This window comes from Ooceraea biroi, chromosome 2, assembly GCF_003672135.1.
Source record: "Ooceraea biroi isolate clonal line C1 chromosome 2, Obir_v5.4, whole genome shotgun sequence".
NCBI classification, from domain to species: Eukaryota; Metazoa; Arthropoda; class Insecta; order Hymenoptera; family Formicidae; genus Ooceraea; species Ooceraea biroi.
Genome location: NC_039507.1, coordinates 7,536,451 through 7,608,539, shown reverse-complemented (window position 1 = coordinate 7,608,539; position 72,089 = coordinate 7,536,451). Strand labels below are relative to the sequence as shown.

Sequence of the window (72,089 nt, the reverse complement as noted above, 5' to 3'; positions counted from 1 at the left end):
TTTGCAGTCTGCTCTCGCGCGAGAGTAGGTGTGCGGCCGCGGTCGTCGTACGACGGTATCGCGAGTATCCAGGAAGAGAGGCGAGGCGGCGAGCGGGCGGGAGGGAAAAGATCTTAGAAAGTAAAACCGAAGAGCTAAACTTCCACCGGCACGGCCCGGTGCCCGTAAACCCCACCCCGACGAGCGGCACTCCGCTCCCGTTGCTCACGCTGCGCCCGTTAAGAGAGACCGCACTCTAGGCGCGAGTGCGCGCGTGCACTCGCGTGCATGCGTGCACACCACACACATGTATAATGCATGATTAGCCGCCCCGAGTATTAAGTAGAAATCCGCAGCTCTGATCCGCAGGACTGACGAGTTTTCGGATGAGCGGAGTAAAAGCAGAGCGAAAACGTTCTCAATCCTTTTTCCGCGCTTTCCGCTTGCGGAGGCTTCGTATCGTCCAGTTATTCCTGAGGATTCGCAAAAATCATGAAGGTCTGATAATTTTATCAGACCTTCATGATTTTTGCGAATCCTCAGGAATAACTGGACGATACGAAGCCTCCGCAAGCGGAAAGCGCGGAAAAAGGATTGAGAACGTTTTCGCTCTGCCAAATGGCAAGACTGCCTGAGGCAAGCTCTGCTTTCTTAAAAACATCGTTATTCAATTTGGAAGCTCGGAGAATCAGCGAGATAATTTGACGGATTCAGGTTTGTCCTGCCTAATTGTGTTTTACGACCGTTTTGTTCTGGGGACTCGAACGCAGCATTTTATGTTTTACTACTCGGAAAACAGAGAACCGTGAAATAAATGTTTCAGAATACCCTGGGGATCTGTCGCTAAGATTTTTTGCCTATCTCGGTTTCTTTCGAGGAGTTCGCGCGGGAAAGGGAAGTGTACCGCACGGTTTACGGTATTATTGGGAACGGGATTCCTCGAAGCGGAAAGATGATCAGCAGCGGATCGAGAATTGCCACTGGCTCTCGTCGTCGAAGACGCTCGATAGCGGCACCGGAGTGAATGAAGCGAGTGAAAGTGAATAAGTCGACGGAGATTGTGATTATACACGTGGGTAATGTCGATACGCGATAGACGCGCTTCATTGATGAAGCGACGGGATGAGATATGAGGCAACTCGGACGTCGAAAGCATCGCGCGCAATTTCGCGAAGATTGATCCAGCTCGTAAAAAGAATCATTAACGGACTCTAATGATAGGTCATTTAATGAAATAGAGATTGCAACTGTAATTAATCAGAAAAACAACTTTGTTAGAGTAAGAAAACTATATAGGAAAGTTGCGGTTTCAACATTAATAGAATAATTGTCGCATAATTGGTATCAATATAGCCAAATACATTCGCGACACCGTCTTCTCATATCTTCGAACTTTTCTTGCTGATCGATATAAACCTCAACAGAATCTCTCGTCATCTGCAACGTAACAATATGCGCCTTCATTAGTCGTGTGTGTTAAACCGCGCGATTTTAACGTGGGAACGGCCGAGCTCGTGAAAATCTTATTTACGGACGCATCTGTTTATCCTGTTAAGGCCTTTCGAAACATTCTCGGGTGAGTCGGCTGGGACGATCCATGTCGGTGACTTCCCCCGCAGCTGCGATAATGGGTCACCACTTTCGCACTGGCACACCTGGGTTCCCTCGCAAGTTTGCTATCCCTATACTGAATTTTCTCTGAATCTCTGCTACGTAAAGAAGTCCTTTATGCACTCGTTTGTGTTCGTGAATGTGCGCGTTAACGTTATTTGACTCGCATTAGCGACTCGGGAAATTCGGACGTAACGGCGATCATTTGTTCCCGATGCGCGAGATGTACTTTACTCGGACGTCGGTTCGATTTCGCTCGCGTGCCGTAATGAAGCCATTCGCGGTCATAATTTCCCTCTGACTTAGTCGCGAATCGAGCGAGGCTGGTTACGTGCAACTCGCGTACGTACACCCGTCGCGCATTAAAACGGCGGTGAAACCCTTTTCCTGCGCCCACGGTGTTCCATGGGGCAGTAGAGGAGAGTGAGAAGCAGCAGGGGGAGAAGGGGGTGCAGAACTATGAGAACTTTAAACCGTATCTCACGTGCCTGCCACCTCCCACAGTCGCATCACGGTCCCCCGCATCCTCCCGCCGGAGCATTTACCGCTCATTGAGAAACACCATAGACGGTGCTGCGCCTTCCCGTTTCAATCTCCGTGGTATCTCGTTGCGGTTAGCCGCTCTTGGACGACCGCGAATTCTCGAAATTCATGGCTCGCGTATCCGGCATACTTATTACCGTAATCTGCGCCCTTCCCAAATTCCTGCAAGCGCACGCCTCGTTTGCAGGATACGTTCTGCCTTGACATTGCACAAGCTTTCCCTGCTGTACCCTCGGAGCTCGCCGCGGCGGCCTCTTTCGTAATTTTCTTTGTTACACCTTACACACACAGATTACACACACAGAGAGATTTACGCGAAGACTATTTTATGGTTCAATATGTCTGAGAAACAGCTTTAATCGCACAACCGTTTGGAGACTAAGTCAATTTCAATTTACGGGATTTACATGAAACAAGTAATTGCCACGAGCTGTAGGCGTGTTAATTTATCACATTTTACACCACCAAAATTACACGCCAATTTACCACGCACGCGTATCAGATTCAGTCATCGCGTCATAAATTATGTGTAATCCTTAGACGGGGTATCAAAGTTTAATTGCATGGGAGAGTTATATATTTCGCCCCCCATTGAATCGCTCGATAGCTCGATTACGCTGCCCTATGTCCCCCTATCACACTGAAAAAAAATCTGGTTGCATTAATTAGAAATCTGGTAGGTTCCAGTTTGTCTGTTGGAAAATGGACGAATCAGAATTCCTTTGGGAATTACCAGATGAGCATGATTAATTCCTTCCTGTTAAATTTACCAGATTTTCTTGATAATAATACTAAATGTATTTAGTTAAATTAACATGACTGTTTAGTGAAAAGAAACGTTTTTCTGTTTCATTACCGTGAGTTTTCTTGGATTGCTGTAAATGAAATATCATGTTGATATTTATACAGGATGTCCCGTAATAATCGCCTAACCTCTCGCATGTCAATAGAGCAGATCGAGATGAACAGAAAAGTCCCGTATCATTTTGCGATATTCGCAATAATAATCGAAATATTGCATATTAAAGTCAAGCGAATCCAGAGCGCGCGGTGGCGAGTGCCGCGCCGCTCGAGGTATAGGATTATTATTGCGAATATCGCAAAATGGTATGGGACTTTTCTCTTCATCTCGATCTGCTCTATTGGCATACGAGAGGTTAGGCGATTATTACGGGACACCCTGTATAAAAAAATATAAGAAGAGAACACGTTTTTTCATCCGCCATCGCTTCACCAGCCATTCCACTAACTAATTTCATTTCACTACAGGAGGAAAACGTGCCGTCCGTGCCGATCAACACGCACGACACGAAACAATAGAATGCTGCTGGAGTGCCCTGCGATTAACCAGAATTCTGATTGCATCTTCGTTTGTTCTTATGTCTAGTGTAATATAACTAGAAGTTTTATAGATCCAACTGGAAAATACTAACCAAATTCTTATAGTGCAGTCTATCAAACGTCCTAGTTATAAAATATCCAGTCCTATCGTGATAACTAGAAATTCTTGGTTAGTTTAACCAAAATGCATTCTATCAGATACGTCTTGTTGATACAATCAAATCATTTTTCTCAGTGCAGGAACTAGCTTCCCAGGCGTTAAGAAGCGGCGAGGATTTTTCCGGTGGGACGTAGCCGGTGTGCCCCGTAAACGGTTCCGATGTTCTCCTGCCCCCCCCCCCCCCCCCCCATAAATGGCGCGCGTAGTAGTGACGGCGACCCAACAGTTCGTATCAGCGTCAGGCATCTCGGGCACCGTGTACCTACCGATGTGTTCTTACACGTGTGGGAAGAATGTGGAATATCGCGAATGGAATGAAGCAACCCGGGACACAGGTCGCGTGTAATGCACTCACGTGCACTCGCGCGAGGCGGGCGCACTCGCGCATACGTATATACGTACGGAGGGAGAGACACTCGCCGCGGTGCGGATGCGCTTCGGCGGGCGTGTAAGTGCATAATCACCGGGTACAAAATGCCATGAATTAACGCGGTGCTATCCTCACGAACGCGGGTCACTCTGTTCGACTTCCGAGGGTGCGTTAGCCCCTTGCACTCGCGAATGCGGCTGGAAACGCTCGGCCGTGGACGCTCGCGGTTTTACGCGCGTCTATGCGCGCGCTTTCGTAAATTATGGATTTCCAAATTAAAACACCGAGCAAAATTTTTCATCGGATAAACCGATTAAATAGTTTTCCGATTGTTAATTTTGTTTTCCGATTACCTTCATCGGATATGTCCGATCATTTTCCTTTGTCTTTTATGCACTTTAAAAGGAGATATATCCGTTTGTTACTATGCAATCGGTTTATCCGATGAAAATTTTTCTCAGTGAATAGTCGTTATACAGGGTGGCCCATTTTAATTTATACAGTCGAATTTTTAAAAAACTAAAAGAGATACGAAAAAATGTTTCAGACAGACATGTCACGATTTCGAGGGGGACATAAGATGATACCATTGGTTTGACCTTGAATAGTCGTTTGAAGGTCACGCGAAGATCACCTTAAATTTCTTAAATTGAAACCCCAACTTTTTATTACAGATTCTTATTCTCCATCGAAAAGTAAGTAACTTTTGTCTGAAACATTTTTCCGAAAAATGTCATCTTATGTCCTTAAAATGTCCTCAAAACTCATCTTGAAGATCATTTTAAGGACATAAGATGACATTTTTCGGAAAAATGTTTCAGACAAAAGTTGCATGTTTTCTCGCGTAGAATCCGAATCCGTAATAAAAAATACCATGTCTCATTAAAAAAAACTTTCAGACCGGAAGTTAGAATTTCGATAAACAATGACCCGTCTAGTTGTATCCACATTCTCTGTCGTGTATGGAGATCAACGTTCGAACAGTGTATTGTCGAATATCGACAATGTCAAACGTGATTACGTAAATCGGTATTCGATCTATAATACGAGATGTTAGATTATTTCGATATTTTGCAATTTTTGTAGATTTGAAGTCAAAAGTATTAAAGAAAAGCATTCAAAAAGACGATGACAATGTCATATCATCATGATGAGAATATAACAAATTATTATATTTTCCAGACGCTGTTATTCTGTTCAAATGTGAATTTTTAATGAGAAACATGTTTTTATATACTTGATAAATAGAAATGTTTTGCAAGTTGGAGATATTGCAATTGTCGATATATTGGAGGATGTCGATCGCGTACGATCAGCGTGTCGAAACGCAAGAATTATCAGGCAATTATTCTGCTTTGTTCGACAGCACAACCTGCTAAAGTGCGGTAGTTAGTGTCGACCACGTGCATCTCTGCAATATAACAATACGCGTGCCCACGATCCACTGGGTGGTGTTCATGATACTGTCAATGGGACGAACAATGCGCGATTTGGCGGATAATTATGGAAGCGGCAATTGCTCACGCATTTATGCGCATCTTGATATCTTCCACGCGCTATGAACGCGCTTTTGCCTGTGTTTGTCTTCGTACATTATTGAACACCTTGTGTGACAAATCGTTCATTTCTCCTTTATATATAAATAATAAAAATTCACAATTCTGCATTTATTATTCTAACAAACAACTGTTCCAGTACTGGTAACAACACTCTTATACATGGCATAAGTTATTCTATTGAAGACGACAAATCGACATCGACATTAACAAAGTTGACGTCATCCTAAATACCGAATCGCCTGCGAGCCAGATATCGTAATAATTACGGTCGATTCGTAATCGACGAGGAGGATCAAGACACGCCGAATCATGAGAGGGGGAATAATCCCGATAGAGAGGGAAATCTGGCCATTAGCCCATGATTAAAATGGAAAATGGAAGATACAAGACAGCAAATAATTTAGGAATGATAATGACAACTATCGTTACATTACCGTAACATCGAATTAACATTATCGATCTAATTCAGAAATTATCACGAGACAAATCGCGAAAACTAAATATGTTTTTCATGCGATAAATGTATTTTAATATTCATTTACTATTACTTATTTAAAAATTGTCTCAAGATTATACTTTGATGTACAAAATTGATTTGGAGAATTAATCTTTCTGTAATTATTAATTTAATATCCTTATCCTTATGAAAAGAATATTAAGTGTCATGACAATGTGCATCATTTAAACAAATGTACAATGCCGTTTACTATTTAAACATCTGGAGAGAGCGAGAAATATTTCTGCCACTGACCCAATTACGCCCGCGAGAGGGAGGAGACGGTAGAAAGAGAAAAAGATAATCACTGAACACGATTGGCAGATTAGGCATGCGTGAGGTGGATGAGTATACCAAAGGCATGTAGCTCCAATTGCGTCATTCTGGTGCTTTTCAAGGACCGCTTCGGGCTGACCATCGCATGCCAGAAATACCAAGTGATCCAAGTGACAAATCACATTTTGCAACTACTCGATCGTTTTGGTAACAGTAATACAACATGCAAAAGAATTTCATCATTAATTATGAAAAAATTCATTATTCAATTTGATATTAAAATTATTAAATTACAGTATACAGATAAATTTATAAGAAAAATTACTTCTCTCGATGTTAATTATGATGGAACATAAAAATTGCTTCGGTCATTCTTTTAGAGATTAATGGATGACGTAATAATGTGATTCTATAAAAACAAAGATGTCTTTATCTTCTAACGCAAAAATTGTTATGTAGACTACAACAATACGTTCTGTATGTAAATCAACAATGGAGCTGCACTCGTTCGATGCACTTCCTATGCGTCAACGACATAGCAGTTGACGTTTTATCGAAAGTGTAATGTTCAAAGTCGAGGATTGTGTCAAGTCCACAAGTATCCTCGCACACCTGGAGACAAACGTGCGCCATCCAAACAGTGAACATTCTTCAGTGATTCACCAGTTAAGATCTCATTAGAGAATTGCGCCTGCTGATTATATCCAGGAAAACGAACCATCTAGCGACCGCATCATCAAAAGTGACATCCTTTGTCTATAGAAAAAGGAAAAAAGTAATATAGCACATATCTTCTATTATATTCTAATATTGTGCATTGTTGTTCTAGCATCCATAAGCCATGGCGTAACTACCGAGGCGTCGACTCTCTGCAAATTTACTTTTGCACAAACCGCGCGACGTCGTTCCGCAAAAGTATCCGGCGAACGCGCGGTGAGCGTTTCTGTCCGCATGGAGATCCTTATCGAATCGGACGTGGCTCGATTCGTCATCCAGCTGGCAGAAGTACAATTCATGCGTGCGCGCGCGTACACAAAGAAACGTGATTGCGTGCCGCGTAACACGAAGAGGTGTAACGAAACCGCCTCGTGGATGCTCACATATCGCTGACAGTTACGTAGGCATGCATTATGCATTTTCGCTATGCGCGGCCGTAGCATTCGTAGCACAACACGCGCTCCTCCCACTGAAAACACGACGTTCTTGGTGACCAATCCACGAGAGTACAGAAATCGCCTTGCCCCTTCTGTGCCGATCGCTCTTACCGTATATGATAAATGCACTTGTTCATCGAACATGCCCGCGGGGGGGATGAATCCTTGCGCTCATCAATTGGGAGTCACGCAGTTGCTCTTGCTGTGAATCTATTGGGTCGTCCGGAAAGTTCGTGCCGATTTTGAAGGAAAATTCAAAGGCAACATTTTTTTATGTCGATAAATATTTATTGACTTATGTATGCACCGTTTTGTTTCACAACCTTCGTCCATCTTTCACGCAACTGGAAGATTCCATTCTCCCAGAACTTCTTAGGTTTCTCGGCGAAAAACTCCTCAAGGTGGTTTTTTATGTCGATCAAAGAGTTGAAGTTCTTGCCGCTAAGAGAATTTTGCAAAGACCTAAATAAGTGAAAGTCTGAAGGTGCAATGTCTGGTGAATACGGTGGGTGAGGTGGCACATCCCAGCCAAACTCCAACAATTTTTGTCGGGTAGTCAAAGAAACATGAGGTCTGGCATTGTCCTGATGGAACACGACGCCCTTCCTATTAGCTAATTCTGGACGTTTTTCCTGAATCGCTGTCTTTAATTCGTCCAGTTGCGAGCAGTACTTATCTGCATTTATCGTTTGGTTGTGTGGTAGGAGCTCATAATATAGGATTCCTTTCCAATCCCACCAGACACAGAGCATGACTTTTTTTGGATGAAGGCCGGCTTTCGGAGTGGTTAATGCTGGTTCATTTCGCTTACCCCAGGATCTTTTTCGTTCTACATTGTTGTAAATGATCCATTTTTCGTCACCCGTCACTAATTGCTTCAAAAATGGTACGTTTTCGTTGCGCTTGTACAGCGAGTCGCAGATGGAAATGCGATCCATTAAATTTTTTCGGCCAAATTATGCGGAACCCATACATCATAGCGACTTACGTAACCAAGCTTCACTACATGATCGTGGACAGTGGTTTTCGATATTTTCAGTATCTCTGCTAATTCATGTGTCGTGTAGCGCGGGTTATTCTCGATCAGTGTCTTGAGTTGGTCATCATCAGTAGTAGAGGGTCTGCCCGAGCGTTCTTGGTCTTTAAGGTTAAAATCACCAGCTCTAAACTTAGCGAACCACTTACGTACGGTTCTTTCAGCTAAAGCGCCTTCTCCGTAAACAGAACATATCGAATTTGTTGCTTGTGAGGCATTTTGCTTTTCCGGTAATAGAAAAGCATCAAGTGTCTAAAATGTTCTTTGTTTTCTTCCATCTTCAAAAGAGTACAAAACTGACACGAATCAATTAATCTGAAACAACTTTTTTCCTAAAGATGCGTTGAAATGTCACCTTTAAGCATATGTATATAAATCGTATGTTTTCAATAACATTGATATATTCAGACATGTTCCAACGCCATCTATTAAAAATCGGCACGAACTTTCCGGACGACCCAATAGTTACACGTTTTATTTTAACGCACTGTATAGTTACATATTTCAGATGTTGGGTGCTCTTGAACATCTTTAATGGACAATTGGACATACACGTTCATCAGTAGTCTATAACATTTGGCTAGAAATAGGAACATGTTCGCCGTTCGTACGCGAGGTGTCAACAAAATAATCGAGACTTGGTTACGGGAGCAGAGCTGGTTCGAAGTTTAGAAGTAGCCCGCAGAGCTTCTTTCTTCATCGCCGATGTCCTTTCGTAATTACCCCTTGAAGCGTTTGCAGAAGTTGACTCGAAAATTGTGCAAGTTGGAGGGTCTACCAGCAGCCTGCGGGCGACCGAGCGAGATCTTCATACTTGCCTTATCTCGGGCGTCGTTAAAACAAGATTTAAAGCGGCCGACCAGCGTTGTTGCGCTCACGGGACAACACGAAAATTGCATCGAGCTGGCGAGAATCGGAACAGGATCCGATCATCGACAATAAAGACGAGTTGCGACCATCCAGGCGACCCATAGCCCATGGAAATCGGGAGGGTGTTACGATATCTCTATTAGCACATCGAGATTTAAGCCGCTCGACGCGGCAAAGTGTTGGGTCCATTGTCCAAGAGTGATCTCCGTTTTTACGGTGGCCGCATGTTATTTCTCTTACCATTCTTACCAACTTCGATACCATTTACACGATACTTAGTTCCACTAAAATGATTCACCACTTCGGACAACAATGGAAACATAAAACTCAAGAAATTCTCTGTATTTTTTATACCCTTCTGGCTAATTTATAATTTTCAATCCTTTTTTTATATTTTTGATATTTTTTCTCATGTAACTGCTCTATTATGTATTGCTTGCTAATTGTATGTACATTTACTTAATTGTATTTATTAAAACCTTCAGAACATGCTTGTAACATAATAATACTTTCATAAACATAACGAGGAGGTGAATCGAAGCAATCTCCATCTAGTGGATCCCGACGATCCAGCTAATCTCCGAGAGGAGCGTTTAGGATGATTAACTTTCACCATGGCGCGGCGGCGAGCGAGGCTTCCGGTGCGCGCACGCCATTGTCAACGACGTTCTTACTAGGGCGACGCGATTCCGCATGGCCTTTGTCGCGACACAACGACACCATCAACAACATGGTATCGTGATGTTGTCCTCACCGATATTCGACCGCGTAGGCGTCTAATGACGGGTTCCGCGGCGGGCACGCGTGTGCGTGCTCGCGTGCATAGACGTCAACCCCATGGCAGAACGGTGTCGTCGTATGGGAATAGAATGCACGAGAGAGGGAGAATCTGTCGCGACGTAGTCGCGAATTCCGACCCGCCTCTATGAGCCTCAAATATCACGATCGACGACCCTGAAGCGACACCAACGCGGTGAACCTCGGCCGTCGTTCATCCGGTTCTCTTGCAGACTTCGTTAATTCGCGTGCAAACGAACGTCGCAGATAAATTTTAATTTATGAAAATAGTGAAAATATATAACACAAAATAGTACACAATATCAATAAAATCGCAATTTTTTACACGAGCGGTCACGCAAAATTGTGAGAAGATTTATTATCGGTGCAATCCTCTGAAACGGGATTCGATGGAAGCATCATCAAGCATCGTCAATTGGAATGTCGCAGGAGCAATCAAGTTTTTGCATAAGCGACGGTGCGACGGCGACCGCGTGCTGAGTTGAAGGCCGAAATTTGTGCGAGTTGCAACACGTCACGCGCCAGAACAGTCGACGAAACGGCGCGATGTTTAATGAAGAAAAGCCACGCCGAGGGATCGCAGAGAGCGCCTTTTTGTCGGGCAACAAGAGGTCGCAAAAAAGTCATCAAACCGTGAAGCCAGGGAAGGCTCTTCGAGAGCGGCTCGCGTTTCTCCGCTTCTTCTTTTTTCCGTTCCTTTTAATCCCTTCCCGCCGTAACGCCCTGACCAGGTAACTGTGTCAGGACCGCCGTGCCCGAGATCACCGGGTTGCGCAACAAGACCGAGCGAGGAGATCCACGGGGATCCACGATGATCTAAGGTCTCGGGGCGTATACGGCCTCCTCGATTTATTCGCCACGCTCAGTTTCCCGAGCGGCTTAAAGCTGAGAAGCTAACCGGAGATTGACCCAGAAAGCCGCAACTTGGATAAAGTTTCCATCGCGCGTCGATGCATCAAGCACGCCGACGTTGAAGATGAGTAAGAAATCGTGCAGGCTGTAATTAACGCGGTCGCGCAGATCAAGCAGGTGAGTAAACAACGATAAAATTCGAATTTTCTGTGCGAAGATAGTCACATTGCTATTACGCACGGAGCGTCAGATTTTCCTCAGACTGTAAATGTCTCTTGAATTGAACCAATAATTATCATTTGTCATTTCAAACGAAAACATCTTGTTTTACGCGAGAATAATGCTATGACGAACGTAAGTAATACGGAAAATCTGATGTAAAAAGTTTTTCCTTGAAGCATGACAGAATGCAGATGAATTATTCATGCAAAGCGATCATCTCCCACCTTTATCCGTGCCATCTCCCTCGCGCGCGATGATCGATCGGGCAATTAATATTCGCGGTCGCAGAAAATCTCGATCTACCGTGTCCCCAGAGCAGAATTCCATGATTTAACGACGTAGATGATGACTCGAAACGGAAAGAAACTTTCAACAAATGTGATATAAGAATTCGACCCAGCGGTCACAATCGACGTACTGTTCAGACCACAAACTGTCGTTGCGTAAGTGGTAGCGTACTATAACATTACTACGATCTCCTCGGAGATTATGAGTCGATTAAAAAATGGAGTGACGGATCACAGGACTATTCTTCACGGCTATCAAATACGCTTTCGAAGTTACGAGATCGATTAGAGCGAAAGGAGAAAATAGAGAGAGAGAGCTGAGACCTCTTAAGGGGGGAGCCTGCTTTAGAACGTTGAAAATAAGGTATAATTTTACGAATTTTTTTGGAGAAACTATACAGCGGATCATTATAAAACTTTGATGCATTTATTAGTACATGTTTAAAGATAAACAAAATTATTTTTTGATTTGAATATATCGCCTGTAGAGGTCGTCCTGGAGGCATCTTAGTGCAGCCGGCATTGCAAATTGGTGAGCATTCTCCTGCCTCCAAATTTCATCCAAACTGAAAAATTGAAATATTTTCTCGTTATTTATGAATTCCCATCGTCGATGAACCTTTAATATTCATAAAAACATTAAGTTAAACAATTATTTTTGCATGAAAAAGTTCAAAAACTTTGCCTAAAAATCGTACTTTTGTGTTCTAAGCTCCGCCATTTTGGCACTTTTCAACTTTTTTCTTCTCTCTTTGGTTCATCGACGATGGGAATTCATAAATAACGAGAAGATATTTCAATTTTTCAGTTTAGACGAAATTTGGAGGCAGGAGAATGCTCACCAATTTGCAATGCCGGCGACGCGGCTGCACTAAGACTTCTCCAGGACGACCTCTACAAGCGATATATTCAAATAAAAAAATAATTTTTTTATCTTTAAACATGTACTAATAAATGCATCAAAGTTTTATAATGATCCGCTGTATAGTTTCTCCAAAAACAATTCGTAAAATATACCTTATTTTCAGCGTTCTAAAGCAGGCTCCCCCCTTAAGCTGCAGAGTACCAAACGGTAACGACAAGCTGGTCCGGTCCTAGGACAACCGGCTTGTCATCATGGAGAGTTCAGGAACTGGGGCAGCGTGTTCCATGGTGGGGCGACAATACAGTTGCAGAGGTAAATTAGCGTAGTCGCGAGGTGAGAAGAGAAACAGTAGTAGTCATCGCGATAAACATCGGCGAGAAAACGGTTCCGATTTCCGGTAGCGAGCTTCCGCATCGGAAGGAGGAAATTGAAATACCGACACGATCTTGATTGCGAGCGGGCCGAAATCGAAGCGGACCGAGCAGGAAGTCGACGGGTAACGTGACAACGTGGTAACTAAATAAACCGCGGAATCGAGCCGGAGGTGCGCAGCTCGAAAGTTAGCGGCACAACACCGGGAGGGTCTCAGGCCTATCCGTGTCCCATATCGGGTATCCTCGCACAGATTATTGCACTGGGCGTTTGATGAACTCTGCAGGCAAATGTGGTTCTTGGGAAACGCAAACTATCGGACTTGTTCATACGTATCTCTTCTGTTACATTTGATTCCGTAGGGGTACGAGGAATGAAGAAAAAGAAGAAGAGGATAGGACTCGCGTACTCGCGGTCGACGGAGCAGCGGTAGGGTGTCGATACAGTTGCAAAGGTGAATTAGTTGCCTGGGAGGTTGCACCGCGAGTAACGATAGAGGAGAGATAGTGACTGTTCGATACTCCTCATCCTATCTCCACCTCTCTGTCTTTCCTTTTCTCTTTCCCTCTCGCTGTCTCCCTTGCTCTCGCTTTCGCGCTGTCTGCCTCTCGCTTCCGCGAGAGCACTGTCGGCCGCCCGGGAGGATTCCGGTGTGTCGGTGACCATCGGGTGGGAGTGGTGCACCAACACCATCCACCTCCTCGCCGGGGTCCAGATCGGCGCGGATCGGAGGAGAGTGGGAAGGACAGTCAGAAGAGCGCCGGAGGAACCTAGCGGAGGAAACGCGGGCTAGAGGGAGACGTCCTTCGGCGGCGGAGTAGGAAAAGGAACACGAAGAAGTGGATGCTGACGGTACAGAGGAAGGGCAAGCAGGAGGAAGAGGAGGAGGACGAGGAGGAGGTGGAGGTGCAGGAGGAGGAAGAGGAGGAAGAGGGGGAGGGCAGGTCGCGTGCCGGCGCGGTGCTACTCCACAGCTGAAAGAGAGGAGAGCACTTACCTTACCGACGTCTCTTCTCACGGTTAACGCGCAGGGGAGCTCCTTCGCGCTATCGTCCGCGCGCGCACTTTCGCGCGCGCACACACACACACACCCGTGCAGACCAGGCACGCATACACGTACATAGACATATACACATACATGCAGATTGCGGCCCGCACGAAGCACCCACACGCGCATCCGCCTGCTCCGGCCACGCCGCGCGATCCCGCGCGCTCGCGCGCCGTTCCCCTCGCAGACCCCTTGCCGCGTGCGGACGCGTCTCCTCTCGGTGTGCTCTCCCCGCGTGGTTCACCTACCTACCTACCTACCTACCTACTTACTAACCTACCCGCCACGGCCTGCGGATTCAGTCTCCCCGCCCAATCGAGCCACGGTACCCACGAGCGGGTACGTACCCCGCGTGTCTGTACATGGGCGTCTCATCGAGCATACACCCAGATACCCGTGTATGTGTGCGTGTACCGTACGCGGCATCGCCCGCTTTAACACACCGGCGCGCGGCTTACTCACCACCGCACGGACCACTCCGCTCTCGTCGCGTCTCACGAATCTCCTCCGAGAGCGCTCACGCTGGCCGCTGATACTCCGCTTCGTCCGCCGCGGCAGAAAGAGTGAGCGAGAGAGAGAGAGAGAGAGAGAGAGACGGAACGAGAGGAGGGAGAGATATCACACGCCTCGGGAGAGGACCTGGACAACGGAGCACGGGCGCCAAACGATCGCCGGACGGTGGTGAGCGACGTGGTTGGCTCCTTCCGTCGTTGGCTCCCGTGAGAGAGAAACTAGCAGTCAGGACTCGGCGGTCCTGCCGACACGACAACCCGACAACGCGACGCATCGAGCTCGCAACCCGGGATCCAGCACCCCGCGTGGATCCTCTCGGGAACCACCGATCAGTCGGACGCGATCGCCGGCGAGAGAGCTTGTAACGGGGTCGACTGCCGCTTAAAACGCCCGACCGGGGCACGACGACAAAACGAACTCTAGTCACGAGGAATAGGAGAGGAGAGCGAAAAAGAGAGAGAGACAGAGGGAGAGTTCGATCCTCTCTCTCTCCTGAAGAGCGCTGAAGAAGCTGCCCAGTGTTGTGTGCGGTACCCGCCACTCGGGAAGGGACACGCGTTGTGCGATATCGAACGGGAGCGGGAACGACCGGAACCGTTATCCAAGCACGTGGTCCGATACCACGAGGTGTAGGAACGAGGAGCTTCCGGTGGGATGATCGAAGCGAGACCCAACGTTAACGGGACGTATGCGCGGATGTTTCGGCATCTCGTACCCTACTAAGGGCCTTCTAAGGACCGACGCGCACGTGGAAGGGCCCAGGGAAGGAGAGTGCATCTCGAGTGTGAGGATAGTGTGTTGTTGTAAAACGAGTGCTCGTCCGTCCGCCTCTTCTCCCCTGGTGTTCGTCTGACCATCTTCCTCTTTCTATCTCTCTTTCTCTTCTTCTCTCTATTTTCCTACTCCGTTACCTTGGATCTCCCTGTGAGCACGGCGAAGGTGGAAAAGTGTCACGAACCAACGGAAGTGCGGCGGGAATCGCCACCACCCTCGGCTTCAAGGTCGTGGAATGACGTATAAGGTAAAGTGATCTGCACTTCTTCCCCTTCTTGCTCGTAGACATTTTGTTCGCGACGTTGGGACATTGTGCATTATTATTAATTATTGCGTCGCTACTGAATATTTATGAGGGTCGTGCGATCCTATTGGACACTCGTCAAGTTCAAGGAACAACAACAAATGCGCGTGTAAAATTAAAAATTTCGGAAACAAAAGTTCACAAAGTGTGCTGATCTCATGTCGAATTGCATTAATGACTGCTTTGATCCAGATGAGACAACAACAACATGGAATGCAATGAAAATTGAAACAGCAGAGATTTTGATATACAAGAAGAACTGGAAAAAGCTTTGTCCACTTTTGTGGTGGATTTTGTATGACTTGTGCAATAAGAAATAACGCATACGATTCGCAACTGCAACATACTAAAATTGTACATTAAATTTATATAAATTTCTGATTTGCTAGGGCATCGATAGAACTTTAGCGTTGATTGTACTCGAACTATTCAACAACATCGTAAAATTTCTTTCTATCAATCTCGATTGATTTGTGTCCTCGACATTGTCTCGTCGACGAAATCTCGATTCGTACTCCTGGCGCCGGCGTCTCGCGCTCCCGGTAATTACGGTGCTCCTATGAAATACAGACAAGGTGTCAGCAAGCGCAGCAATCTGCAAACGCGAACATCGAAGGGGAATAATAACAGGCGAAAATCCGAGAGGTTTTCATTTGAATAAAGACAATCGAACATGCACACACAGAGAGAGAATGACTACGGAAGTTCCGCGACTGATGACTCGCCTCGACGTTGCACCCGATGAATAGAAATGAAATAATAATAATGGAAGATGATTGGCACGAGTGAAAGAACGATAAAAGATTTATTTGCCATATTGCCTCTAATAAGATGGCAGTAATATAAATATATGAATGTCTCAATGTCTCCTTAAGTATTGTATTGGGTCGTCCGGAAAGTTCGTGCCGTTTTTGAAGGAAAATTCAAAGGCAACATTTTTTTATGTCGATAAATATTTATTGACTTATGTATGCACCGTTTTGTTTCACAACCTTCGTCCATCTTTCACGCAACTGGAAGATTCCATTCTCCCAGAACTTCTTAGGTTTCTCGGCGAAAAACTCCTCAAGGTGGTTTTTTATGTCGATCAAAGAGTTAAAGTTCTTGCCGCTAAGAGAATTTTGCAAAGACCTAAATAAGTGAAAGTCTGAAGGTGCAATGTCTGGTGAATACGGTGGGTGAGGTGGCACATCCCAGCCAAACTCCAACAATTTTTGTCGGGTAGTCAAAGAAACATGAGGTCTGGCATTGTCCTGATGGAACACGACGCCCTTCCTATTAGCTAATTCTGGACGTTTTTCCTGAATCGCTGTCTTTAATTCGTCCAGTTGCGAGCAGTACTTATCTGCATTTATCGTTTGGTTGTGTGGTAGGAGCTCATAATATAGGATTCCTTTCCAATCCCACCAGACACAGAGCATGACTTTTTTTGGATGAAGGCCGGCTTTCGGAGTGGTTAATGCTGGTTCATTTCGCTTACCCCAGGATCTTTTTCGTTCTACATTGTTGTAAATGATCCATTTTTCGTCACCCGTCACTAATTGCTTCAAAAATGGTACGTTTTCGTTGCGCTTGTACAGCGAGTCGCAGATGGAAATGCGATCCGTTAAATTTTTTTCGGCCAAATTATGCGGAACCCATACATCATAGCGACTTACGTAACCAAGCTTCACTACATGATCCTGGACAGTGGTTTTCGATATTTTCAGTATCTCTGCTAATTCACGTGTCGTGTAGCGCGGGTTATTCTCGATCAGTGTCTTGATTTGGTCATCATCAGTAGTAGAGGGTCTGCCCGAGCGTTCTTGGTCTTTAAGGTTAAAATCACCAGCTCTAAACTTAGCGAACCACTTACGTACGGTTCTTTCAGCTAAAGCACCTTCTCCGTAAACAGAACATATCGAATTTGTTGCTTGTGAGGCATTTTTGCCTTTCCGGTAATAGAAAAGCATCAAGTGTCTAAAATGTTCTTCGTTTTCTTCCATCTTCAAAAGAGTACAAAACTGACACGAATCAATTAATCTGAAACAACTTTTTTCCTAAAGATGCGTTGAAATGTCACCTTTAAGCATATGTATATAAATCGTATGTTTTCAATAACATTGATATATTCAGACATGTTCCAACGCCATCTATTAAAAATCGGCACGAACTTTCCGGACGACCCAATACATGAATTTATTAGCGCTATTAATCGTCTCGAGTATTGCTTGGACGTCTAAATGTCCCAGGTATATTTCTCGGTCGATAACGTTCAGATACGTGTGTGATAATTGTGAATTCGAAGAACACGAGACCGATAGCGACATGGTATCGGAATTTATGTATTATAAAATACCTGCGATCGGATCGTGCGCGCGTATTTTCCCGTATATAAGATCGCGCAGCGCTTGGTGCCGGAAAAAATCTTATGTAACATAATTAAATAGCCGCAGACGCCTCGGGTATCGTCGCCGTATAAATTCGCGTGTTCATACGCGGTTTCGCGCGAAAACGCATTGGCCGTCTAATTCGTTCGAAACCAGTTCCGGAGCTACGCTTGCGAACCCGCGCACAAAAGTGAACCGCCCACACTCGTCCTTATATCACCGAACGGTTCGTTCTGGCGTTCAGGGAAGCAGACGTTGCAAAAGCTATGTTCCTCCGCCGTTCCTGCCGTTTCCTCGTTCATAAATTTACGTGCCTCCAGGCGCGTGCGACTGCGCCCATTCGAGGTATACGGAACATGTGAGATTATCCGGTACACGAGACTCTCGATAAATATATTTCTCTGCTGTGAAATAGCCGAAATAATGCAACTGTCATTTACATAATATAAATAGATGTGGAAACATGAAAAAACTATTTGCTTCGCTAAGAAATCCATTTCCAGAATGATATTATTCTTAAAATATTTGCGTTAAATGGTAGCATTTGACGGTTTCGGAGAAGAAGAAATGCAAAATTACGTTTATAATAATATTGCAAATATATGTACAAAAAAAGATGTATATCTAAAAATAAAATGAGATTTCTCAATTTTATCGTCATAAATTATTCTTGGCAAATAAGAATATCAGAATATTCAAATTAAGCGGTAGGCAATATCGGCGATATGATTATTTATAGAACGTGGCGTCGACGTACGTAATGGACGCGTTATCGAGGATATTGGTAACGTTAACAGTTAATTGATAACAGGTAAGGGTGCGGGGCGACAGGATTTTTGTTGTCGCCGAGACAGGCCGATCTCTCAATATAGACCAACCGACCGACAACACCGTTAACAGTTACGTGAAACCAATACCGGTGCCGAGAGCAGGCCGCTCTTGTCTCGTGGCCCATTATTTTCTTCTCTCGAACTGTTGCTCTTACTGTTGCCCGATCCATCTCTGCCTCGCTATCGGCAATTTGTTAGAAATCGGCTTGGCACGCGCACCGACGCACCCATGAACTATCCATACGCGATAAATTGCGAATTACGTCGGGCGCGAACGACGCACACGTAATTGTGAACGATACGCGTCTAGGCCGGGGCCCTTTTGCCCTTAGGAACAATGCGATAACTCGTGCGACCGTGCAAGCAGAAAATCTGAGCGAGTAAATCTGCGCGTAACGAGCAAAGCGACGAGCTTCTTTCGGCTGTAGGCCTTTATTTCGTTGCGAAATTGATTGGTGGTGACTTGCGAGATCACGCGAGGAAAACCAAACTCGAGTCTGGAATTAAGAGACGTAGCCGTTCGCGTTTACGGGGAATGCTGAAACCGATCTGGCACACTGTCGACACCGAGCGATATTTTCATCTGAACAGTTTCACGAAATCGTATATTGTAGCTATTATTTTATGGAAAACGTGAAGAAGAGAAAGAGAGAGAGGAAATGAATCAAAGCATGGTTTAATACAGAGCGAAACTATTTCTTCGACATTTTTCCGATCGAGGTTCCATCCCTGCAAAACTGGGTAGGATGTGGCGATGTCAAAAAATGTTACGCGAACGTCAGGATCCTAGCTTCTTTTCGTTGCTCAACAATCCGCGTGCAAACGTATACAAGCGGCGGGCCAGTATTTGAATAGACCGGCTATTACGAGAATAGGGAGCACGACAATCATGAGAGATTCCCAGACGTTCGAACAATGTCCTCAGCCCGGTTCTGGACTGGCGCAAACGGCAATAAAACGGGGCCCCATACGACATTGCCGTCACCGAGTTAGGGTTGCCAGATGCGAAATAATTATTTCCGGGACATTTCTTAGGCGACGACTGAAAAATAGATTGTTAGAGAATTTTAGTTAAATTTTTAATTAATTAGTGACCCTTGCATAGACCTCGAACCTTACACATTTAGGGATAAAAATAAAACAAAAAAAGTTTTTGTAAAAAATATAATTATAATAATTATTGCCATAGAGTAGTATAGTGCATACAACTTACTGTCTAAGTAAAAATCAACGTTAGATAAGAACTATGGGTAAATCAACTACATAATTTTTAAAAAATCCAATGTATTTGAATCAGAAAGAACGTTAGTGCTTTCCGACATGAAGAATAAAAAGCGTATGCGTTTTTAAAACCAACGAATCTTGTTGACACGCGGATGCTATAGGTTCAAAAAAGTCGGAACACAATCGGACCATTATCTGAACATCAAGATTTAATTGCCAGTTTTAGATCGATTTAATAGCAGATGATTTGATTGTAATTCACTGAATTACAATAAAAGAAGAATAATTCCATATTAATTAACTGTATAATTTGGACAACGTTTAAGTAAGTTAACATACTTAAATAAAAACAAAAATTTTCAAAATTAAAAGAAAGTAATTTAAAAGTTTGGCTCTTCTTTGGCTCATCAGTTTAATGTGGTCAATAAACTTAATCTTTTATAACTATATTTGGTATTTATCATTTGTCCTAGCCAACTTCAACAGTTTTTCTCCCTCGGAGCTATTTAAAAGAGATAAAATTTCTGAGCATGACTCTTCATAATTTATGCGGATCTGTAATTCAGACCTTATCAAATCAATGGACATTCTATTCCTTTCCTTTGTCCACAAGCTGTTGAGTTCACTAAATATTCTTTCGCAAAACGCGTTACTAATAGGAATAGAGAGCACAAAAGATACGATTTTTTTAAGATTTACAAAATCATTAGATGTGTCATTTCTAAAACAACGCGCCCAAATTTTATCATTCGGCAAATCTTTAGGGAGAGCATCAAACATAGTCTTTAGACATGTGAACTCTGAATACAGGGAAATATGTATATATGTACATATATATATATATATAATTATTGTTGAAATTCTGATTTTCCGGGACAGAAGACTTTAATTACTGGACACGGGACAAGCTTAAGAATTCCGGGACATTCCCGGAAATCCCGGCCATCTGGCAACCCTACACCGAGTACACCGGCCGTTAAGTGCTTGCTACTTCTGTCACGGTGATACCATTCAGTATCCTCCACAATTCGCGACATCACATGCATTGCCTTTATATATTTTCTATTTATACATTATTTTATGTCTCACGTATCCATTCGTTGGCGGTCGATTCGGCATTCAATGTCGGTTAATGAAATCACGCATTTTTATGTGTATTTTATTTATTTCGGTTTGATATCGAGGTATCCACGATCCATATGTTTTATTTCCCCGAGTCTTAAAAGACTGTAATAATAATTTAATGTGCATTTTTATACGTAATAATTTTCGGTCGTTCACGGATATTAGTGGCCATCCTTACGCCCGTAAATAAATTGTCGGAGTATGCAATATTTGCGACGTAAACCGTTTCACCTCTGTGATGCAAATTGCGCTCCGCCGAAGCGCGGGCTTGTGTAAGAAGTCGTTACGGGGGCGAGAGAGGGAGGGAAAATTGAAATAATTCCAATCGTCTTTTTGCGCGGATGCTTATCACCGTAAATGTAAATTTGTCTCACCACGAAGACGAAGGATCCTCGGTGGCACAAAGCAGACGCGTGGGCTCGCACATGCCGCGTCTATTTATACATTCTCTTGCGCGTACAATGGACTCGCTGACTGTAAATTAAATTCGAGCAGTACCGCAATGCCATTGTTAAGCTCATTGTCGTTTAGAAACTCCACCTCGCATCGCAGACAACCGATATCAACCCACGTGGACCGAAAAAAGTTCCGGCTAAACGAAATGACACCGGACGATCAGGGCGGTTCTCGAACGAGCAGTCGCGATAAGAGTTTCATATTTAACATTTTTATTTTGCTACTTCTGATTCTCGCGCATCGATAAGGATAATCACTAGTCATTCAGCGTTTTTCGTTTCACGTCCGCTCGTTCGCGGTGAAACGGTTTATGAATAAAATCGCGCATAATCCGCCAGTAATGTCGCCTCGCGTCGAAACTCTCCGAAACTGATCATAAAAGGCGTTTATGCTCTGGACTTAATCAGGCGGCACGTAACGGTCCCCTCAGGATGCTGCTGGGCACTCGGAATAGACGCCGCGTCCGAAATTCGCCATCGTTAACGCTGATTCCGCGAGTCGCGAGTCGCCGCTTGCAACGGAAGCGAAAATTTACAAGACGGTCCCGGCGAAATACGCAAAAACATGGGGAATCCGCTGCGCGGTCCCGCGCTGCATCCCGCCGAGAGATCATTCAGCGAAAGCCCAAAGCACGAAGCGGACGTTTTTACGGCCGGTCTGCAATCACCGAACATTACTGCGAACGTGTAACATTTTTTACTCCCGGCTTGATTTACGAGCCGCGCTGGAACGATATACCGTCGTATAAGGACACGGCGCATCGCGTTTAAGCAAACTGCATATTAATCAACTATTTTCGCCGAAAGCAGGAGAAACAAAATGAGATAATCGTAAAGCCGCGCCGGCGACCTCGCCGCTAACTTATGAAGCGCGTCCGAAACGCGCGACGTTAACATGATGAATCTCGCGCGGCCGCGCTTTCCATCCATTTTTATACAGAGGACGCGTTACAACGACGCCATGAGCAGCGTATTGTCCGTTATTTAATTGCGGTGGGCAGCCTTGCGCGCGGTGAAACTACGTCGACTGCACCGGCGAACCGCATCTTCGAATGGACAACGCCGCGACCTTGCAGGGTGCGGAAAGATAATTGTAGAGCGTCTCGGTGGAACTTGAAATTTGAGGTCGCAGCCTACATTCGTGATGTAAGGACGACGATAATATCGCGCAGCCCGCGAACACGCGGTGAACGGGGACGCAAGAAAGGGCCGAAATGCTCAAGACCTACGTGCCGCATGCTCGGCAGTCCTCCACTTGTCACGCTGCAGCAAATCCGAATCATCTCGTTTAACGAATCGACGAAAACATCGTGTTTTTTTTTCCACTGCGTGTTCATTAACGAGTCTTCCGATCGCCGCTTCGATCTTCGAAGCGGAGAGCTTCAGCATGCAAAGAGAGTTTCGCGCTGCGAAAATTCATTTATTGGGTTGGCCAAAAAGTAATTGCGTTTTTTTTCCAATAGATCGACATACATGTCTTGAAATGTAACTAACTTCATTCTAAACCGCAAATTCATTATGTAGGTTAACAACTCACAGTTCAAGCTTGTTTTAGAAAAAGAAAGTACGCGATTTCGTTAACAATTGTTTGTTTGCCGTCGATTTCAAAATGGAAAATCAAAAAGAACGTTTTCGTCATATTTTGTTTTATTACTTCCGAAAAGGGAAAAACGCTGTGCAAGCTCATAAAAAGTTATGTCATGTATATGGCGAAGATGCTTCAAAACTGCGGCAGTGTCAAAATTGGTTTACTAAATTTCGATCTGCAGATTTTAATGTGAAAGATGCGCCACGCTCAGGAAGGCCAATCGAAATTGATGATGACAAAATAAAGGCACTGATCGATTCGAATCGGCGGTTAACGACACGAGAGATTGCTGAGAATCTTAACATATCGAAATCGAGTGTTGAAAACCATTTAAAACGACTTGGATACATTAGTAAGCTCGATATTTGGGTACCACATGAGCTGAAAGAAATTCATCTCACTAAGCGTATTGACATCTGCGATTCTCTTTCGAAACGTGAGGAAAATGATCGATTTTTGAAACGTATGATAACAGGCGACGAAAAATCGATCGTCTACAACAACGTCAAACGAAAAAGATGGTGGAGCAAGCGTGATGAACCTGCTGAAAGCACTTGAAAAGCAGATATTCACCAAAGAAAGATTATGCTGTCAGTCTGGTGGGACTTTAAAGGTATTGTGTATTTTGAGCTGCTTGCAAGGAATCAAACCATTAATTCAGACGTATACTGTCGTCAACTGGATAAATTAAATGATGCCATCAAACAGAAACGTCGAGAATTGGTGAACCGCAAAGGTGTTGTGTTTCACCATGATAACGCTAGACCACGTACAAGTTTGGTCACTCGTGAAAAATTGTTGCAGCTTCGATGGGATGTGTTACCACATCCACCATATTCGCCAGACCCGGCACCATCAGATTACCATTTGTTTCGTTCTTTGCAAAACGCCTTGAATGGTAAAACCTTTACTGCTGATGAGGATATCAAATCGTTCTTGGAATTGTTTTTTGCTGAAAAAGATAAGAACTTTTTTGAGCGCGGAATCATGAAGTTGCCTGAAAAATGGCAAAAGATAATCAAACAAAATGGACAATATATTGTTTAATAAAGTTTTTGTTTCCCATGAAAAATTCGCCTTTTATTTATATAAAAAAAAACGCAATTACTTTTTGGCCAACCCAATAGCTCGTTAAAACACACTGCGACTTGTGTCCCATTTATCAGCGGACATGCATGAATAGTGGACGTTGCAAGATCTGTCGATCTGTCAGGCTGAAAACGAAAATGTTCTCACGACCGTTGCGGTCTATTAACGGTCTGTCCGCTCATTAAAAGCGCAGAAAATCATCGCGAGCACGTCACGGCGTTCCCTTCCACGCGCGCAGAGACTCTCTCGCATTATCCCACGCATCTCCTTTCACCAATTTTCGTTTCGTGCATCATCAGACGGCGGCGACCTTGTAGTGGTGTTTCAGCAGCATCTCGTTCCAAGGTTGCTGGCCACCTGTAATTTCGGCACTGATTAGGCCGTCTCTCAGGCGTGTCGTGAGAGCTCTTCGTATTTTACAGCTGCTTCTGAAGCTTTTTCGTGAATTCTACGAAAAGCCACGACGCCGATTACGTTAATGTGGCAACTTGGGAAGATGCCTTGTACAGAGAGATGGATCCGTCCCTCGGTTTCCGCGTCGGAATATTTGATTGGCATCTCTCGCTTTGTTTGACCTTTCGACCGAAACAGCTTCGTGCATCGGTATATCGAGTGCGAATGCAAATCGAATGTATTATTCGACAATAATTTGCATCAGCTTCTATCGGGCACTCGTCGAACACGGCGCAGAAATCTGTCGCCAGCTGTCGTACGGAAATGTCAACTTCTTATTCAATAAAGTTTGCCTGATCATGCTTGATTCTTATATGAACTTATACATCTTTTCGATTCTTCATGAATGTTCTCTCATTGGTAAAAATATTTTTTGCACCTTCGTCAGATTTTTAAAATTGTTCGGGTACTTAGATGAAAAAATTTGTTATTTTTGTGCTAAAAACAATGCTAACCATCACAAATGCATTTGTGAAAATATATTCCACTGAATAGCTCTCACTTGGCATCGTTTCTTCAGTAATGCGCAACGTACTTAATTTATGCAAAATGCTTCATATCCAAATCCGTGCGTACTTTCTACTCGCAAGTGCATCGCGAGGAAAAGAAACGTGATGGCAAGAGATCGCCGGGGCACAGAAAGAAATGGGCCACGAGGATGACAATGCCCGACAGTGTCGCATTCGCGTTCGCGCGAGAGAGGAGAGCGAAAGACAGGGAGATAGCGTTGACTAACAAACGATGATTTCGCCGTACGGCGTGAATATTTCATGAAGAAACGAGAGATCGGAGATGCCGCGTAGAAGTCGGACGGCGCGATCAACGAGATCGAGCGTGGAGAGAAGACGAGGAGTACGCGAAAGAGAGAGGGAGAGAAAGAAAGATGAGGAGAAACGGGACAATCGCGGACGAGGAAAGAGGCCAGATCAGGGAAGAGATGGACGACGGAAGAGGGGGGGATTTAAAGAAAGGGAATCAGGCCAGCGGCTGGGCAATAACCGGCTTCGGAGGAAAATTCATGAAAATCTATTCCTGATTTCGTGGCCGATCGCTGCATATGTTTACGCGCGATATGGAAGAGCCCATGTATGCGATCCAGCCGATCGAGAATGGCTCCCGGCTCTCCTCGCGTGCCCCGATCAGATTTTACTCGCGTCAGCGCGTCAGTTTCACGCGCGTTTGGAATAGCGATGACCCGCGATAATCAGCCGGCGACTGCTCAATTGCCGGCCGGGTTTCGAATCGGCGGCTCTTTGAACCGAGTGACACGTCGGCGGAGTTATAGATACAAGTCGTTTACGGCGCAAGCACGTTAATTGGGAAAAATCTTCCCGCGTCAGCGATCATCGCCGAAAGCGGCCGGCGCGGCGGCACTAAAGCGCAATATTAAATTAAATATTTAATTACGCGCCACTTCCCGACTTACACTCGTTCGATACGGGAACTAACAACGAGCTAATCGATTAATTAGGAAAGCACTTTCTAGAGCGTCCAATTAAATTGCGTTCAGTCTTCAGTCGGTCCCGCGATGTGCCATCACTCACTCGGGCGTTCCCCGTTTATTTTCTACATACACCGTCGCGCTTCTCGGTTTCTCATTCGCGGTCGATTTCACTCCTTTTAAATCACAATCGCTCGTTAAAGATGAAACGTCATTTTCTGAATCGCAAACCGGATCGACCATCTGAGAAATGCTTAACGTGATATTCCAATTTTGCACAATTTAATACTGCCACCGAAATATTTCATCACGCGAATAAGATGTTATCGATAATTATCATCAACACCTTGATATATTTATTTCCTCATAAAAATATTAAAATTCTCAATTTTTTAATGGAAATTTCTCTTAACATTTTAAGGTTCTTACTTATTCTCGCGATAATAAATCGTATTTATTTAGAACTTGAAACCTCCTACGTAGTGACTACTTTCACATTTTGAAACATTTTTATGAAATGATTTAGGTGTTCTGTCAAAACATATTCTAGATGTAACAGATCAAGGCCCTATCCATACGGATATCGAGGATATCGCGCTGATAGAAATTGAAACTGTTAATCCTTTCTGGATCAATCACGAAAAAAGTATTAAAAAATAGTTTCAATCTTTAAAAAACTAAGATTTAAGAATACAAATTTCTTTACTTTTAATTTATAAAAGAATAAGTAGTAGGTAGCGACCAGAATGTGTACCAATTGTAGCTGGTTCCATGAATCACAGATCTCTTAAATAAGTCATGACAATCCATAACACATAATGTGATTACAAATGGAATCGTTGATCCCAGAAAGGATTAATAATGTCAATCGACGAACGGCCAACGAGAGCCTCGTGGGCGAAACAAGCGACTTTGTACTCCGCTCCGCGTGCTCGCTTTCCATCAGCCATACTAACGGTCAGTTTCGCAAACTCGGATATCCGCCAGCGGGTAGAAACCCATTTTCAGCGAGGCTAACAGAACTGAGAAAATTGTTGTGCCTGATGATGATAGTGTCTAATGGCGGAACCAATTGTTTGATATCTCTGTTACGCCAGAACCCTTCATCGTTCTGCTTCCCCCTGTCCCGGTCCTCATCCTTCCTCCTTCACCCTAATCCGTGGTTTCCTGACGAATTACCAGACACGATGGAGAGACGCGCCGCGAGATTCGTGAGAACGGCTCGTGCACTGTTCGCGAACGCATCTTGACGTTGCACCTGGCTGTTTACGTAGCCGCGGGTCGTCTTAATACTTTCACGGCCGATTTTTCTCCCGCGGCCGGCTTTTCATTAAACGAGAAACTATGTTATAAGCGAAACTGGGTGGACGTCTATCGCGTCTGAGCATTTGCATGGTCATCTTCGCGGCACCACCGTTAGAAGCCGCATGGAGATACGAACAATGAGACTTGTGTTCGAAGCGTATTCTCGCATGTAACATATAATTGCGTTTATTCCGGGGAAGATATCGCGCTTTTGTAATTCCTTCGTTTTATTTCCATTCCCGTCCCGCAATTTTTACAGGCGGGTAAACGATCGCTGCCCACGGCAAAAATTGCGCGGATCAGCAGAAACGCTCGCGACTGTTATTGCGTCTTGCAAGGTGTATCATGCTGTAAATTCTGCAAATGCGGTTGTTAATTCCGTTAAACGGCCGAAATCTGCAATCTCGTGCAATCAAAATGGGATATAACGTTTATTGAAGCGGACAAGAATTCGTGTTAAAAGCCACAATGCTGTTTTAACGTGGGGAAAAATTTACGTAATTCCTCAAAGTACGTTGAAACTTTAGCAATTATGTCTTCTATCAATCCTTCTCTGTTTTAAAGAAAATGACTTGCTGCTGCTAAATACGACTGAAACGTGATTACAAAAGTCGTGAAAAATATTCTCGATCATAACGACAAATGTAATTGCACATAGAAGCATCGAGATATAAATAATATCCCAAATGGCATAATTTTTGAGTTAGAATATAATATTTGGCAAATTCTCGTCATATTAAATGTTCACTGATAACCGCGCAATTAATTCGATTATATTTAGTAAATTCAATTTTATTACCTCTTAAGCGGATCGTATTGGCATATAATATAAAACTGCTAATTAAAAATGATCTTTCATCGCGAATGACGAAAAATATTAACAGATGAAATATGCTAGGAATAAAAATTTATTTTTAGCCTTGCGGATTCCTCCGATTACCGGATCAACATTTACATCGGGAGAGAAATAAAATCTCAATAAAACCAAGGCAACACACGGAACAACAAAAAACGAGTAACAACGAGGCACGCTTATTTATTAAAATCTCGAGGACGCGACTGAAAATCGCAGCAAGCGTTGAATCTTTTATCAATACTGTCATGGATGCTTTCCTTCATTTACAATATACGAATATCGTCCCGAGGAATAATTCACGTTTTTTCTCTGTTAACAAATAACACATATTGAACCGATTAACATAGTGATTATGCGTTTTTCTTTTTTTTTCATATAATCGCCCGCGAGTAACGCGGAATTTGACGAGATTGTCCGTTTTACGGTGAGAGCACGGCCTGAGATTCCAGCGGCTCGCTTTACACTTGGGTTTCATAAGGAAACGTCTGGAGTATAAGTCGCTATTTAAGTAAATCACGGTGATCGTAGAGAAAACTACCGAATAGTGTGCCGCGTGCTGCTGGATGCTGAAGTATGTCCGCGCGGCGAACATCTAAAATTCCGCAGATACGCCGTAAAAAGGAAATCCTCGGCGAAGAATTGGCCTGCGCGCGGTATCGCAATCGCATTAAAATCGCTGGCAAGTCCGAAACGCCGATCTCTTCCTCGTCGATATCCCGCGGATGCCGACTGTCGAACTCGCCGGGCCGGAAAAACGCGAAAAAACTGCGGATGGAAGTTGGTTTCGCTTGGGCAGACCCATACACGCGTGCACACAGACACGCTGCCCGTTGCTCAATCCTGAAACCATCGGTCTCGATGTAACAATGATGGAATTGTATCTCGATTACGCAATAGTGTCGATCTCTTGCGCGATGATGATAAATTTCTTCTCGCCAGCCGTCTGCTTCCGTCTGCTCCTCGCAATTTCACAGTCATGTAACAAAATAACAAGTACGTGCAATAAACTAACGAGAAGCACCATAGTTTCACGCGTCTTATGTATAAAACTATACATAAAACAGTCAAAACATCAAATTAAGAGATATAAAAGTATATAAAATTGTTATATACATTTATAAGAACTTAATTAAATTACGTAAAAGTAGATAATTAAAATTATTTATATGTATTTTTAACTTACTGAGCTATTAAAATATGTAAAATAAATTGTAGCAAAGCTAAACTAGATAAAGGAAAAAAGTGAACAAGTAGTAAAAGTAGCTGTATAAGTTACTTCCAAATATGTCTGACTCGAGTCTGCCGGTTTCCACTTCCAACTAGCAACCGCGCGCCTAGGATCACCAATTTACATGGATCGACTGCGATCGCCTCGTGGCTGTCTTTCATCTGTCAGTTTATGCGTAACGTCGCTGGTGGATTAAAGAGCCATTAATTTACTTTCGTATAGAAAAGGAATCCTTTGACAAGACGTACATAATTCATTCTAACACCACACGACAAGCACCGTCGAGTCGAGACGATACAGAAGAAAAAAAGAAGCTACAACACCGATTTTTCAACTGCCTATTAAACGGGCTCTTTATTAACTACAGCAGAGGGCACGTTTAACGATGCATATGTACAATCGTAAATTACACGTTACTAGTGAATTAATATGTTTGTCAATGCAACAAAACCGTACACACACAGCATTTATATTTGATTATTTATTAACTCGCTTTATCGCCTCGCTATTAAAGAGAGAAAATACAATGGCAAAATTAACAAAAGCGGATCTCTAAATACAAATCAAATGAACAATAAATAATAAATTGTCAATCCTCAAAAAATCGAGAAATCGCCTGTAAGCGGAGCAGATTGAAATCTCGAGCTGTAACGCGAGTAAAATCGAAACAAATCAATTATCGCCGAAAGGAGAGCGTATTTCTCGCCAAACGTAATGATATACGATGCCGCGCGACAATGCAAGTCACCGCTTGCACGCGTTATTGGCAAGGCTGCCGACCACGATAATATCCATAAAGAAACGCGCGGGGAACGCACGTGGGCGCCGCACGCGTCGGCTCCCGCATACACCGGCGACGCATCCAGCCTTTTACGTCGTGGTGCCAAGCGAAATCATAAATAATAATCGCCGGATTATCGGCGATGCACGCGCGCGTACCTCTCGACATGCTGTCGGCGAATCAATTCTCGCGCGGCTCGGCGCGGTACGCCTCGTAGAGCGCGGAACCCATGAATAACGAACGATGTCGACTGTCGGCCGAACCGAGAGCGACATTTAAAAGTTTAAACGCTCCTCGCGCGAGCACCAGCTTTGATGCATGCGTCTTTGAAAGCACACCGCGGGACCTTTCACCGCGCGCTCCCCTTCGCGCGAATTATTTACCACCTGTTACTCGTCGAACGGCCGGTTAATCAGGCGTGGACTCGAAAAGAAGACAGTGGAGGAAACTGCGACCTCCTCTTCCTCGGCGAACCTAGGTTCGCTCGTAAACGCCATAAAACAACATAATCTTCCCATACGTTGTCTGACAAAAGTCTCGCGGGAAGAGAAGGAGGCTTTATTGTCTCGCACTCGCGTGCAAAATACATATCCCGTGTAGAAAAATTAATAGGGTCTTAAAAAGTCCCGATTAATTTCCTCAATATTAATATGGCCCTAAAATGGCATGTAACAAATATTTTTTCGGGACCTTATAAGGAAATAATAAAAAATATTGTTTTAATCATCTGTCCTATCGGGCCGCGATGTGGCAATGATAGGGCATCCCTTTTTAGGACATCCCTATTTAGTCCTTATAGGGACCTTTACTTTCTTATTAGGCCCTAACAATTTTCTGCACGGGATGTCTGAGGAATATTAAAATGTCCAAAATTTACATTAAAGCATGTCGGGAAATTGTTCAAACATCTGGCTTATAGTGGCTAGCAAGCACTATTCTGAAGCTTCAAGCGGACTTTAAATGGATTTTCTTTCATGATTATCTGCTGGAAGATCTCGATCTGTTCTCCTCCTCGAGTTTAATCGCGAGAAAACCGTTTTACCTGCATATGCCTGCATATATCTATTATCTTTTTCTCTCTTTGTAATATTCTTTGTTTACATCCTTTCACCGGGAAACGTCGAACGGCGCATCGCGCGCGTATTCCGATGAATCACAGCGGTTAATGAGCCCGATAAACTGCGCTTCGCGTAATAACAATTTTTCTTCGTAACGAAGAAGACGTTACGTGATCGCGCCGCAATTATTTTATATCTGCCATCTTTGCGAAACGCGCCCAGAGGAGTAACGCTCGTCGCCACTAACACGATAATGAGACACACGCGGCCTAGAACGGGCGAAATTATTTAATCGCGCTCGCTCTCGGCGTAATGAATTTATTTCTTTCGGGCCGAGCGGTCGGTTTTTCGCATTAGGCGCGTCGTTACACGCTGCACTTCCCAACTTCACAAGAAGCCGATACGCGTTTCCAGCAATATAGTAATAAGGTAATTGGACACGAGACGTCCGCTTACACGACTGCCAGCAGCGAATACAAGAAGATACACTTTCCCGTGATTTTCTCATGACGAGAAAAAACCATCTATTAGGATATATTATTTCCCAACCTTTCATGGGGATAAAAAGGCTATTAACAGTGAAAATGCAATCGACGTCAATTTAAAGCATGATATTTACTCAACCTTTCGCGATTCATCATAATTTTCATAAACGCCTCGACGTTCGGCAACTGTTTTTATATCAATATGACTCGAACGTTGCCTCACGTCCAACGGAGCAGTCCTGAAAATATTGAAAGCACCTCTGCAGAGCACCGAAATTTCACGATCGTTTCTCACACGGGGAGAGTAATATTTTCGCGTCGCGCAATGTATCAATTTAGCGATGTATAGCGCACTTTATCTCCGACAAGGCGGTGCTTAAAGCGGCGCGCGTCGTAATTAAATGCCGGCACTTCTTGGCGGGCTTATCGGCAGGAACGATCGGGCCCCGTACGTGGGACGCCACGGAGAGTGAGAAAGGACACGCGGATCGATACTCTTTTATTTTCTGCCCATTCTTTAATTTTAATTCCCCATGTGCGCGGCCCTCTTAGAGCGAGCAAGGGTGAGAGACGGTCGAGAGAAATTGTGTCAGAGCCGAAAAGAAACGGCTGATTGGAATCTCGTGCGCGATCCGACAACGCAAACGCCCGCAATTTATCTCGTTAGGGCACGGAGTGACGAATTTGTTGAACGAACTGTAAATTTCGAAATGAGCACGAGCGGCGCGCATTCGCGCGTGAATATATTGCGCGCGATACGAGACACGCGAATCTCTTTCCGAAAGTCGTTCCAAAGGCCCGAGGCGCACGTGTGAGCCGTAAAAAATAAAATGAGAGAGAGAGAGAAAGAGGCGAAGATGAAAAATTATATTACTTAAAGTCTACCGTGTATTGTAAAATTACTTAAACTTGTGCAACTGTTGTTAGTAATTTAATAATTTTATCAGTGGAGTGTTCTTGCATAAAACAAAGCACAGGGAGATACATTTTATATAATAATTTATATTGATAAAATAATTGCACATTTTTGTATAATTTAGAAATATTATAAGAGAATATTATACTGTTCAGTGATCACGTCGTTGCGAAACGTCTATTACGCGCAGAAAATTGGCGCTTCCTTCTTTGAGTGCTGCCCGGCTCTCTTCTTTCTTTCAGACCGAAGAAAAAGGAATTACGTCACGCGAGAAAAAACGGCCGATTAAAATCTTCTTCGTGCTCGACAAGCGGCCAGGGACGTGTCTCGTTTGGGTAACAAGTGCTGGATAAATACGCGTTACACGAGCAGCGTTTATCGCGTTGCACGCGGAATTAATTAAAGTGAAAATAATCGCTCGCGCTCCGCGACGGAACGATTGTGTATCAGCGGATGTTACGGAATGTAATTACTATAAATCGATTAAACTATGAGCAGCGTGCGTGAACATCACGACAAAACAACAAAATCGATACGCTCGCGCATATCTAACGTTGCATGAGTGCGCGTATCTGCAGATTCCTACACGCGTATATAAATTAATAAAAATCGCAAACCCTCTTCTGTATCACAGAATCATTCTGAAGAACAGAGTCCTCCTCTATCGCGCTCATCTCAAACCAGGTATTCGTGATATCGGCGTGATCCGATATACATGATGTTACACGCGTACATCGGGGTACGTGCGGCCCTGGAGGAGCACTTACCGTACACGTAGAGGTGAACGTGGCAGAGAAATCATACCGGCAAGGACGACGTAGCGAGAGGAGGAACGGGACAGGGAGAGATGGCCTGAGAGCGCGAAGGAGATACAAACCACGCCCGGCTCATCCCGCTTTCTAGAAACCGAAAACTGGATCGCACGGCTGCCAGCATCTCGGGAGATCTCGAGAGACGTCAGTCCGGGTTGATTCACGTAACAGACGTCAGTCTCCGCCGACCACGCTCCCCTTTCTTTTGCTCTTCTCATTTCTCCTTCCGTTCCGCGTAACCGGCTACCGTTTCCCGAGGACATTACTCACTGGTGCCGCACCAGGAGAAACTCCGCTCGGAGAGAATCTCAGATTTTTCTGCCGATTTTTAAAAATAAACAAGAAAAGTATCCGTGGGAAAGAAACTTGTAAACGCGGATCGATGATGTCTCCGACCGGAGATGCATTGTCTTTCGGGAATGCTCTGGTACAGCATCTCTTGCGGCGAAACATTCTCGAAATCCAAACTCCTCAATGTGGAGAGAAATATTTGTAACTATTGTAAGAGGCGAAAAATAACTAGGAGACTGCCTTAGATTTGAACTCGAACTCTCCGGGATCCCTGGTTCACACGCCTAGGTCTTAGGCTGTGCGGCCAATACTCCTACTGTTGTGATCAACTTGTTTTCATTCCGATCCTCTATACGACCTGTCAGTCTCGACTATCTTTCCAGATCTTACAGCTCGGCCAGCTTGACATTACATTCGTCCCCGAATGTCTCCAAATCGTCGGTTCACTCCACTTGAGTCCCTCCCAACCTCCATTTTTGGTTCACTCTTCTGAGTCCCTCCCAACATCTATTTTTGGTTCACTCTTCCGAGTCCCTCCCAATCTCCATGTTGGTTCACTCCTCTGAGTCCTCCCAACTCCATTTTGGTTCACTCTTCTGAGTCCCTCCCAACTCCATGTTGGTTCACTCCTCGAGTCCTTCCCAATCTCCATGTTGGTTCACTCCTCTGAGTCCTTCCCAATCTCCATGTTGGTTCACTCCTCTGAGTCCCTCCCAACATCCATTTTTGGTTCACTCTTCTGAGTCCCTCCCAACCTCCATGTTGGTTCACTCCTCTGAGTCCTTCCCAATCTCCATGTTGGTTCACTCCTCCGAGTCCTTCCCAACATCCATTTTTGGTTCACTCCTCTGAGTCCTTCCCAATCTCCATGTTGGTTCACTCCTTTGAGTCCTTCCCAATCTCCATGTTGGTTCACTCCTCTGAGTCCGTCCCGACCTCCATGTTCAGGCTTCACTACCGGCCAGCTGCTTCTCAACTCCCTCCTCTCCGAGGGGTAGCGGATGAATCTCAACTGTCTTCGAGGGGTAGTGGATTTTATCCCACTTCTGAATTGTAAGAGGCGAAAAATAACTAGGAGACTGCCTTAGATTTGAACTCGAACTCTCCGGGATCCCTGGTTCACACGCCTAGGTCTTAGGCTGTGCGGCCAATACTCCTACTGTTGTGATCAACTTGTTTTCATTCCGATCCTCTATACGACCTGTCAGTCTCGACTATCTTTCCAGATCTTACAGCTCGGCCAGCCTGACATTACATTCGTCCCCGAATGTCTCCAAATCGTCGGTTCACTCCACTTGAGTCCCTCCCAACCTCCATTTTTGGTTCACTCTTCTGAGTCCCTCCCAACATCTATTTTTGGTTCACTCTTCCGAGTCCCTCCCAATCTCCATGTTGGTTCACTCCTCTGAGTCCTTCCCAATCTCCATGTTGGTTCACTCCTTTGAGTCCTTCCCAATCTCCATGTTGGTTCACTCCTCTGAGTCCGTCCCGACCTCCATGTTCAGGCTTCACTACCGGCCAGCTGCTTCTCAACTCCCTCCTCTCCGATGGGTAGCGGATGAATCTCAACTGTCTTCGAGGGGTAGCGGATTTTATCCCACTTCTGAATTGTAAGAGGCGAAAAATAACTAGGAGACTGCCTTAGATTTGAACTCGAACTCTCCGGGATCCCTGGTTCACACGCCTAGGTCTTAGGCTGTACGGCCAATACTCCTACTGTTGTGATCAACTTGTTTTCATTCCGATCCTCTATACGACCTGTTCGTCTCGACTATCTTTCCAGATCTTACACTATTTAAAGTATTTCTAAATTAATTTTAATTAAAGTGTTTTAAAATAAAGTTTGAAATAGTTTTTAAATTCAAGTAAGAATTTAGAATTTAGAAGAAAGATACTTCTCGTATCGATTATGGCACTCTGTGGCAAATAACAGAAAACCGAGGAACAACGTTGCAAAGCCTGTTGCAGGTGCCGAAAAGCTTGGGGCGATCAGTTCGACGTATTCTGAGGAAACGATCAGAGAGTTTCTCGCGCTTGCAGATTCGACAGGGCGTCGCCCGAGGATGCGTCCGCTCGAGTCCGCGCGAAAGTTTCTCTCCGTGGAGTATTATTACACGAGGGGAACACACACGGGGGAAAGTGCAGCATGTAAATCGAGCTTAATCGACCGCATCTCTCAGCGGACGACACACGCTCTACTACTATCACTTTCTTCGGACGCGAACGCGCGAAAACGCGCGGACCGACGCAACGTGCGGAAAATCGACAACCGCGAACCGCGTGTACGCGTGTATGTATGTATATACTTTCGACTTCAGTTGAGTCCCAAGGCATCCTTCTCGACGCCCATAATTAACGCTTTTCACTATTATCGTCGGACGAGCGAGGTTTTTGCGGCCGTCCGCTCGTTTCGCGCGTCGCCGCTCTTTTTCCGCCTCGCCTTGCCGGCCGCGCTGACAACGCGGCGAGCGGATTTCTCTTTCGCCGTAGTGGACAACCGGAGAGAAGATTAGTCTCTGCCTCGTAACTAGATCGGTTCGAGCACCAACGGTACACACCGGCGAAACTATCAATCGGCAAATGAGCGCAAACTGCGAGATCGAGACGTGTTTACGGCCCGATAATGAAGACCATTAAATCATTGTATTAATTGCCCACATTTTCAGATCGCTTCTGCATATCAGCTACTTACGAGAGAGCGACTTTTAACTACTGGAAATAATCGCTCCTCGTCATGACACTCTCGCAATAGCGCACGATTGTTTCTTTTCGTGCGACTTCAGATCTTAGAAACTCTCATCTGATGTCTAAAATTGTAATGATTTGTAAATAATATTCTCGTCACAATAATGTCGGATTTATAATGAAATGTTGCCTATTTGTTTTGCACAAGTTTGTCATTTATATGTGTTGAATATAATAATTCAATTCGCGAAATTCGTTTGCGAGATCTGACACATCGATCTTGTAAGTCGTAACTTTGCATTATGCCTTACATTATGTTTTATATTTCTATTAGTGCTTTCGCGGAAAATCGAACGGATAATAGCGGCGAGATACGCAATAAAGTCCCTCGCGTTTCTACGTTTAGCTCGGTAGCACGTGGCGATTGAAGATAAAATATACTTGCCTTCCCGCCATGCGCGGATAGAGACATCAACGCTCGCAAGAACATGTGGAAGGCGCGATCGCGACGTAGCTGCGACTTTTAGCCGACGAATTGACTTACACTCTCCGAGATACGTAGGTAACGAACTAAAAAAAGAAAAAAATTTAATTTTTCCTTTCGTGTTAATCAAGTGTACAATCAAGTTATTAAAGTTGTTAATAATATTGTACTTGGCGAGCAAGCGCAGCAGAAAAGAAGAACGCGAGATAAAAATACGAAACGTCCATCATGTTCCTGAAATTAAGCATCTGATTTAACAATTCGCTTCTATCATGTTTATCTGAAATTTTATTTGCTTCTAATTATATAAATAGAAATCACACATTACGATATTCATTGGTGCAAGTTAAAAATTGTATGCTTTCTCCTTTCCTTTTGTCTCGTACTTGTGTTGTGTCTTATTTCAATATTTCATATTTCACTTATTTCTATAACGAGAGCATTAAGTAATACATGGGATATTCCAACGCAATCTACATCAGCCGACAATACGTTAAACGATCAAACGATATCTCTTTCGGATTGTTACAGATATCGTTACCCCGTTATATCGCGGAAGAAATTACGGTATCTGATGAGCGAATCGAAGAAATCTCAAAGAGAATTAATTGCGCGTATGATTGCGATCCATTAATAAAATTCTGTCAATTAGCGAGCACTACGGAGTCCGTAGCGCGTGCCGGAATGAAATGGGAAGCACTTAGAAACGGGGCACAAAACGAGAGGGATCTGACTGAATGATACATAACACGAAAGATCGCAAAAATTTGATAGACACATCTTACCGATCTGGCAGGTGCTCCTACTTCATCTATATATTTTTTCTCTTAATCTCCGACGTCTGACGTCAAGCGGTAAAAATGCGAGCAGTTCGATTTGCCTGAGAGATCGATTTCTTCGGCTTCTAAAATCTTTGCCGTAGCCTCGGGCCGAAGACACATTTATCACGACGCGATTGATGCCTTGATTTATCGAGTCCCGTTGAGTTCCCTCTCTTTGCCTTTCTCTACTTTTCACTCTCTCTTTCTCTCCCCCGTCCGGCTTGTTTGCGCTACGATCAGCGACGATTCACGACGGTGACGATCAAGAAAGGAAGAGAGGGAGAGAGAAAGAGATCCTTTCACTAATGTTTCCAAATCGCGCCGTTTTCTAGCGACTTTGTAGCGCTCCTCTGTTCTTCTTGGCTCGCCGTAATCTGGTTCTATCGCGAGCGGCAAGAAAGAAAGCCAAGCACGATGGGTTTTTGATTTATGAAGCACGGCGAGGCTCGCTTGTCAACTGGTCGATGTTACGCGATACGTATCTTTAATAATCGGTTGTGTCTATCTGACGATGCCGCGGATTGGTGTATTCAATTACTTTTGACTGACGTTTCGAGTGTCGCAACCGGGCGCGACCTTAAAATTTGTTTAACGCCGCGGCCGTACGGCTGCATTGCTCAACGACATATTTTTCGTTGTCTATTGACTTGTCAACGGTAAAACATTTTCAGCTCGGTAGATCTATTGCTTAACCAAGGTATATTGCAACTATTGTTTGGAATATATTACACTCTTTATTATTGTTTTAAATTATTATTAATGTTACACGATAATCAGCAGTGAATTTACAAATAATAAGCAGGGATGCAATTGTATTAATCAATATTAAAAATGAATATTCCATATTTTTTTATCGCAAAATACGTAATACGCAACCTCTGCAAAGTATACTGAAATAAAAAGGATGCACTTAAAAGATCAATCGATTAAACACGCGCGTGTTCTTTGTTGCAGACCATCCCAAGCGGAGAGCAGGAGCAAAGCCGAGTGTTAGAGGCAGTGTGATGAGCGGATATCTCGATAGCGTCATCCTGCCCCCGACGTTGCTGCACGACCCGAAGTATCCTCCAGCCATGCGGGAGAAGGACTCGAGTCCGAGAAAGATGCCGGGCCACATAAGCCCAAAACAAGCCAGCATTTACCCTCTGAGCGTCCGCGTGCCGGACGTCGAGGAGCTGCCTTACGACCTCAGCCACGGTCACGGTCGCGGCCTGTCCAGCCCGACGCACCAGCAACAGCAACATCAGCAGCAACAGCCGCACATGAGCCCGGCGGCCAGACCGCCCCAGTCGCATCACCAGGATGATCTCGACTGCGAGCCGCTCGATCTGCGCGTCGATCACAAGAAGGAACGGCTCAGGGACGAGAACCAGAACGAGATCGAGGTGCTGAACCAGAACAGCCTAGGCGGCAGTCTGCCCTATCACACGGTGCTCTTTCCTCAGCATCACGCGGTGCACCCGCTGGTGCTCGAGGCCATGTACAGGTCGCATCATCACAGCTCGCCGGTGCCCGATCTGCCAAAGATCCAAGTGAGAGCGCTCCCCACGATGGTGCCATTGCCGCCCAATAGATTCTCCTCGACCTCATCGTCCACCTCGTCCTCCTCGCAACTAACCGCGAGAGCCGCTAGTCCGGTCGGCGGTCAACAGTCCCAGCATCAACAGTCAAATCACCTCTCACAGCAGCAACAGCAGCAGCAGCAATCGCAGCAGCAACAGCCGCAGCAACAGAGCTCGAGTCTGCCACCCTACTCGATCAGCGTGCAGGCTGGCCTAAAGCCCAAGGACAGATACTCCTGCAAATTCTGCGGCAAGGTGTTCCCCAGATCGGCGAATCTGACGAGACACCTGAGGACGCACACCGGCGAGCAGCCGTACAAGTGCAAATACTGCGAGAGGAGCTTCAGCATCTCCAGCAATCTTCAGCGCCACGTGCGGAACATCCACAACAAGGAGAAGCCGTTCAAGTGTCCGCTGTGCGAGAGATGCTTCGGTCAGCAGACCAACCTGGACCGACACCTGAAGAAGCACGACGCGGACGGGCCGACGATACTGGACGAGGTCAGGTCGAGGTATCACGGTCAGCTGCCTAGGGCCGACGACTCGTACTTCGAGGAGATCCGCAGCTTCATGGGGAAGATCACCTCGCAACGACAAGGCATACCGTACTTTCCCGGTCTGCTGGGCCATGCCACCGACGACTTCAGGAACGACAAGCAGCAACTCCAGCTGGAGGAGAAGCGAGGCGATTCGTCGTACTTCAGCGACCGGGACAATCTCAGTTCGAGGTCGAGCAGCACGGCCAGCAGACCGGAGAGCGTCCAGGAAGAACAGAGAGAGACGACCTCGCCGCCGCTCTCCCCCGGCAACAACACCTGAGTCCTGGGGCGCGGCCATCAGCATGGTAACCCGTTATCAGCTGCTCGGCTAGTTCACAGTTAAGGGAGATTCTGTCGACTCGTTCGGCCGCGCTAGGGAACAAGATAGAATTCGATATTTGTCGCGCAGTTAGAGTCGAGTAGAAAGGGAATCTTGAAAAGATTGAATTTCAAATTGTAAAAGACGATATCACTATGAAGAAGCGTTGAGCTCGCGGTGATCTTAGGTCGATTCAAAAAACTGTAGTGCATGGAATAAATTATTTTTCGTAGAAATTCTTGCGAGCCGAGACAAAACAGGAATTTGAGAAGAAAAGAGCGATCTATTTATGAAGGTAGATCTTATTCGAAAGATCAATGAAATCCTTTGCTCAAGATGACGAGCGACAGTCGAATCAGTTTTATACATTAGTTTTTAACAATTATGAATTTGTGCTACGAATTTGCTGATTGATACAACTGAATGGTTTAGATATGGATTCAATCTGAAAATTGAAAATTAGAACGTGGTGCCTTGAAGAAACTAATGTGCCTAACTTTTAGGACGTATCGTCCTTCTATCCTGAGAAATACGATCCAACAGGATCGATATAAAGAGCCTTAATAATAATAAAGTTAGATAAATAATTACACTTATGTTAAATATCGTATTAGATAATTTTAGACTTAAATGCGTGCTTGAGCGAGCCGGAAAGTCATAGAGAAGTAAACAAACTTGATCGCAATTATCGCAATGTAGATCAATTTACGAAAATGGAAAAGGTAAAAAAGTATCGAATACGTTTCCAATTAGAAGAGAAAGTATATATCTCAATGTGAGATATTTATTCTTTTAGTCTATGAAACTGGATACTTGAATTGATAACTTACATTCATTACGTTTGTCTTGAATTTTATATGCTTTTAATAATGTAAACATACACATTATTGTATGTGCAAATTTTTTATTTATTTTCCAAACGATATTGTGTTCAGTGATATAAATGATATAATTCAGTGATATAAATCATACTCAATAAATTAATATCTTTTTTAATGTTTTTTTTCAATCTTATCTCATATTTTTATGCTTTCTCTTCTATACACCTCAAGCTCAATATTAATTATAAGAAGAATTTTTTAGTACAACTCGTTTATTACGCTTGCAGGTTGTCGCAATCTTTCAGTTACTTACAAACAATTATATTGCATGAATCTTTTGCCATCATATATTTTCCACGTAAACTCAAACGTTATGATACAGAATATTCTATTAATTCCAAGCGATATACAGATTACGTCAGCTGATCGGCATAAATCGCAAATGGTAAAAAAAAGTTCGGAAAAAACGACATTGTTCTTAAATTGCGTTAAGCCGCGCCGCGAATTACGACAGTATAACGCATGACTAATTTGCAAAGAAGAAAGGATAGCACGGAAAAAAAAGTGCCGGCACTGTAATTAAGGCCGTTGCAATCCTTTCGATCGTCCCTATACTTTTCCACCTTTCACGACGCATTCCTTTCGCGCGACGGGATCGGCTAGAAGAACTACAGAAGTCTGATTTCGAGAGCAACGAAGTAACAATAAAGTACAATACTATCCGAAGACAGCAAAAGCTGGATGAATCTGAACCATGCGTATCATCACGAACAATGTAGCAGCAGTAGCTTCTCTCTTTCAGGTGCAAACTGATAAAAAAATAATTTTACCGAACGCAGCTAAGCATAATCTCAGATCGCTGGAGATCGTCGCGTGTATCGCGTGCATCATCGGAGTTCGATGATCGCGTCGCGAGCCAACGAGGTTCATGACCCTGGTGAACGAAAAAATCGTTTGAGAGAAAAGAGGAGAACGCGGGACAGAAAACGCTGCTGATGGGCGATCGCTCGATTTTACGACCTAGAAAGTGAATTTCAGCATTCGAACAACTCGTTCGTCCGCGGACATAATCCGCGAATCGTCTCGGGCCTAATGATCCGCCGAGGAAGCCAATAATAAAATAGTGTTTAGAAATCGATGGGCGGATCCGCTCTTGCTGTCGATCGTCGTGCGTTAAGAAATCAGAAGAGCTCGTTGTAGATCCGTTGCAATCCGCGAGTCTCGGATCATTAAGTTTTTAATTGGGGAAGTGGCGAGACGTGTCGCAAATGTACCTGGAATACGCGGAGTTATCGCCGCAAAATGAAACGCGGAAACCTGGGACACTCTTTCTCAATGTTTTTTGAGTGCTGCAATTATTTCTATGATACACAGATCGCGACGGAGCACTACAAGCGTGTATATCTCTATCTTATTAATGTTGTTAATCAAGGGTATAAGTAAAAGTTATTTTATTAAATTAACGCAAGGGAAATTATATATATATTTTCTAATTAGTATTTTGCCTGAAGACTGATTACGAAATATCACGAGGAAGAAGAAGCTACCTCTCATCTTCTGAAACTAATTCATGTTAAAAGGAAAGTCGGTTTCCGCAATCAGTAATGCGTAATTATCATGCCGGTGGAGAGAGAGAGTTAATTATTATTAAATAACGACGCGACTGTCCGAATCTAAATCGCGGAGCTAACGAACTTCGCGATGCGACTCGAGATCGTAATCGTGGTATGCTGCATCACGAGCTCTCGCGTGGATCTCAAGTTGTAATTCCTTGGGAATTAGACAAAACTCAGAGACGATTTATCGATATTAGTTTTCACCTTCTCGTTTTCCTTATTATATATTAAATATCTGAGTTTAAGTAATTTACCGGGCAAGATGTAGATCCACAAAACTCTTTCAGAATTTCCAATTAAAAAAAAAGGTATAAATTATTGCCGTATACTATTTATTTTCAATTCTTAAAAATCGCCTTAATACGGATATTTCTAATACACATCTCTGCATGATCTACTCGCGTTCAACGAATCTCATGAATGGTGCGTCGATGGACCGTACTCTTTTAAATTAAATCAGTCAAAATATCAGTAACTCAATTAGTGATACATAAATAAAATTCTCACTAGTAATTTTCAGTAAACTGTTGATAAAAAAAAGAGAGAGAAACTTCACTGAAAACATAGTTTATTTCATTCTAATGTTTTCTATTTAGCCAAATCTTACTGATTGCAGTGCTATAGTTATAACTGAGAATATACTGAAGACTACACTGCAAATCCAAGCGTGTACTTTTTACACACTTATGTATGTAAAATCATGTAGTCACTTTTTACGCGTTCGTAAGTGTGTAAAATGTATTTTATTACGCGATTTAGTATGTATATTTATGGTTTTATGCAGTGCAGTGCGTAATGTTTACACAGAAAATTAACTTACACGCGTAAATGCGTAAAAAGTACACACTTGGATTTACAGTGTACATTTCAGCGAAAATGCGCTGATTCTTTCAACAAGAGTAGTGCTCTAGTTACAGCTAACCGAGATGATATGCTGCGTTCGCGGAATCGCGCAGAAGTTACAGCAAACTGCTATCATTCGTCGATCGGCGCTTCTCTCTGGCGAACGCGAACGGTGCGAAACCTGTCGAGGTTCCCATCGGAGCCCGAGATCGTCCGGGGCGAAGAAAGGACCTCGATCGGAATCAAATGCGGCGTGGCGCACGCAGAATCTTGCAGCGTGGAAAAGCCGCGTGCTTCCTGCCGGCGATGATCGGCAAGAAGAGGCGAGTAAACGAGCGGAGTGCCCGGTGAACGTACCGCGGGTAATCCCACACGCGGATGATGATATATCCCCTCGTTTCCTGCGGACGGTCGCTGAAGGCCCGTACCCTGGGCGAAACGATGTAATCGTCTTCCGCTCCTTAAGTCAGGTGCAAATTTATCGGTACTTTCTAGCGCGCGTTCGAGCGCCGGCCTCGTACCGCGCGCAGCTGCGGATCCTCGTCCCCGACGATCTATCGACCTGAAAATTAACCCGGTTAACGATTCGAGCAGCGGGAGTGTAACGCAGGGATCAGAAATGGGGATCTAAAGGGGGATCTATGGGGTTCTTGAGTATGAAGAGAGCCGCGCGTGACTCTGTCTTGCACGCTGAGAGCATCTCGTGTACGTGTGAGAGTTCCGCGTGGAGCGAATGGTAGAATCCTTCACGTGGATTCTGGCACCTCTCGATGATTGAGATCGCGTGACCGAAAGTTTTTGACGGACAAGATTTCGCGTGTGTAGATAAATTTTGCCAAGGCCTCGCGCATATCCGCCGTTGCACGCGCGAGGCTCTCGCACCTGTAGAGAATCGATACGTGCGAACTTCGCCAAACATGGTGCTAAATTAGACAGCCTGTCGTTTAAGCAATGGTGAATGGATGTATCCTAGCGCTTTAGGGTCGTCATTATGCGGCATCTCTTATTGAAACTGTCCGCTCATATTTCATATTATCCCTCATCTGTTCTAATGAAAAGGTGCTTCTCTTCGTCGCAATCAACTTTTCATCTCTTCCTTTCCTCCTTGTTCTTTCTGCATGTCAAATCTGCCTCAATAAATTCTCTCAATGTCGTCATCATGAATCAAAATAAAGATATATTAAATTTGTTTATGCTTGCGCAATTAAAGTCAAGTCACTGGTGCAAACCTACGCTTGCGATGGCGGATTCTAAAAAAGCCTCGTCATCATTTTCAGTTCGAGTGTAATCGCGTGTAATGATCGTTGATGAGTTTCCTATGTCCCGATGATTAAAGCTGCGGAATAGCATCGAGTGAGAAATACAGTTGCGAATTACTTCAGTCCGCGGAATAATCCCGCAACACGCGATATCACTATTACAAGTGTACACGATTCTCTCGAGCTCTGGGGCACGCTTGAAAATCCCGGCTGGTGAGCCTTAAAAATGGATTAATCGCTTCCCGGCTCCGGTCTTCGGCTTTACTGCGCTTTCTAGATCGTGCCGACGCTACCGAAGCGGAAAACAAACAGCAAGTCAGTTTCGTGACTGAAAGTGTTATCTCGAGCGACTTCGATTAATTACGAGTCTTGCGTCTACGCAACGGTGATACGAATATAAACACCGTTTATCCGAACCGTTTTGCCGATATACGCGCCGTTAGGAATAACATCGTTATCGTAAAGACAAAATAAAAAAGCTGCAACGATGCCGGAATGAAGCTACAGTGATGCCGGAAATCGGTAGAATCGGCAAAAGTGCAGTTATCGATAGATTATCGAGCTATAAATGTATCCTTTTCTACTTGCTTGCATATAAAAAAGATTTTTATGCCTGTAAATAATAATTAAAATGATAAATATGATATATCGAATACTCTGCTTCCATGCTGTCCAGCACGCGGTAGTTTCCTCTCTTTTTCTCTTTCTTTCTCTCTTTATCTGTTATTTGCGTTTTATCGCTATCCGATGACGCGTAAACACAGCTTAGATTAACTTAAAAATGATATTGTTATTATCGCAGGCTGTGCGATAATTCCAGCAATTTTGCACGAACAAATCGTCGCACTGATTCGCGCACCGTTTTAATCGCCGCTTCCGGTACGACGTATTGGCTGCAAATTTATATCGGCTCGCCAAGTCGCGCGGAGATGATACGCAGGTGCGAGTCCGACCTTGATTAACCCGACCAGTGGTTCGTAACATTGTAACGAGAGCCTCATCCGGCTAGAGGATGACTCGAGGAGTCTGACACCCTCCACCTCCCTCCACCCCCGAGGAACCCCCGCCGCGAGCTGCATCCGCTGGATGCATTTTCCACGCCCTTTTCATTCGATCGCGCGAGCCGACGCGACGACGGGATGAAAAACCGTTCGCACTTTCTACGAGAGACGCGGATGCAGATGCAAGATGGGAAGATGCCGGGGCGCGATAGAACTGACAATGACTCGTAAACTGCAACGTTTGAACGGGGCGCTTCCCCGAAGCGATATCCACTCGGCGCGCCGCGGCTCCGAGGGAGAGACCTAATAAATATCTACCGGATGGATTGTTGTTTGCACCGTCGCGCGGAAAGAACGAGCTGCCGGCGCCGCCGCCGCTACGCGGACGGGGATTTAATCGGCCGATGGAAATGATTGCGCTTTCTAAACGATAATGCCTACGCAACGCGAGCGCTTTTGCGATAGCGGCGACCTGACGCGCGCGAGTTCCGCCGTTGACCGGCAAAGGTCGAAGAACTGGTACCGCCAGCGCGGCTGCTGCCGCGGCAGTCGCATATTGCGATAAGTTGTCGCGGGTGCACGCAATACTTTTCCACGTTCTTCTGCGAAAAGAATCGCAGCGCCAGAATTGCGCGTTTCGCGCGTCCAGGATTCCTCCGCAGCGGTCTTCTTCTTCGCGTCGCTGTCCTCGGTGGCCTCCTCCTCGCCAACGGAAACCACGTGACGTCGCGCACGGTCCCCTCGGCTCGACGAATTCCTCATTTTACTCTCATTACTGGTGGTTTCGTAACGCGCGCGGCCTTGCGGACGCGCGCTGACTAAGCCCGCGCGATGCAGATCTCGGGTGAAGCCGGGCCCTGTTTTTCTCCTTCACACGCGTGCGATCGCAGCCGATGGCCTCGGACCTCTCTTGCGTTACACTTTTGCCACGCCCGGATCGAACGGGTAAGCTCATCGCGAAAGTGAAACGCAATAAAGGAGCCACGCCGAGCGAGAGTCTCAACGGTCCGCGCGAAGGCGGAAGAGAGAGAGAGAGAGAGCCAGACCTCGACGGGCTTGACGAGAGAGAGAGAGCAGGAGAAAAAGAGACGCACTGGGAGGGAGATGTAGAGAGAAAGAGAGAGGGAAAAAGAGAGACGCGAGATCCTATCGATCGGAACCTCGAGGCCTGGAAATCGGTTTCCTCGCAGCATCCCGCAGTCGCCGACGCGCGAGGAGATACGCTCGACCCGCGAATTTTCTCTCGGATCCAATGAGCGTGCGAAACTTTACAACGAATACGATACGCATGGTCTTGTAAAGTTTTTGCAAATTTTTTATTTAATAATTTTTAATTGGAAAATTCTAAAGGCACAAGGATTTTAATGACTAAATTGAAGTCTTATTCGAAGATCTATTCTTCGAGCTTTATCTCACTTCTGTTCAATCGTAGTGCAAATCTTTGTGCACTCTCGAGCACGTAGAACGTGTCCTCGAGAATTTGACGATTCTTGATGATATAATTGATAACTTGCGAGCTTGATCAACGGGAAAATCCCAGAAAGATTTCGAACCCCGAACGTTTCGCAAAGACGACGCCATCCGGGAACGATTGCGTAAAGTCGCACCATTCGCGAGGTCCAACCGGGAGACTTTTCAACCAGTTTTCCCGTGAAAACCAGCTCGCTCGCGGATTTCTCGTCGTCTATCAGCGAAATTGCGTCAGGCTCGCGAGCGCGGGGCGAGACACGCCTCGGTCTCGTCCCGGAGCTTCTCGTTCCAGCTCGCGTGCGTGATTTCACCGGTCACGCGTCTACTTGCGACACTTTCAGCTACGAGCGATCGCCACCGAATTGCGACAGCCGGCAAGCAGAAAAATAACAAAAAGGAAGACCAAGTGGCAGAAAGTACAGCTTTCGGTTGCCGTTACGAGAAACTGTAACGTTCGCCTCGTTCGAGCGTGCACAAGCTGCGGTGCTCCCCAGCACGCGAGCCTTTTATGTTACCTTTCAGTCGTGAATCATAAATTCCGACGACTACACGTATAAGTGCGTATTATAACAACGACACACTAATGGTAAGAAGAATAGCGTGTACGGTACCGTGCCCATAACGCGTATATGAACGGCGTATACATATACTTAGCTGTTAGAATTCGTATCGAGGCTCAATCTTAGTTAGAGACGAAGTCGTCAGAGTAATTGCAGCGCACTGCAACGAGCGTCGAACGGAAATCCTTTGTACAAGATTACTTTGCCACCACGATCGCGTCCCATTCCTTATTACGCACCCACGTTACATAATTCCATTAAAGGCTTCATCTGTCCCGACAATTTACTTTGAGATGTTGTTTCCTCGCCCCGCGATGAACTCGCCGCTTCGGAGGCAACATCTTCGAGCAGACGTTCGAGCACGCGTTCAGAGGCGCGTTGTATAATACAAATACGAAGAAAGAAATTTCGCGATAGGTGGACCAAAGTCAGCCAATCTTACAATTCCATGCCATCTCGCAGCATTGTGTAATACGTCGATTAAGGGGGAGCCTGCTTTGGAACGCTGAAAATAAGGTATATTTTACGAATTGTTTTTGGAGAAACTATACAGCGGATCATTATAAAACTTTGATGCATTTATTAGTACATGTTTAAAGATAAAAAAATTATTTTTTTATTTGAATATATCGCTTGTAGAGGTCGTCCTGGAGAAGTCTTAGTGCAGCCGCGTCGCCGGCATTGCAAATTGGTGAGCATTCTCCTGCCTCCAAATTGCGTCTAAACTGAAAAATTGAAATATGTTCTCGTTATTTATGAATTCCCATCGTCGATGAACCAAAGAGAGAAGAAAAAAATTGAAAAGTGTCAAAATGGTGGAGCTTAGAACACAAAAGTACGATTTTTAGGCAAAGTTTTTGAACTTTTTCATGCAAAAATAATTGTTTAACTTAATGTTTTTATGAATATTAAAGGTTCATCGACGATGGGAATTCATAAATAACGAGAAAATATTTCAATTTTTCAGTTTGGATGAAATTTGGAGGCAGGAGAATGCTCACCAATTTACAATGCCGGCTGCACTAAGATGCCTCCAGGACGACCTCTACAGACGATATATTCAAATCCAAAAATAATTTTTTTTATCTTTAAACATGTACTAATAAATGCATCAAAGTTTTATAATGATCCGCTGTATAGTTTCTCCAAAAAAATTCGTAAAATTATACCTTATTTTCAACGTTCTAAAGCAGGCTCCCCCCTTAAACGTAATTGTCATTCGACTTAGATCTCTTTATTCTAGTTACGAGGGGTCTAAGCCCGCGGCTTCTTTTTACGTTGTACTCACATCTTAGGCCTTACCGAGATCTCGATCGTCGCTGCTAATCGTCGAATTCTAATGGAAGTATCGATTCGATCCACGAGTTGGTTCTCGTACCACCCTCCTGTAATTACACATAGTCAACCGCCCGCGGTACCTATTAGAAAGAGAAAAAAAACAAACCACTTGTAAAGAGTTCTCTAATTTTTTATATGAGACATAAATAGAGAGGATTGCATATATATGAATATAGATACATATATAATATATACATAACGATATACATATATGAATCGTACCACCACGATTGTGATTTGACCGAGGTTACCGTGTTATACGTACTTACTATTAGCCACGGAAACGGCGCCGTGTGCCGAGAAAGCTACAAAGCGCTCGTTACCTTTAGAACAGGTAGTTTTTAAGGAATCACACGAATACACGCATACACGTACCACACGCATATGCGTACACACATTACAAGTTTTCAAGCTCAGTTCGATCCCACAGATTCTTCTTATGTTTATAGTCAAATGTTTAAAGAACGTTTTCGAAAGCGCCAGGCGCTTCAATCGGACGAACGATCGTAGCATTGTTTAATATTATACAAAGATATACAAAGATACGTTCATTTTTAATGTAAACTGATTATTGCGTGAGAGATACTGCGTCCTCGCCGAAGCGCAACTCGATGGTTCACTTTAAAATGACTGAAAGTTCCTTGTTTTGCGAAAACAATTATTTTAAATTCTTCAACGTGCAATCTTAATTATCGGATTATTTTAATTGTTCACGCTATAATTAGCGTGCAACGTGGCGTCCAGAGAAATTGCGGCACACTGATTTTCGAATAATAATTGAAATTTGAATAATAGTCGATGGAAGATCTCCCTTTTGCGAGATTTAAGTTATGTGCATAATTTAAGATTGCGATTGCTCGGGTTGTCGATTAAATGGCTTTTTGAAATGACCCATTGAATTGTTCGATTCTTCCCATGGCGCGAGAGCGCTGGTTGGCTCATCGGACGGGACGATGGAGTAAAGATGACGTCCGTGAACGATCCTATAATTGTTCGTCACTCCTATTTTCCATACGACATTTATAGCTACGTAGTCACGCCTTTGTAGCATGATGATGACTGTATATATGTCAATACGTGTAATATTTGAAGCAAAAAAAAATATATATATAATAATAATTCAATAAGAAAATTCGTTTCATTGCATTTACCCCAACCCTTCCTGCGCAAAGACCTTCCACCCCCTTTCACATTTATTCTTAAAATTTATATTAATTACAGCACACACGTTTTCGTGTCATAATTACGTTTACACAATCCAGTAAAAACGGTAAGTCCGGACGAGAAGCCGGAATTCAGCATAAGCTCGCGTAATGCTTTCTCTTACACGCTTACTGTTGCTTCGCAAACTTGTTCTTTTATTTTCCTTTCTTCTCTTGCACAGCCATATGTCGACGGGGTCAACGGTAGGTTCAGCCGAAAACGACCCTGTTTCCAGAAAATTGAATCCTCTTTTCCCCCGTTCGCCGAGAAGAAGAACCGCAATTAATGTGGGAAGCGATGGCTTGACCAGGGTCATAGGTGTGTGAGAACCGGAACACTTACTTAAGTTTAAGTTTAAGTAAGTCTACCCCGGTAGTTGCCGGTGGACGAGTCAACGACGTGACTTGAAGACGAAATCCGAAAGTAATGAGACACCTTCGACAAAAACCGAAAGCGCGTCCATTTATCCGCGTGCCGCGCTATTCGCAACGGTAAATTATTATAAATTAGAAGCACGTGCTAGAGTTCGCTGTATCATAAAGTGAGTCACTTGAGATATCTGGGAGTTAATCATGTTAATAGCCTTCATTAAGCATATCGCGATTAGCCACTTCCCGCTCTTGGATCTACTAGACCGCACAGCCATAGACACAGATCCGAAGAAATTGCAATTGGTGACAGCTCGCAGTTGAACAACCGATCTGAGATAAATACAGCGCGATGGAACAAATAATATTAGATAAATATCCATAGAAACAACATCATAAACAATCGCTTTCACAAATTTTAAATAACTTGAGTTAATTAGTTACATTTATAATTTATATAGAGGAGAATCCCCTATTATGAGATATGCTCCTAATATGAGATACTGGAGTTTCTGCTAAACTAGTGAGTACCATCTGTTAATTCCACCATAAACTTATTACTCTTGGTGTAAAATATATTTAGTGAAAAATTCATTGTTCGTTGTTGCGTTTAGCTTTTGCAAGAAAAGGTTTGTGAAATTGTGAACATGTCAAAGGAACTTAAGGTAGGTCTTTAAACCTTGTTTATTACATAATAAAGAAATGGTTGGCAATAAATTCAGTATGCAATGATAGAGTAGAATCGTAGTAACAGGAAAATACGCGATTTGTTGAATTGCTTAATTGTAGAGGTTAGATTTCATGATCGCGGAACCGCTAGGCGCGTGGCTCGTATAATGAGATATTCAGGGTACTCTTAATATGAGATAATTATTGCTCGAATATGAAGAGTATGTAGTGTAATAAAAAGAAAGAAAATACTACGTTAAGGTTAAAGAAAAGTTAATACGAATTTATATTACGAATTTTTGTGTATTTAATTTTTATAGAATCTGACTATGGAGGTTAGAGAAACGAGGAAGCGTCGACGGTGGAATCGTGAAGATTTGGCGAAGGCTGTGGCAGCAGTATTTTTATAAAAATATCTAATAAAGTTTTTTACTTGCAATACTGATGTATTTTGCACTTTTAACACCGATTTCTCAAGGTATCTTATATTAGGAGCACACTTTCGCGATCTTGCGTAAAGCTCTTTTTCAAATTTTTTTAATTTTCAGAAAAAATAATATTTAAATTAAATTTTTCATTTCACCAACCTAAAGCTTATTAAATTCTCTTCAAGAGAACGTATTACATTTTTAAATTCTGCCTATAGATTTCCTTACGCTCGGCAAAATCGATATGGTATCTCATAATCGGGGACTTTCCTCTATATCCGCCTTCTTAATTGAAATACGTTTACTTAAATTCTGTCTATTCCCATTGTCTAATGCAATAATTGGTGATGGTATTTACTGATTTGACTCGATTATTTTCATTGACGGTAAAATCGTTCGTTTGCGAGACGACGCGAATCCATAAATAAAGTCTCGCTCATCTGGACCAAACTTGGCCTGGAGGTGATCGGATCCGAAGGCACAGGCGGAATAGCGCGCTTCGGGCTAAGTGCCTTCTTAGCTTCACCGAGGACGTGACTTTGACCCAGATACCGGTAAACTGTGCCAAGTAGCCCGCGGATGCAGCCTGTTCATATCGTCTGGATCGAAATCACGCCAGAACGACGCGACCGAGATCGATCCGAGGGTCTCCTACCGTGCGTCAGGATTTAACGAGCATTGTTCCTTTCCAATCAGTTCGGCAATCGACCCTGAAAGTTTGGACTTCGATAAGCGATACAGAATATCTTGAGCGGATATCTGGACGCTGTTCATGTGATCATCGCGTGCACAACTATTGCACGTCGTAAGATATGTATCTTTCATGTAGCTATAAATTAAAAAAATGATTAGTGTAACGACGATGAATAATAATGAATAATATAGCACGTCGTGTCGTAAATTTTTTATCATAATTTCTGAAACTACTGAAATAAATAAATGTTTAAGAGGATACGTGACGTAAAAGATATTACATTGAATTTGAATACAAACTCTTCTGATTCCGTTAGACTCCTGTTTGCGCGATATAAATTATTAAAAAGAAATCATATAAAATGCAGAAATAATAATATCATACAGGATAATAACTCTGAGGAAACTTTGTGCGTTAAACGTCAACCTTCGTGAAACGTATTTGCCTATTGTGATTAATCAGAGTGGGAGGAAACCAAGATCCTTGAACAGATCGTTACTTTTAATTAGGAATTTGTTGTACCGCGACAACGAATCTCAAATAAGTTGGATGCTCAGAATAAAATGTTAGAAAGAAAAAATCTCTCGAAGAAAGAAAGAAATTTAATATAACAAGAAGATTCACGTACAATCATCACATATAAAAGAAATAATTTTTAATTTTATTATGTTTATTTGTATTTCTTTTAGTCTTCTGATAATTAGATATAATATCATAATAAAAAGATATATTAAAATATCAATAAAAATATATTATAATAGAATAACTATTTAAAAATAAAAAAGATTACAAGCGATATCCATTCTGATGTTCGAGGATTACGATACCGAACTGAAGCAATCTTCGATTCAACCTTGACGACGGTGACAATAAAGATGACTCGTCGGCAGGGCCTTAACTAGCAATGAATCACTAACAATACGCATCTTCTTCGGAATTGCAACAGCGGAGGATTACCTATTTAAGGCAACGCCAAATCGGTCGAAAGAACGCATCACACGATCAACGTGCATTTATTTAAAACGCCTTCGAAACCAGTCGTTTAGCTTGGTGTACGCATTTGTAATCTCGAAGAATGATGTTATTAGATGGTTGTATAGCAAGACGATGTTCACGTGCATAATAATTAATGCACCGATGCTGATTCTAATTCTCGAAACGATTATTTATTCCAATTACTAGCCACGTTCAAGCGGTCATTTATTATGTGATACAAGATTTATTTACAAGAATGAAAGATTGCACGATGCAAAAATAATCTTTACATTACCTTATATCGTAAATATAAGATAATTCGCATATATTAAAAAAAATAAAGATGTATTATTTTATAGAATATAAGATAAAAATATAAACTTTAATAAGGAAATGTTAAATGGAATCAGGACAAATATTAGATTGTTCAAATTTTGCAAATCGAAAATGACTGCATGGTAGCAATACTGTGTGCGCTGATGTATGTGAGAGATGATTTAACGAAAAACATAATTTTGATCTAAGTAATAAGCTACGCGCTTAATTGAGATAGACATAAGATATTTGGAGACATCATTGAAGAAGACATTGATCGGATTAATCGGCTCATGATCTGAGTAAGACAGCTCGAATAAGCTAAATACTAGTTCGAAAGCCTTCGGAGAGTTTATACACGGAAGGAAAATCTGTAATCTGTAAAGTTTAATTTACATTCATTAAAAGATATACGGGAAAAAGTAATTATCTAAGTGACAAAACATATTTATTATTTTTTTTTTTTTCTTGCATAGTTCAGATCTTGCTCTAGAGCAAAGATATATCTGATCTTGTTAATACAAAAGTAAAAAATATCAACTTTTAACTTTTTATCAAGATGAGATATCTGTACGAACTTTGCATTATTGCACGGAACGCAAATTCGGTGTCAGTAAGAATATTTATTAATTACACACAAACGTATTGATAGAGAGATCGTTAAGGCACTGCATTGTCTCTTTTGTCATTGTTAATAACGTAGTAATCGTTATTTCCAAGAGACTGGCTCCAGGATCCATTGTTGATCGAGATTCTTAGTACAAGCCGCTATTGTAGGCGTGTCATCGTCCGCAGCTGCCTGAAGGCACATCTCGGAAGGCACGTGCAAAATCGATTTCGTCTAGAAAATAATCGTTGGCGCTGCTAAGATCTGTTAGAAAGTAAATTATTATGGCTACTTTATCAGAGGCGTCTTACTTGTTCGTTGTACTGCCACTTTTGTCTCTCGCGACCGCTGCATGCCATTATCTTCACCTTTGGCGTCTTTTGCTGCGTGTCCCGTTCCGGTGCGTCTAGGCACACGCTTTCATCCGTCATTATCACTCCGCTTTTGGTCATCACGAACATCTGGCTGAGTATCAAGCGCGGTATGCACGTGTGTAGGACCGCGTTCCCCGAAGGCTGCGCGTAAGATCCTTTCGCGGTCGGTCGCATGATGCACCTCTTCGTCGCGGCGTGCACTATCTGTGGGCGAACGACGCGACGTTACAGTCGGCTAATAGTCTACTTAACGGAGCGCCGTTCGAGAAGTAACGTTACCCTGCCGAAGAACCGATCGTCCGTAGGAAAGAAATGCTCGGGCCACACGTTCTCCAGGTACCACTCGAAACTCTTGCAGCGCAGTCTCTCGCGCAGAGCTAATCTCGAACGGATTTGCTGCTTGTACCGCAGTCTAGCCGCCTCTAATAGAAGTCAGAGAGTATGTATGAGGATCCACTGATCCATGAAATTGGAGATCCAGATGGACGATGCAAATTTGCGTGTACCGGCCGGTTCGTAATGATCACGCTTACCGGGATTGAACTTGAAATAGAACTCCGCCCATTGATCCATCCACACCAGAGCGACTCTGGCAAGATTGCCGTACAAGATATCGCCTACGCCGCCCGGGAAGGTGTACGGAGAAGACTTTCGAAAGAGATGGCCGACGTGGGAGCAGGGCGCGATCTCGATACTGCCGCCGCACTGCCAGGCTCGGAACGACAGTTCCAGGTTCTCGCCACCCCAGATCCGCATCTGGTCGTCGTAGCTGCCCAATTTGAAGAAGTAATCCTTGTTCATCGAGAACAGGCCGCCCGCCATCGCGGGCGTGCGAAACGGTTCGACGATGTTCTCGCGCCTCTCCTTCAACAGGCGACCGTTCAAAGTGAGCCAACGGAAGTGCAAGTCCCAGTTGAACGCGCCCCAGTGAAGCTCGAACGATCTGCCAAATTAATAGCTTTTACAATGTTATGTACACAGTGAGTGGTTTGCTTTCAGATGCTCATCTGCAGTCAAAGGGTTCAATAAATATTTAACTGAACCATCACCTTGTATAACTAAAAGTATCGTCGTTAATTATGTCAATTACTGGAGAGACGATTCTCGTTGCGTTCTTGCCGACTGCTTCGAGTAACGGCTCCAACCATCCTGCAAATATTGCGTTACAATGTTGATGCTGATACAAGAGTCAAGAAAAAATTGTTTCGTACGTTAGTATAATATAATAGAGCTTACCTACCAACCGTACATTCGCAGTGAGCGTCGAGAAAAGTGAGAACTTCACCCCTAGCATCGTTCGCTCCCAAAAGTCTCGCTTTTATTAATCCTACTCGTTCGTTGGATCGCAAGACTCTCGTAGGAACGCTCAGTTTCTTCACGTAATCATCCAAAGGACTTTTTAGGAATTCTGCCAACAAATAAATAGTTGATAAAATCTCTTAATCAATACGATGAAATTGGCTTGGTCAATTTTATCTTTACTTACCTCTTTCGCTGTTGTCATCAACTAGAATAATCTCTTCTAATAATTCTCTCGGTGATCTATTAATGACGCTGTGCACTGTTCGCAGCAGTGTACTCCAGGCCTCATTATGAAACACTATAATGATCGACGTCTTCGGCAAAGTGCCCAAATTTGCATATTTGGAAATACATCTGCAAAAATGTTTAATATCAAAAAATATTAAACAGTTTATGACACGAAAAATCTTCGCGATGAACGAATTGAATCACTGTGCTCTTACTTCTTTTTTCTGACGTCGGGCAAAGATCGATTTAACGGTATCTTATCGCTAACCATTAAATTAAATCTGTTAATCTGATATAACTGCTGCATTTTGTAAAAATCTTTCGGGTGTATTATTACAGGTTCCCCATTTTTGCCTTCGAATGGACGTGGATTAAATAAGTTCTGATTAATAATATCTAAAAAAAAGAACGATACATAATATCTAATCTTGTAATCTTTACATATAATATTACATTCCTTTCAATATCGACATCTATTACCTTTCGTGATATTTGGAGTTTTTAAGGGATCTACAGAGTCTCCTATGTAATGACCGACTACTACATGGATTCCTCGATGATCAAAGTAATCTTTCTGATTTTCATGTAATCTAAAATAGAGAAAAATATCATTAAATTTATATCAGTATATGAATAGTTTTCAATAATGCAAGTAATTGTGAGTTTGTACCGCAACGATATAAAATCTTCACGCTGATTGGCGCTTTTCTCTTTGTTCATGCACCAAAGAAGAAAGACGCCTAAAAGTGCGATGATCGCAAAAATGATCACCGATAGACGACGAGGTCGTCTTAATCTAGGCCACATTATGCCGCTGATTATCCATCCATGATATCAGTAACGGTCACTCTCCCGACGCGCAGAATCCACTCACGCACTGTTCAGTTTTAGGAAATACAACTTCATTTTACTTCACACTGCTCGAGCTTATCACTGAGCAAATCCGGTTTCCATTATCATGAGTTCCTCAGCAGGTCAGGTCATTGTAATAAAAAAGAAAGATTCCAAGAACCTCTAAAGTGAACTCTGAAACAAGATTGTTATTGTTTTGACTTCAATATTAATTTCCTAAGATTCTGTTCCTCTAATCTTAAGTTTGTAGTTTATATCCCACATGTTTCTTTCATGGTTGTTAACATACTCTTAATTATATAATTTTTCAATCTACTGAATATATATTTAAAACAATATAAAAATGATGAATTACTTTTGTTTCTTATTTCTTAGACGTAGAAAGATTAGTGGATATAAAATTAAAAATTTTTGATAAACTTAGTTTAAAAAAAAAGAAATTTTATTAACATTGTAGAAAATTAATGATCTTATAAATTATATAAAACCTATATATCATAATTAGCTTAATAAATTTGTCTTGTAAAAATTAAAGTATTTAAAATGATGTAATAAAAATTTAATTTAGAAATATAATATAACATAAATAGAGTTTACTAAAATTTAAAAAGTAATAGTACCACTACCACAATTATCACATGTATAATAAGTAATATAATAATCTTAAGATGACAAAACATAATCACATGCAATATATCTCTAAAATGACACAAATACAAGATACAATTTATAGATATTTATATAAGATAATTAAACTTTATACAAAAATATGTATATGCAACAATGAATAGTTTATAAAAATGACACAAAATTGTTATATATTTACATAATAATTTATCTTAAACAATTGGAACAATTTTGGAGCACGTAAATATACATATATTTATTATTCAGAAATTTCTATAGTAATAAAATTAAGGACTTTGATAGAAATTAGTAAAGTTGCTTTAGACAACTCCATATACATACACATGCATCATAAGTATTGCGAAATTCAAAGGAAAATAAATCCAGGCGTGTACTCAAATAAACACTGATTCTTAAAATACACGAATAAACATATTACCAAACGGTTGCAGAATTTTTGCAGTAACGCTTTGTCAGGTAAACGGAAACAACAATCCCGAATGTTGTACGATGTCGCCATTCACAACAGCACATATACAGTAACGCAATCCTTTGGACTTTGTTGGTTAAACAGTATTACGCATTCGCGAAGGAAGGAAGTTGCTCAGCAGCGCGCTGTAAACCTCTTCTCTCTCCTTTGAACACTTGTCTCTTTCTCAACACCATTCAACACCATTCAAAACCAGTTATTGAATTGTGCATCTTGCAAAATTATGTTTGGCGATATTTGATATATTTCGGTAAAATCTTGTGTGCAGATAAATTATTGATTGCATTTCTAGAAGTGCTTTTATTTTATTATTAAGCGGTAACTTCTTTATCTACTGTTGTATAACTTGAAGATAATAAAATATAAATTCATTTTCAGTTATGCAAACTTTTTATTTTATTTTTTATATGTATATTTCATTATTTAATAAAATATTTGAGCTAGACAGGAAGGTATCTTTAAATGTTTAAGAACTGCTATTGAAATAAAAGATTGGAACGCCTGTACTTATGTGACCAACTAGAGAGAGATTTGACGGGTTGCCATGCTACAGGCGTCGTGAGCCACACTCTGGGCGCAGCGGTCGCGTCACTTTTTCTCCAAGGATGGAAAATGAAAAGTTTCACGTATTTTCGCAAGTATTCAAAATATACAATACTGCATAGTTTTTTAAGAAAACGGTGAGGAAGACACTCTCCTTAGTGATAGATTATACTTCCCACGAACAGAGATACCTAATCGCGTGAATACTGAAAAAGTTCACACGAAATAAAGTGGAAAATAAAAAGTAAAAAGTTTCACTCGAAATTACATTACATGATCGATCCCCTGGCGTTCCGTTATTCACTGCCAGTACCAGAGAGAAACCTGAGAGCGGCCACCAGCCTCCACGGGCACATTTCCTGACGTTTGACGCGCCGCCTGACAAAGTGGACGTGAACTAGTTCGTTACGCTCGGTAATGATACATGATTCGTGTCCAAACTATTCATAAGGAAGCTTTCCTATGTAAACTCTACTTTCGAACGAGTCATAGTGCGTTCGAAAGGGAAGGTAAAAATATTAATGTCGTGTTCGAGGGTTTGGGTGTATGAGCCTTGGTTTCGGAGAAATTTACATCTAAAAGTGAGCATTTTCCAGCGGTACGAAAAGTACCATGAATAGCTATAGCTCGGCGTGAAGCGCCGTGGTCCAGTGGCTAAGCGCGAGACTCGTGTTTTGCCATCCGCGCAAGTTGGGTTCGAGACCGAGTTGTGATAATTTTTTTTCTTCGGATTTTTGTTTCTTTGTGTTTGCATTATATTTTTTTATTATGTAAATAATGATTTATTATGTTTTATTATATTTTGGAGGTATACGTATATGTATAATGAGACATAAACATATACATTTAACATTTGTAAACTTTTTATTTATTTATATAGTTTGTATACTGTCGAGTGTTTATTTATTATAAAATTCTGACTCATTAAAAAAAAGTGTCACAACCTCTGTGCCTATGACTGTACAGTGTTGCGGATGAAAATTTATATAAAAGCATTTATGTTTTTTATGCTTTTATATAAATTTTCCATCCGCAACACTGTACAGTTATGTCAGAATTTTATAATAAATAAACACTCGACAGTATACAAACTATATAAATAAATAAAAAGTTTACAAATGTTAAATGTATATGTTTATGTCTCATTATATACGTATACCTCCAAAATATAATAAAACATAATAAATCATTATGTACATAATAAAAAAATATGATGCAAACACAAAGAAACAAAAATCCGAAAAAAAAATTATCACGACTCGGTCTCGAACCCAACTTGCGCGGATGGCGAAATACGAGTCTCGCGCTTAGCCACCGGACTACCGCGCTTCGCGCCGAACTTCAGCTATTCATGGTATGTACTTTCCGTACCGCTGGAAAATGCTCACTTGTATCATTACCGAGCGTAACGAACTAGTTCACGTCCACTTTGTCAGGCGGCGCCAAACGTCAGGAGGCTGGTGGCCGCTCTCAGGTTTCTCTCTGCCAGTACTGACAATCTATAGTGTACGTGACATAAACTATAGATTTTCAGTACTGGCAGTGAATATCGGAGCGCAGCCTAAAGTGAAACAGGGTACCGTAATACTCTGACAGCTCCAAGGAGGGCGATAGCATCGGTTGTTCGCATGCAGTTCGCCACGTTGGAAGACGAAGGGTGGATGCATCTTGTCAAACCACGTATACTGTTTCGTATAAAATATCCAGCTGAATACGCACATCAAGGTAAGAGTGCACTATTTGATCGAGATCCCGAGGTGTCAACCGTTGTCGGAATCATTCGAAGAGCAACGGGCTTAATTTCAGACCGAAACATAATCTTTACCTGCAATGCTGGCTGCATTTTTTTGACAATATCATCCACTGCATTTATACAATTAATTGTTCTTACTTGAATTTCGGTGCTAAAGTCACTCGGGAATAATTCCTTTCTCGTAATGCGTAAGAGACATTACTCCATAAATATAACTTTCTTTCTCGCATCGTGTACAGATGAGAGTCAAAGAGTTGCTGAAGACTGTCAACGTAGCATGGTCCCCACCAGCTCAATATCCCATCATGCTGGCTGCGGGGACGGCTGCGCAACAATTGGATGCAAGTTTCAGCACTTCCGCCAGCTTGGATTTGTACTCGCTGAATCTACAACAACCAGGATACGATATGGAATTGCAAGCTAGCGTTCCTAGTGACCACAGGTTTGAATAATTTATCGGTACACTGATTCTAGATAAAAAACTTTAGTAAACGTTGTTTATTATTTGCTATATAATTATTTAATATTAGTTATTTAATATTTGCTTCTTTGTACTCTGACTAATTAAATATTTTATCTTCTGGCCATCCAGGTTTCACAAAATTATTTGGGGATCCTATGGGAATAATCCGGCAGGCATTATTGTCGGTGGCTGCGAGGATGGAACCATAAAAATATATTCTGCTGCAAAACTGTTAGCCAGGGATAGTAATTGCTTGATAAGTAGTCCTCACAGACACAGTGGTTCTGTTAGAGCAATGGATTTTAATCCCTTCCGAGAGGATAATCAATTAGCCACAGGTGCGACCGAGAGCGAGATTTATATTTGGGATATTAATACGAACGTGCCGACGCCTCTTTCTCCTAGAAGTCATTCGTCGGAGGATGTTCAGCACATCGCCTGGAACAAACAAGGTTCATACCAGATCGCAATCAAAGAAACTCTGAATAATTATTTATGCAAGTCGGATTTTAATAGTTGGTAATCTTGTTATAGCACACTTGAAGGATATTCTTGCTTCCACATTCTCGCAATGCTGCGTCATATGGAATGTGAAAGAAAAGAAGCCCATATTTAAACTGACAGACGCAAACTCAAAGGTATAACACGTATAGTCATCCTCGATTATGATGCAAGGACGTTCGAAGAACGTTCAGAGAAAACCTGACAATTACGTTCTGATTATATAGGTGCGCTGGAAAGTGGCCCAATGGCACCCAGATGTCGGAACGCAATTGTGTTTAGCATCCGAGGACGATCAAACACCCATCATCGAGTTGTGGGATGTGAGGGTTCCGACATCACCCTTGAAAATGCTACAGGGTCACGAACGCGGTGTTCTCTCGATTGCATGGAATCCGCATGATTCCGATCTACTTTTGAGTTGTGCTAAAGATAACAGAATCTTATGTTGGAATCCAAACTCGAACGCACCGGTACGCAGTAGTGTATCTTTAATATTTTGATAGTTTTAAGTATTAGGAGAAAAAATTGTCGAATTTTAAATGCTCTTTGGCAGAATGGTGAGGTGATATGTGAATTAGCCCAGACAACTCAATGGAACTTCGATGTCTCCTGGTGCCCAAGACACCCGGGATTAATTGTTGGCAGTAGTTTCGATGGTCATGCCGTTGTCTATTCATTATTAGGTGGACAGCAGCAAGAAACGTCCAACAAACTGATCGATTCATTCCCAGGAATAGATCCTTTCACTCAGCTTCCATCCACCGTTCAAACAGGAACTACAGCAGTATTGACGAAAGCGCCTAAATGGTTGAAAAGGCCATTTGGCGCATCATTTGGAGTGAGTTTGCAACTTCGTATTACATTGTACCATGTTATACTGAACCAACGATATTCCTTCATGAGAAAAATCAGAATCGTGTAATCAAAGTAATGGCATTTTTAGTTTGGCGGTAAATTAGTGATTTTCGAGAACCAACCTGTTGATCCAAATATATCGAACAGGACAGCGACCTCAAGCAGAAAAGTTGTTATATCGCAAGTAATAACGCAGCCGAACCTCATTCAACGTTCCAACAAACTGAAGGCGACGTTGGAGACCGAACAGTACAGCGAGTTCTGCAAGGAGAAGATGGACAGGTCTTCGGATGAACATACCAAGAAGATCTGGAGCTGTGTACGCGCTTACTTTGCCGAAGATGTGACGAAGAGCATACTGGAACTGTTGGGCTACAATATCGAGGCAATGAACAACAGATTAAATCAATATATACCTCAAGACGACATAAGCAATATTATAGAAGGAGTTTCCAATCTCAATAATGTAAGATCTTGACTGATACCCACGCGTATGCATTTCTTACCTCAACATCGATTATACAGGCTGCTCGTTTAATTTAGGTACTGAATGGAAATGTTATGGATGACGCTGCGGTATTTGACAGCCTCGCGCAGGAGCAAAGCAAGCGGGCAGCATCGACAAGCAAATTCATGGACACCAGTTATGCCATAAATACCTCCAATGGTGATACATCAGTGGACATTGGCAATTTTGTACGACAGCAAGAGAAATTCGCACGTGATTCACGCTTGCTTTCTTGTTTCCTTAGATGAGGATGGTCTTATCACGCAAGCTATCCTCCTGGGAAATATCGAGGCCGCTGTATCCTTGTGCTTTGCTAGCAAGAGGTACGCCGACGCGATAATCCTCGCAATGGCCGCTGGCCCCGAGCTGCTGGCGACTACTCAGTACAGGTACTTCTCGGAACATTCCGGCGCGTTAAATTCCCTCATCAATTCGGTAGTTAGCGAAAATTGGGCGGAAGTTGTGAAGAACAGTGACATAAAGTGCTGGAAGGAAGCGCTGGTTGGTATATTTACGTATTCCAGCCTGCAGGAACGATCCGCTTTGTGCGGTAAGTACGCGATGAATTACTAGCTAAAGATGGTCTGTTCATTTGTTATTTATGTTTCTCGCGTTCTTACTTGGTAATTTGGTGTGCGACAGATATGCTCGGTGACCGTTTGGTGGCGTGCGAAAATCCTGCCCTTAAAAAACAGGCGCAGATCTGTTACATCTGCTCCGGCAACTTGAACAAGTTGATCGAGGTGACCGATACCGACATTCAGGAAGTGGTGGAGCTGGTGGTAATAATGCAAAAGGCCTTGAAGTTTCAAGGCGTCAGGGAGATTCAGATAGAGGATAAGATCGCAACCGTGCTCTCGCAGTACGCCGAGATGCTGGCGGCGGAAGGCGATCTGGAAGCTGCCTTGAATTACCTCGGAGACAGCAAGGAGCAGCGAGTCTCGATGCTGAGGGAACGCCTCTGCAGGGCTCTCGGTTACATACAAGAGCAGCGGCAGGCCGCGAAGTCGCAGAATTATTACTACGACCAGACGCGAAAATTGTCGCACAGCTCGCAGAACGTGTACAACAATCCGTTGCAGCCGTTGCAGCAACCCTTACCACAGACGACGCCCGTGCAGAACTGGAACACAACTCCGTTGAAGCAAGCCTACGGAGGTGCTGCGAATCAATTCGCCCAACCGCCTCAGCAGTACGGGATGCCGCCTCCTCCTCAGCCTCAGGCACAGCCCGCGATCTACGATCAGTATTCCACGTACAATCAAGTGCCGGCAGGTCAGCCTCCTCCGCCACCGCCACCGACGACTGGCTCGAATTTGGGTAGCTCGAGACCATCCAGCGTCGGTCCGCAATCAAGATCGAAATACTTGATAGACCCGTCTGTGAAGTCCACCCCGTCGTACGGCCAGACTGGCTTCCCGCCGGCAAATCCGTTGTACAACTCTCAACAAATGGCGCCTGTCCCCGGCTACGCCCCGCAGAATTCGTATCAACCGCAAGTCCCAATGCCGGGTAACGTTTATCCCGGCAATCAACAATCGAGTTTCATGAACGCTCCGAAGGAACCCGAGCCGTACAAAACGCTTCAGCCGAACGTGATGCCGCCGTTGCAAAATGTACCGCTGCAGAATCCGCCGTTGCAAAACCCACCGCTGCAAAACGTGCCGCTGCAAAGTACATCACAGCCTCAAATCTACGAACCCAGAACTACCCAGCCTACTTCGCAGTCGCCGACGTACGGCAACGGAAATATGTACCAGTTCCCGCCGCAGTCGTCCGGATGGAACGATCCACCGATCGGAAAAAGCGCCAAAGTGCAGGTAAGCCATCGAATCGAATCTATCCAGTTGTATTATCTCTTAGTTTCGATCGATAGCCATTTCCGCACTGTTTTAATATCGTTTCGGATATGAGCCTCTATACATTTAGATACTGATGAGTGTATTAAAATCACATAGCCAATACTGGCACTATACAACAAAAATGAAATGTCTGCGGAACATGCTGGTACCAGGAAGTGGAAGGCGAAGCATTCACAGGGTGTAGATCTTAAGGTAGCTGGCTTCGTTGAGCGAGTGCTACATCTACGATACCTCGCGATTATAAAATATACACGGTTACCTATGTTATTAATAAAATTAATCCCACCAACGTTTATGACATAACACATTCATATCTGTGTGCCATAAACTAATAAGCGTGCTGTGCGAGAAGAGAATTTCAAATCGCTTTGTACTTTGAAACCGCTATTATGCGCATCGTTTATTCATATTTTCATGTATTACCATAAACTTGATAAAAATAAGCGGCTTTATTGTACACTTTGTTGATGTCATCACTTTAAGTCTTAAAGTGAGCTTGTGGAGTATCTCGTTGTCTGAAAGCTTCCATTTTTCTGCGTGGCTCCATAGATGCGATATTAATTATCACTGCAAAATATAGATGAGACTTGAAGAAAAATCTAAAATGATACGAGACTAAATTACGTTTATGTGTTTCTAGCCGAAACCAGAATTTCAGTCACAAAATCCAATTATGCACCCATTGCGAGGCGGCCAACCGGAAGCGAATGTAAGCTTTAGATGTTTTTCACGTACACGTATCATGTAGATCTATAATTATTTACATATGCGTAATTATTCTTTTTTATGTAATTCTTCTAGCCATTACCTCAAGACAACTTTTATCAGGAGCCTCATGTACCTTATAATCCGCAATATGGACAAAGCATGCCGAGTGCAGCGCCACTTAACAAACCAGTCGAACCGCTACAACCTGTCATGCCTGCGAGAGTGGCTGAACCTGAAAAACCGAAAGCCCCCATTCCCGAGCAGCATGTACATTTGAAAACGATATTTGATGAGCTAAGGAATCAGTGCTATGAAAATGCGAAGAATCCAGTAAGTATTTTTCGATCCTTATATCATTTACAAATGCAACGACATTTGTAGCGCCAGTTTTCTTGTTGCTCAATGTAAGTCTCTAAATATTCGAGTTATTTTTCCAGCAAATTAAAAAGAAGATAGAAGATGTGTCAAAGAAACTGGAAGTGCTTTACGACTGTCTTAGAGAAAATAAGGTACATGACGTGAATTATTTTCTATCACATCGTTTCGAAATTTACAACCGTACATCCTTTTTCCAGTTATCGCAAAATACTCTGCAAACGTTGCATCAGATATCGCAGATGATTCAAGACGGCAATTATACAGCAGGATTGGATCTACATACGCAATTAGTGTCAGGACCAGATTTTAGTCAAATAGCTTCCTTCATGCCTGGAATTAAAGTATTACTTCTAAGTGCCCTTCAAATGAGCGTTTACATCAGATAGAGTACCCCAGAAGCGAAATTGTTCATACCTGTAATCATTATGAATTTTTGTAATTCTACACGATTTTATTGATTGAGTTAGAAGCTAACTCAGGTCCAGTATATAATCATGTGTAGTGCATAATTGTATCCATGATTAAGATTTTTATGCATCACTCATACATTTTTATATATCTTGCTTAAAAAGTTGTATTTTAATGCAGAGTATGATAACTTTATATAATATAATTTTGCCGGTTAGCAAGATTTTATTGTTAAAGGTGTAAGGAGATAACGAGGTATTTACGAAAAGGCGTCTGTATAAAAGATTTAATGGCAAATATGCTAACAAAAGTTGGTTTTAACAATTATATGTGTGTATATATATATATATATATATATATATATTACAATATTAAAATTAATTGAGAGAATTAAGCGCCAGTGTTTTTATAAATGTTCAAAATTTGTTTCCACTTTGTGCTCGACGTATATTACAGACGCTGTATCCTTCTACTTGGTATGCGAAATGGGGTTTTGTAATAAATAAAATCGCACGTTTTATTAATTGCATAAAAAACTGTATATTATTTTATAAGAAAAATCATCAATAAATTACAAGATGTTACGTGTGCTGGTTGACGCTAGATAAAAATCTAGGAACAAATTGAATTCTGAGGGTCAAAGTAATTTCATAAAATTTTATATAAAAATTCTGATCGTATACGAGTCTTGTAAACGAGTCACAGATAACAAACGATAAGATACGAAGCTATATCACTAAATAATCAAACTGTGCATAATGGCCGTTTTCTCGTTGACAATAAATTTCTGTAACAATTCATCCAGAGGATCGATACCGTCTCGCGCGGCTTGTCGACGCATAGCCTGCTTCACCTCCTCACGCACTCCTTTATCAGCACCACGAGTAGTGATACGGCGATCTGAAGCAATTCGAGGCATAAATAACACGTATTTTCTGTACGGAAAATGTAATTAAAAAAAAATAACGATAAAAAATAAATAAAAATGTGATAGGCATATTAAAGAAAATCACGCGTACTTTGCACGACTCCTGAGCTTGCAGTTATATCCAGCGACACTCCGCCACCGTGATCGGTCCATATATACGTTAATTCTTCTAAGATATCAACGCATATTATGTACGCTTGGAATAATGGATAAGCGAAACTACCGCGATTGAGAATCCGTTCCGTAATCGTGGTCAAAGTACTGGCTTCTTGCGGCCAATCTATCTGCATTAGAACCAGCGCATGTCCTATAGCCAAGTCTCCAACGCTTCCGGGTAGGGAAAAATTCTCCTAAAATCATATCCATCGTATAATTATCCGCTGATACCGTCGTGAAGGATACTATGGGTGTAGAGAACTTACTTTTATAGCTAAAAGGAGCAATCTGCAACAGTACTGCAAGATGGGAAACCGGGCGAGCGTCAAGTAGTGCAAGTGTCTTACGCTTGGCACCGTCAAATTGTGGGATACTTTGCCCGACGCGGTGGGCAACGAGCTTGCTACTAGGACGATGTACTCCAACATTGTCTTAAAGAAAGAGCAAATTTATATGATGCTGCAAGAAAATACGAGAAAGTCGCGAGCCACTCGGAGAACCGCCTCGCACACCTTGTAATCTTTCAGAAAGAAGCATGTACTGGCCATACGAAGATTCGCAGAGAAACTGTTGGCTTCCTGCGGCAACCTGGCCAGCACTTCGTGGTGTAGGCCTTTGTACATAGCCAGATCCGTCAAGAACGAGTTCAACCAGCTATCAAGCCGTAACTGCTGATTCAGCTTGCCTATTTCCCTCTGCAGGAAATCGCTGCTGTGCAACAGATCCCACAGCTTCACTGCCAGGGGTAGACCACCGCCGTTGTACTCGCTGTCGCTCGTCACTATCACTCCGGTGCTCTCCTCCCGTTTCCGTTTCTTCAATTTGGATTCTGGCTTACGAAATTCGAGATATTAAGTGTACGAAGCTTACTGCAAGCAGCCGCACGAACGCAGCGTCTCACCTGCAGAGGAATGCGTTGCCTCCCCGAAAGCCTCCACGAGGCAATACATCGTCTCGTCGTTGTTAATGAGTGCTGCGTGCTCGTTCAATATTCTCAACAACACTACAATCGTACATATCAGCAACTGCCGGACAATCGGCTCTTCACACAGACCGGTACTGTGCGCGATCGCGTACTGCTGCAGCCTCTCGCTGTACGACTCGTGGCTCCAGGGTGTGGAGAATAGGCTGCTCAGCTCCCACCCCAACTTGCTGCCTATTAATTCAACAATCTGGAATAGCCTCTCCCAGGGATTTTGAATTTGCGCGTCTTGCGGCTGCTGTATGTACGCCAGGTAAAACTCGACAGCTTTGTAGAGCAGTCGTAAACTGAGGCGCGAATTCAACTCCACCGGAGCGGCACCGAGAAGCGGCAGCGCGTCGCACGCCAGCAATCGCCTGAAACCGTTTACAGTGCGGCCTGGATGGCTATGCTTCTCAGCAGTTAGCAGAGTTTCCACCAGACGTGGCTGCAAAGCAAGAAAATTGATATAAAGAGATAAGCATGTTGTTTAAGACGTACTTTAAGATACAGCATACTCCATGAGTCGCGATGGTCTGGGGAAATCTACGTAACAGCAGAAGCAGCAATTTGCAATGCTCCATTGTATCCTCGCTGTGATCGGCTGTCATGACAAGTAATCTGTGTTGTAGATCTTGCGGTATGTGTTGGAACATTTGACACAGGAATTCCGCCTCGGTGTCGCACTGCTCCGAGCGCAAACACGCTGTTACCATTTCTATCTCCTTCCATATCTCGCGATCGTCCGGGAAGTTTTGGAATCTGTGCTTACATGTAAGAAACAATTGCAAGGAAGCTGCGCAGATACAACTGCACATATACAGGGTGTTTCCTAAGTAAGTAGACAAACTTAAGGAGGATATTCCTTGGCTTATTTTAAGAAGAAAAGGTCATATAAACATATGTCCTAAACTGCTTTGTTTTCCAAAAAAAGTACATCACTGTTTTCGTTCACTTTTCGGATAGCGTGCTTTTGCAGTACGAGTCAACAGCGGTGGGGATGGTCAATTTTTGAACAGGAAGTTTGCCAATCGATGGATCGGTCGAGGTACTCAAAGACCAAACCATTTATGGCCTGCAAGATCCCCAGACTTAAATCCAGTAGATTTTTTTCTATGGGGACAGCTTAAATCTTTAGTTTACGCTACACCTATTCAAAATGAAGAAGATCTCAGAAATCGCATAATAGATGGATGTGAAAGAATACGTAACACTCCAGGTATTTTTGAGCGTGTACGTCAATCAATGGAAAGGAGAGTCGAGGCGTGTATCATGGCTGCAGGTGGACATTTTCAGCAGTTACTGTGATGTTATTATTTTTCTTTTTAGTTACTATTTTCTTTTTCGTTATAATTTTTCTTTTTGGTTACTATTATTTTTCATTTGTTTCATTTGCAATAATACAAACTGTTCTATAATAAACGAAAAGTGAACGAAAACAGTGATGTACTTTGTTTTGGAAAACAAAGCAGTTTAGGACATATGTTTATATGACCTTTTCTTCTTAAAATAAGCCAAGGAATATCCTCCTTAAGTTTGTCTACTTACTTAGGAAACACCCTGTATATCACAATGATGATCGATACTCACATTTCACTAAAACATTTCGCTGCTTCTTTTACATTTTTTGACAATTTTTCGATACGATATGATTCAAACTAGAAGAAATGAAATTATACATATGTAAAATTATTATAATTGTGCCTTCTAATCTAAATCTACTTAATTACTGGAAAAATATAATTGTTCGAATAAATTATTTCAACGTGGATAAAAGAATTTAAAAAATAACAGAGAGTACCTGTGACAACATACTGACCTGAATTTTTGCACTGTGCGGAAATAAAGATCTCGCAGTAATCAGCCACGACTTGGCAGCATAAATGTCAACCGGCAATGCCTCTTTGGCTCTCATTATTAAATAATCTTCCTTGGATAACTGATTATCCGGAGCGGACGTTTTTTCCAACATGATGTAAGGTTAGGGTAATCTCAATGCGCACACAATGCAACCCTCATATAATTTATATGTCACATGCAATTACGCGCTTGTGTATTTGTAATATTTAGAAATGTACTGTCAAGCCATTGGCACATGAAAATTAATGCTGTTCGTCGATGCATGTAGTTATCAACAAATGCTTGATCGACACCGTATGGATATCTAGTACTGCTCACTCTTAACCTGGATCCCTAAGCTAGTATAATAACTCTGCTTTTCCCTTTCTTCTGCAACCTTCAATGAATATTTGTCCCTTCAGCGACCGGTGGCTTTCTATAAGAATTCTTCAACATTATTAATGAAATCATCACCGGCGAGATATGAAACGGATAATCCAGCTGACTTCAGTAGAGTTTATGCGGCTTGAAAAATTTCCTGTACAATTACGCCCCCTCGAACTAAATTACCTAAGCTCTCGCAGTCGATAAGGCAGCGATCTGTATTATTATTCCTCACTGTGCAAAAAGAAAAATTATTATATATTATTTATGTATATATTATTACTCATTAGAATACTTAAATATCTGTTAATATTCGATATACTGTTCGAGATTGTCAAAGTGTTAGTCAATTGAATGTGTCTTCAATCCAAGTACAAGTTATATTGTTTACAACGAAGATAAACATATTTGTTATAAACATGTTCGAAAAGCAGTCCAACTATGTATTAACAGAATTATCTCAAGAATTAAAACAGAGAATGCGATTTTAATATTAAGGCTCTTGTCACATAACTACCAATAAATCGAGATCGCGACTAATCGTTACATTTTCTGGTCAACCCGTTAATTATTTTACTTGAATATTTCGTTAAACGTGGATCGATGCTAGAATTATCAGCAATATATAAAATTTCGTGTATATACCTATAATAAAAATGTTGAGCGCGCCGATACTACTTAAAAATCTGAAATCTCAACTTTGAATTTGAATTTGAAAGAGAAAACCTACTACGTAATACATTTCATGCGTCGCGCGCACGAATGTGCGATACCACGGAAAAATAATATTGCAATCTTCTTTTCGATTTAGAATTTCTTCGTCGATTACGCTCATACGCACGCAAAGATTGCATATATATTGCAGGAATCTTCCACCGCAACGTAGCAACATTGCAAATTCACTGCGAAATGTTTCTGCAGCATTGCTATGGGATTGCAGGAATGTGAAAATGTCCGCTTTTCGGAACATTGCAACGAAACGTCATAATAATATTGCAATGTAATGAATTTGCAATAATTATAATTATTCATTATTATATACTTTAAATATTTTTATTTATATAACTTCAATATTTTTATTTATTAATATAAATAGACAATTATATGTAATATAACAATAGTAATAAAAAATGAAATAAACATTTTCTCTATTTTTGTTATAAAAAAAGTAACTGTTCTTTATAAAAAAAACTTAAAAATCCTCTTCTTGAGATATTATTTTTCCTTTAATTATGTTAAAATATTTTTCCTTTAATTAAATAATTGAATTTTCTTCGTTTTTGTTTGTATGTTGCCTGTAAAAATAAAATAGGAATTAAAATTCATATATTAGCATAAAATTACATAAAAATATACATACTGCAAGTATGTATAGAATTATATGTAAAATCACATACTTTGATCCCTCAATCCTAACCGGAGCTTGAGCAAGCCACTTGGAAATGCATTCAGCAATTTCTGCATCAGTGGCATGATTGTGTATTTCACGAACAGCTTCTATAACAGAAAAAGTTATTAAAAATATTACAACTATTAATATGCAGTTTTCTAATGAATTTCCATAATTTTGAGGTTATAGTGATATAAACCGTGAGATAGGCAAATAGAGTGATTCTCTATTATAATTAATAGATACAAGATTTTAACAGCACA

General features: G+C 42.7%; 4 protein-coding genes across 5 annotated transcripts; 2 read left to right on the top strand and 2 right to left on the bottom strand.

Moving 5' to 3' along the window:
- Positions 1–14,399: 14,399 nt before the first annotated feature.
- Positions 14,400–40,744, top strand: LOC105283362 (MDS1 and EVI1 complex locus protein EVI1-A). Its single transcript, XM_011346051.3, has 2 exons — positions 14,400–15,373; positions 38,681–40,744. Exon 2 carries the CDS (start codon positions 38,731–38,733, stop codon positions 40,105–40,107), a length of 1,377 nt encoding a protein of 458 aa, XP_011344353.1. The 5' UTR covers positions 14,400–15,373; positions 38,681–38,730; the 3' UTR covers positions 40,108–40,744.
- A 13,392-nt stretch (positions 40,745–54,136) lies between these two features.
- Positions 54,137–58,275, bottom strand: LOC105283363 (polypeptide N-acetylgalactosaminyltransferase 1). The gene is made up of 11 exons (XM_011346052.3): positions 58,136–58,275; positions 56,888–57,243; positions 56,698–56,807; positions 56,433–56,613; positions 56,174–56,343; positions 55,928–56,095; positions 55,737–55,836; positions 55,221–55,630; positions 54,967–55,109; positions 54,625–54,891; positions 54,137–54,547 (listed from the first exon to the last, which is right to left on the bottom strand). Exons 2-11 carry the CDS (start codon positions 57,022–57,024, stop codon positions 54,416–54,418), a joined length of 1,818 nt encoding a protein of 605 aa, XP_011344354.1. The 5' UTR covers positions 57,025–57,243; positions 58,136–58,275; the 3' UTR covers positions 54,137–54,415.
- A 1,972-nt stretch (positions 58,276–60,247) lies between these two features.
- LOC105283364 (protein transport protein Sec31A) lies at positions 60,248–66,697 on the top strand. Its single transcript, XM_011346053.3, has 14 exons — positions 60,248–60,454; positions 60,722–60,924; positions 61,075–61,397; positions 61,480–61,583; positions 61,674–61,919; positions 62,003–62,287; positions 62,393–62,770; positions 62,848–62,971; positions 63,057–63,362; positions 63,455–64,632; positions 65,315–65,383; positions 65,476–65,712; positions 65,820–65,891; positions 65,958–66,697. Exons 2-14 carry the CDS (start codon positions 60,722–60,724, stop codon positions 66,144–66,146), a joined length of 3,714 nt encoding a protein of 1,237 aa, XP_011344355.2. The 5' UTR covers positions 60,248–60,454; the 3' UTR covers positions 66,147–66,697.
- LOC105283365 (integrator complex subunit 10) lies at positions 66,692–70,596 on the bottom strand. Of its 2 annotated transcripts, XM_011346054.3 has the most exons (8): positions 70,033–70,596; positions 69,804–69,871; positions 68,732–68,975; positions 68,154–68,661; positions 67,765–68,081; positions 67,519–67,683; positions 67,188–67,446; positions 66,692–67,068 (listed from the first exon to the last, which is right to left on the bottom strand). In XM_011346054.3, exons 1-8 carry the CDS (start codon positions 70,183–70,185, stop codon positions 66,905–66,907), a joined length of 1,878 nt encoding a protein of 625 aa, XP_011344356.1. In that variant the 5' UTR covers positions 70,186–70,596; the 3' UTR covers positions 66,692–66,904. The 2 variants fall into 2 exon arrangements, with proteins under 2 accessions (XP_011344356.1, XP_011344357.1); XM_011346055.2 differs by having other exon boundaries at positions 68,732–68,980; positions 69,804–70,174.
- Positions 70,597–72,089: the final 1,493 nt, after the last annotated feature.

Excerpts from the sequence above, each read along its gene's own strand:
- LOC105283363 (XM_011346052.3), bottom strand. The coding sequence starts at position 57,024 with ATGTGGCCTAGATTAAGACGACCTCGTCGTCTATCGGTGATCATTTTT. Across the intron at positions 56,096-56,173 it reads TGATGACAACAGCGAAAGAG|AATTCCTAAAAAGTCCTTTG; the intron begins GTAAGTAAAGAT and ends ATTTGTTGGCAG. Across the intron at positions 55,631-55,736 it reads GATACTTTTAGTTATACAAG|ATCGTTCGAGCTTCACTGGG; the intron begins GTGATGGTTCAG and ends TTAATTTGGCAG.
- LOC105283365 (XM_011346054.3), bottom strand. The coding sequence starts at position 70,185 with ATGTTGGAAAAAACGTCCGCTCCGGATAATCAGTTATCCAAGGAAGAT. Across the intron at positions 68,662-68,731 it reads AGACCATCGCGACTCATGGA|CCACGTCTGGTGGAAACTCT; the intron begins GTATGCTGTATC and ends CTTGCTTTGCAG. Across the intron at positions 67,069-67,187 it reads AAGCTCAGGAGTCGTGCAAA|ATCGCCGTATCACTACTCGT; the intron begins GTACGCGTGATT and ends GAATTGCTTCAG.
- LOC105283362 (XM_011346051.3), top strand. The coding sequence starts at position 38,731 with ATGAGCGGATATCTCGATAGCGTCATCCTGCCCCCGACGTTGCTGCAC.
- LOC105283364 (XM_011346053.3), top strand. The coding sequence starts at position 60,722 with ATGAGAGTCAAAGAGTTGCTGAAGACTGTCAACGTAGCATGGTCCCCA. Across the intron at positions 62,288-62,392 it reads CATTTGGCGCATCATTTGGA|TTTGGCGGTAAATTAGTGAT; the intron begins GTGAGTTTGCAA and ends TGGCATTTTTAG. Across the intron at positions 65,892-65,957 it reads ACTGTCTTAGAGAAAATAAG|TTATCGCAAAATACTCTGCA; the intron begins GTACATGACGTG and ends TCCTTTTTCCAG.